Here is a 72,089-nt window from a genome sequence, read left to right as displayed (position 1 = left end):
GGGCTTTTTCACTTGGAATCCAGAAAATGTACCCCTCTAAAGATTTCCATGTTTCCGAGGAATTTATTGAGAAATTGTTAAACGAACGCAGGCCTGATGCCTCTGCGCCACCTCCGTATGTTCCTATTTTGGGCGCTCTGCCCATTCCTGCTGTTGTTCCTGCCGTTATTCCTGTTCCCCCTGTACAACCTATTGTTCCTTGTCCTATAGTTGTTGTTCCTCCACCTATCGCACCGCCCCTTCCTTCTGCACCGATAGTTGCACCTTTATTAAATTTACCTACACCTCCGCTCCCGAGTGGCCCCGTATTGACTGAAGTTGATCCAGGTGCAGGATCCAAGATCGTCACTCGTAATACTGTTTCTGCAGATAAGAAACAGGAATTGTTTGCATGGGCTAAGCATTGTATGGAGAAAGGTGATCAAATTACTGTTTTTTCCACATTATCTAATTTGAATAGTTTTCCCGAGAAAAATGTTTTTATCGAAGGTTTGGGGACTCATTTATGTGTGATGTGGGGTAGATTACAAAATTCGGATCTTCCACAAGGAGTGAGAGATCTGAATGCTTTGGCACTTTCGAGGGACACAGAGCAGAAAGTATATGGGCATGTTGAAAAATTGTTTGAGTTTAGGAAAGACTTTGAAAAGTCACGAGATGAGGACGACGAAGACGATAGAATATATGTACAGAAACGGTTCCTTCCGTGTCGTAGATCGGCACCTGAGGAAATACGAATTTGTACCAAAGATGCGATTCGATGGATCTCGGATTCATCGATTCCGCCAGATGAAGTATATGACACGTATAGTCAGTATACAGTAGAAATGCAAAGAAAGGTAATTCAGGTAATGGTACAGTACCTGCAAGAAGAATGTGTAAGAAAGAAGGTTAGTTGCCCCATAGAATTATTGGGGATTTGTAAAAGGGCTTTTTCGCCCTAAACTTCTTCAGCTGCTTTAGCGCTCGACCTGGCTCTGTTGCTTAGTAAGCGGCCGGAGGTACCTGTATCTTAGTTGCCTATGAGAGAGGTTCCCCCGACCTTTGTCCCAAAAGTTGAGATTCCCGCCAATGCTGGGACTGGTGCCCCCGCTGTGGATATCCCTGCACATTATGTATCACAATTCCTTCACTTCCCGTTTTCACGACAGGAAGTGAACACTATTAGACAATCAGTTCCCGATATTAGGAAAAACCCGACGGGGTTTTACAAAGAAATAGAGTCCGTTTTGCAGTCCTCTGTGTTCACCTTAAGTGATATTGACTTGCTATTTCCTGTACTCCTACCCGTAGATGTATGGAAACAGGTTCGGACAATAGACGATGTGCCAGGGTTGGGAGATACGTGGGCTAATATGATTAGGATTGATGGAGAAAGACCAGCAGGTGAGAAACCACCACAGGTAATACTTACTTTGCCTGATAGAATTGTCAAAAAGTTAAAAACTATAATTCCAGAGAAAAGAATTATTTGGGACAAGCTTAGGGCCTGTGTTCAAGGAAAAACTGAAGGCGCCACCGAATTCTTTAACAGATTCGAGCAGGTATTTTCTGACTTCAGTGGACAGGATTTGGGTACAGAGTCTGGGAAAAGGTTGTTTGTGGACAAATTTGTACGTGGATTGTTGCCTGACATCCAGTCACAGATTGTCACAGATTATGTCCTCTGAGAGCGTTTGCCAGACAAAATCTCAATCTGAGGTTTTGCACAAGGCTCAGTATTATGAGAACCGTGTTAATAATGAGAAGGAAAAATTTTAAAAGAGGAAAGGAGATTTGAAAACCAAAGTATTATTACTGCAAATTGTTAGAAACCCCAGAGGAGGCACGACACAGACCAGAGGTCAGTATGTCCCAAAAGGAAAGGCTCCTTTGGGTCCTGTGAATATTAATCAATGTGCTTATTGCTGCCAGGAAGGTCATTGGCGAGCACAGTGCCCGTCCTTCGTCAAAGGTCAAACAGTGTGTTTGGGAGTATGGCTATACGACCTAGGGGCCGCCCTGGAGCAGGGGGCCCTGATAGAGGTCAGTTTTTACAAGATCCTCAGCAACCTTTTTCACGGGAAAATCAGACCTCGAGTGTGGACTCGAGGAACATATTTGATCACCCTTCTGCTGCCTACCTTTCTGAAGAGCTTCCTTCTGATGAGGCTCTATTTCATTAGGACTGCCCGAAGCAGGGTTTGGAACCTTCACCTATTCCCATTAATCAGAAAGGCCCCTACGTTGAATTATTAGTAGGGAATAGGAAACACCAGTTTTTGATAGACACTGGAGCACAGAAGTGCTCCATTGATCATTCTCGGGTTCCAAACATTCCACTGTCAGGGCAAACCAATGTTTCCGTAGGGTTTTCTGGTATACCAATTGTTTGTCCGGTTTCTTCACCGGTGTCTGTTTCTTTGGGTCCCTTTATGGACCATTGCCCTTTTCTTCTCACTTCGAACTGTGGAGAGAATTTCCTGGGGTTGAATTTGTTAAAGAAATTGAATGCAGTAATTCATTGTTCTTCTGATGGAGTACGGCTGACGGTTTCACCACAGCAACTTCCTAATTCTCAGTTCCTGATTCGACCTTTACCTCCTGAGTTTAGCATTGTCCCGGAATGTTTATGGGCGGTAGACGACAATGATGTCGGGGTATTACAGATTGAGCCCGTTAAAATAGTTTTGAAACATGGAGTGAAACTACCACGCATTCCGCAGTATAAAATATCAGTTGAGGGCGAGCGTGCTTTGAAATGCATTGTCTCCGATTTTGTGCATCGTGGGGTGATCGAGGAGATTACAGGTAGTCTGTGTAACAGTCCGATCTTGCCTGTATATACGAAAGGAGACAATGCAATTCCATATCGATTCATAATTGGTCTTCGTGCTATTAACAGAGTTGTCGCCCCACAATTTCCAATTGTGCCTGATGTGACGACGATATTGACAATGATCCCTGCTACGGCTACGCACTTCAGCGTTGTGGATTTTAAAAACGCTTTCTTTAGCATTCCTATACATAAGGAAAGCAGATATCTGTTTGCGTTCACCTTGGGGGGACGCTCATTTACATTTACCAGGGCACCTCAAGGGTATACTGAAAGTCCAAGCATTTATAGTAGAGCTTTGAAAGAACAGCTCGACACCCTTGAATTGCCACCTACTTGTACGCTGCTTCAATATGTTGATGATTTGCTTTTGGCTGCAGACTCTGAGAGTGCTTGTAAAGAAGGCACTGTACTGTTGCTTGTTCATTTAGCTAAAGATGGTCATAAAGCTTTGCTCAAGAAATTTCAATATTGTTGTCAGGAGGTCGCCTATTTAGGCTACCTCCTGTCAAAGGAGGGGAGAAGATTGACACCTGAAAGAATAAAACACATTTCTGGCATGTCTGTTCCAAATACACAGAAGGAAGTCAGAGCCTTAATAGGCATGGCTTCCTACTGTAGGTTGTGGATCCCGAACATTTCGCTAGTGATAAAACCGATGTTGGCTTTGACGAAGAAGGGCATTTCTCTGCCACTGCCATGGAAATCGGAACATCAACGATCATTTGAGCTTCTCAAAACCGCGTTATGCTCTGCACCGGTTCTGGGTACTCCAAATTATGACAAGGCCTTTGTGTTGTTTGTGCATGAATGTGATGGATGTGCTTTGGCTGTGTTAACACAGGAACACGGAGGGAAGAATAGGCCGTGCGGCTACTACTCCTCCGCCCTTGATCCTGTCGCATGCGCTTTGCCAAGATGTTTGCGCGCTGTCGCTGCTGCTGCCACTGCTGCTGCCGCGTCTGTAAAACAGAGTGAGGGAATGGTCCTAGGCCATGATTTGATTTTGATGGTACCTCACTCTGTTGATATTTTATTGAACAAAACCCAAGCGCAACACCTCACCTCTGCGCGGTTAACAAGGTATGAATTAATTCTGTTTGCCCCCCACATCCAAATTAAGAGGTGTTGTGTTCTTAATCCGGCTGAACTCTTACCTTTCCCGCAAAACACTGTTTGCGGTGACGAAGAATTACATGACTGCCTGTATACCACTGAACAAGAAACGAAGGGCAGGATAGATCTCATAGATACTCCTTTGGATAATGCAGAAGGGGAGCTGTTTTGTGATGGCTCCTGCTTCAAACTTTCAGATGGTACATCTACAGCTGCTTATGCAGTTACTACATTAAGTAAAGTTGTTGAAACTAAGAGAATTTCGCATAACTCCGCACAGGCCGCAGAGATTATAGCGTTGACCTGAGCTTGTGAACTCTCCCAAGGACGTATAGTAAATATATATACTGATAGCCAGTACGCATTTGGGGTGGCTCACAACTTTGGAAGGCTCTGTTCGGAAAGAGGGTTCCTGACCTCACATGGGACCAAGATCCAGCATGGCCCCTTGATAGTGCAATTACTCTCGGCACCCTCGCTCCTTAAACAGTTAGCGATCATGAAATGTGCAGCACATCGTAAGGTCATAGATGATGTGGGCAAAGGGAACGCTTTTGCGGACTTAATAGCCAGACAAACGGCCACAGACCTTAGCACGGACATGTATGCTTCGAGGGAAATGAGAGATGCTTATATAATGGATGAAGGTATTGGGTCTGTGCGAGATATTCAAACTGATGCCACAGTAGAAGAATCTAAAAGGTGGGCTGAAGGAATGGGGAAACTGGATGATGAAGGGTGTTGGGTGGATACATCTGAAGGAAAATGGTTGCTCCCTGATTCATATGTATTGGCAATTTTTACGATGGCACATGGTCCTACACATGTGTGTGCCCAGCAGATCACGAAAATGTTAGAACAAGTTTGGGTGAATAACAAGTTTCTGGAGACTGCGAAAAGATACGTCCGATATTGTATGATCTGCTTACAGCACAATGTGGGTAAGGGGACAGTAACTCCAAGGGGAAGCTTTGGGCCCCCTTCTGTTCCCTTCGAGGTCATTCATTTTGATTTTATTGAGATGGAACGATGTAACAATCTGAAATATGTTCTTGTAATTATTTGTACCTTTAGTAAATGGGTCGAGGCTTTCCCCCTTAAAGATGCTACCGCCATGACCACTGCAAAGATTATGGTAAAAGAATTCTTTCCTCGATTGGGCTCCCGAGGGTAATTTGGTCGGGTAATGGTCCCCATTTTATTGCAGCAGTAATTTTGCAGATATGCACAGCCTTACGTATTGAAAACCGATTTCACTCAGCTAGAAATCCTCAAAGTGCTGGGTTGGTGGAAAGACACAATGGTATCTTAAAGAATAAGCTTGCGAAAACATGTGCCGATACCAAACTGAAATGGCCAGATGCCTTACCTATTGTATTATTAGCTATGCGTACCACACCTCAGACTAAGACTGGGCTTTCTCCATTTGAGGTAGTGATGGGGAGACCTGCTAACATTTGGGGTCTCCCAAAACCTAAAGCCCTGAGAGAGGTGGAAAATGTATTGTTTGTAGACTACTGTAACCAGTTAACTAAAAACCTGTATTTCATTTATCACCAGGTGCACTCAGCTTTACCTGTACGGTTCACGGGCCCAGGACACGATATACAGCCTGGAAGTTGGGTCCTAGTGAAGGCCTACGAGAGGTCTTCCTGTCTCGCGCCTCGCTGGCGGGGACCCTACCAGGTGTTGCTGGTCACCCGGACAGCAGTGCGGGTGGCTGGAAAGAAGCACTGGATCCACGCGACGCATGTCAAGAAACTTCCTCACCCGACGCCACACGTTACAGAAGAAGCAGAACCCCTCGCTGATGATACAATCTCTGATCCTGAAGTAGCAAACAGCGCTGTGAGTGCGTCGGAGAATTTCTCTGAGCCCGAGGAGCTTGGGGAACAGTCCATTTCGTCTCTGCACTCTCTTGAAAAATCACTTCCGGAAAATACTGTTTCAAGCTCTGCGACTTCCGTCGCCACCGATACGTCGCTTCCCTTAGGAAGTGACAACACTTTATTTCCGGATCAGACAATCTTGGGTACCACCAGGTACAACCTTCGACGAAGGAAATAGAACTACGGCACAGGTTTTTCCGTGCATCTGGAAAAAGGAAGTGATTGGAAGTTTTCTTTTGTATAAGAAAGTTCTGTTGAACAAAAAGGGATTCTGCTGGCTAGGGTTGGGAAGGACTAAGAAATCGCGCGACCGCAGCATCGCCAGCAACGAACATTGGGGTCGTCGATTGAGGAACTACAATGCCTGCCACCTCCACTGCTGCTCCACGCACTGGACTTGTGAATAAGGGGGTGACCAACTTGGACAATGAACAATGTGCCTGGGCCCCGAAAACGTACTGCTGTGTTTTGATAATGATAATTGTTATTTTTGCAACTACTGCTTTAGGACTTTGGTATTTTGAAGAAATCTATCCTCTGAAACCTTAACTACCGACCGAGATTGTACCAACTGCTTTGACTCCCTCTGTACACCTTCACACTCTGTCCCCTAGAGACTACCAACATAGACAAAAGTATCCTAATAACACTCTAATGATAGTAATGAATGCAACTCATGCCATTTTTAATAAGAGTAATTGTTGGATTTGTACTCATTTACCGCAACATGGGAACAAGGGACTGGGATGGTATATACATCCTTTACCTTTAACGACTGCTTGCTATGCCTCTCTTAGAGCACTATTCTTTGGCCGTTGGAATGATAGCATCTGAGGGAACTTTGATGGCACTAATCTGAATGATTTCGAGAAACGTGAATTAACTCCCCTGGGATGCTCGCTTTTTGCAAATAGAAGTAAACCTAATGTCGCTTCTATTAGGCCGTCTGATAAACTGTCTCTTCCTTTTCAAACTTTAATTTCTTTTAAAATGGCTCCGATAGGCAATAAGGACGCCGTGCCTCCTTCTTACTCTATAAATCATAGCCCTGACTCGGTCCCCTTTTGTGTACAAAGAAATGGCACTAGGCCAATGGGAGATTTTGAAGGTTGTAAGAATATTGTAAATTTGACTGGAGAAAACAGGCCTCTGTATATAGGGGGGCCTGTTTATTTTGTTTGTGGTAGTTTAGCATTTCCCTGGTTGCCCAAGGACTGGCAGGGAACCTGTTATTTAGGAATACTGTTACCCGGGGTATTTGTAGCTAGTACATTGGAGGTTTCTAAGGCTCGCCCACGGTGGGACAAGAATGGAGATACCCCTGGGCAAGTATTGGGAGATATAGCGAAATCAGTTGTGCCCTTTTGGGGACAAATAACAAACTCTGAGAACATTAGGGGATTAGCAAGGGTACTGGAGAGAACGATCAACCGGACCACGGACATACTCTACAATATGACCTTAGAGCAAAAAGCAATAAGATTGGTAGCACTCCAAAATCGGATGGCGTTAGATGTCATTCTGACAGAACGAGGTGGAGTATGCAAATTAGTGGGGTCCGCTTGCTGTGTTTTCGCACCAGATTCCTCGCCGACAATTTTTAAAGCAATACAGAACTTGCATACTCTTAGTTCTGAAGTACATATCCCTGTAGGAGATTGGAATCTTAGCACCTGGTTCTAGGATTCTTTACGATCTTGGGGTTGGAAGGTGCTTTCTGTTATTCTGGTTATTTTGGGGATCCTGCTATTTCTTTGTTGCTGTTTTCAATGTCTTCCGAGTATATGTGGAATGCTAGGGGGATGTTGTGCCCAAGCAGTGAGCACAATAGGGCATAGAATATATGCCCCAGATACAGCTTCTAAAGAGTTTGTGTTACAAGAGGTTCTGATGAACGACCTAATGGCTATAGATATTACAGACAACGATTCGGCATGTATGGATGACAACACATGGAGTTATTTGCAAAAGTATTAGAAATGATGTTAGCACTTGGCATAGGCCAAAAGGAGGGTCTGTTGGAATTGAAATGATATTATGCCTCCTGTCGCAGTATTTGAATGTGTGTTGGCCTACGCCAAGTTGTCTAAAGTATCATGTAAATAGACTCCGCGGCAAGGTCTTGACCTTAACGAAAATTGTGTAAGTCGCCATCTTGGATTTAGCCGCCATTTTAGGTTCTCCTGTAATGTGGAAGTCACCCTGAACATCAAAATGGAGGCCGAATGACATTCTGAGTGAAATTCTGGCCGTTGTGACCTCCGCACACATGAATAAGTAATATGCCTGCAGGCCACTTGTCGGGGTCACGAACTGAGACCTTGGCCCTCATTACGACCCTGGCGGAAATCGAAAAACGATGGCGGAAATGCAATACCGCCATCGAATAGCGCTTGGTGCGACTATGACCCGTCACCGCAAAGTACGAAGCCATTAGCGACACCGTAGTGAACGCCAACGCTAACTGCACCAAGCACGCGCGCGCGCGCCATGCCAAACCGCAAACACCACCATGGCGCAAGGGTACGCCAATTCCGACCCTAGCGGACATGTACCTAACGCCATCAGGCATGGCGTAATGTACCATTCCGCCATGGCGAGAAGTACGGCATCGCGAATCAACCGTAAACGGCCCCACTGAGTGCCTGTACACCGCTCCCTGCCCACAAAGTACAACTCCCCGTAGGTGCAATGAAGTCACAATGCAACCATTGAAATGTACAAGTCACCCATGCATGCCAACGAACAAAAGAAACACAAGAGGGGCCAATGGGAGCTGCAGGGCACAGATGGCACGAATACAGAAGCCATCCCAATGGACATGACCACAGTCCCCCACCAAGAAACGCACGCAAACACAGGCACCTGTGACCAGCAATATTCCGAAAATCACATCATTCCACCAGTCCACCTGGCTGACCGGCATCTGTTACACAAAACCCAATCCCCCGCCCCTGAGCATGACAACATTCAAACTGTCATATAGGCAGCCCCCATCCCTGACCTCACGGGCTTAGTAGGCAAACGCGCCCAGTACAGTACCACGCAACTAAACCCCAAAGCTGGAACCCAATGCAGATCTCCTCACAATACATCGCCCCCCAAATAGGCATATGCCACATCACTTGCAAAGAAAAACGCTACACGGGCCAAATCAGAATAGAAATTTATGCACATCAAAGTCACCAAGCCCATACAGCCATCAGGCCATGAACTCCAAAACACTAATCACCATTGTGGGCTGCATCCGCAAGAAATGACCAGCCACTACTTGTGTGTCGCCCTGTTCCCCCATGGTACACAGAGCCACATTCACGTACGAAAAGGCAACATGGAAGCGCACAGAACCGCAGGGCCGTCCCAATGGGGAGGCACTAGTCCAGCTGAAAGGCCGAAATGTTGCTCCGAGCCACCAGTACTGCGTAAGGGCATGTGGCCCATTGGCGATCGTCCCATAAGATCGTAATGCTGCTCCACTGATTAACACGAAGCAGCAGGTGTCGGGAGTAAAATCCATCTGCAGGAGTGGCATACAGATGGCAGTGGCAAAAGGGGAGGAGATACCTGTCAACCAAAAGAAAAGAAAAAGAACAGAATGGCCATCAGAACTACATTCGAACAACTCACTTCAATGATCACACGAAATCCACAGCCATATGCATGCTAGCCCACTCAAAAGGATCATCACCACCCCAAAACCACTTGCGACTCATAACCATCTATATCGAGGTGCAAACACCATCACAAACGAGTGTACCTGTGCATGCGTCTGTCAAAACAGAATCCATCAGATGGGAATGTTAACGTGCATGGACACAAGTGTCTGAGGGCGCCTCGAGACAGGGAGGGCTCAACAAGGCCAGATAGACGATGGTCCCACTATGGCAGCCCTGCATCACATAGCGTAGGGGAGGCGGATAGATCCCAAGAAGCCCTGTACATGGCAAACTCTGTATCAAATCACCTGCCCATGCATCCATTCATCATTCCCTCATCCCGGGATCAAAACGCCTGAATAATTACTCACATAACATTAGAAACATCCATTGAGTCTGTGCGTTATGCAGCCTGCAAAATCCACAGTGCCCCAGCCCGTAATTCCAGTGTTGTGAAGTAACATGTATTTGGGAACGGCCGGCCTCATCGCCCACGTAGCTATTGCGCATCCCAAACTATTCATATCAATCATTGCTCCCTCGCCATGGGCCCTGTCTCAAGGACATTGAACAATAGAACGTTATATTTGCAGTCAGACCTGTGGGCATCTCCTCGCCGCTAGCTGGAAACCGAAAGCGCCGCCCTTCGAATTCCTCATTTGCAACACCACGTCGGAAAGGCATCTGTGGCCGTTTGAAATCACTAATTATTCCATCGAGTGCGGCTGTGTGTGAAAATGGCAACTGCCTTCACCCACGAATGGGACGCCCCGCCCGTCGTTGCAACTCGGTACAGTGATGCATGAGGGCCCACCGTTACTCGAGTACTACGTTCCACTGACCCTTCACAAGTCTGTTCGCGACTGCACAGATAGTATGGGAAACAATGGGACCACAGCAGAATGAACATATCAACCAATCTTACACGGCCATCGGGTACAAATACATGATAGCAATAGCAAGATACCATTCCCCGAATTGCAGCGTTGTGCGCGTGACGTGCTCGGCCAAAGGGGAGAGCAGTTTGCACAGGTGGAATGAATCACCACAGGTGGAGGCCATACAGCCTGAAAACACATAAATTGCACAGCCAGTCTCCTCCCACAACCACACCGAAATGCTACCGGCAGGACTCGCGATGTTGGCCCTGGGGGACCTGATAGCACTGCAAGTGCTCCAACTCCAAGAAGAAGACGAACACCAACTACAACCAGCAGCACGGAGGAGACGCAGGAGGAGGAGGAGGCCAAGGCAGGGCCAGCAAGGCCCACCAGCACAGCCACTACCACCACGCAGGCAGCCCGCAATCCCACGCCTCCGAGCACATCCGTTCAACCTCACTGATGAGCAGATCCACACCCTCTACCGTTTGGACCGGGACACCATAGCCGCCATTGTGGACATGACACAGGCTGACCTTGTCAGCATGATAGATAGCCCAACCGCCATCCCACCCCTACTGAAGGTGGTGTCTGTACTCCACTTCCTGGCCACAGGCACCTACCAGCACACAGTCGGACAGTTGCATGGCATTTCTCAGCCACTGTTCTCACGGACACTATTGCAAGTGCTCGATGCCCTCCTGCAGCACGCAGACGACTACATCTCCCTACCACGCTCGGAGCAGGAAATTACAAACACGAAAGTGGGATTCCATGCACTTGCCGGCATACCGGGTTGCATTGGTGCCATCGACTGCACCCATGTTGAATTGGTCGTCCCACATGCCATGGAGGCCCAGTACCGCAACCGAAAACAATTTCATTCCCTGAATGTACAAATGGTGTGTGACTCCAACAGGATCATTACACATTGTTGTGCCCGATTCCCTGGATCAACCCATGATTCTATGGTCTTGAGGAACTCTACAATACCACGCTACATGGAGCGACACGCAGGGAACAGATCCTGGCTACTCGGTGAGTCTCATTACATGCATGATGATGTGGGGTATGTGAATTGGCAATGACCTGGCAGGAAGGGGGGGGGTGTGCGTACGTATCAATGGCATTCCACATCATACGTTTCTCGTCCACATACAGGTGATGCTGGATATCCACTGAAGAGATGGCTCCTCACACCAGTCCGGAACCCACGGGACCAGCATGAGGAGGACTACAACCATGCCCACTCACGTACCCGTGTAGTCATAGAACAGGCATTCGGCCTACTGAAGGGCCGTTTCCGCTGCCTCAGCAGGTCTGGCGGGGCACTCCTGTACCGCCATGAGAAGGTTGCAAAGATGGTGATGGCATGTGTCATGCTCCACAACATGTGCGTACGTAGAAATGTGCCCATGCCCCCTGACGCAGAACTGCAAGCACCTGAAGATGGTCATGATGAGGGTGGGGATGTGGCAGCACCTCATGGAGTCTGCGAGGCACCGGAGGCCCATGACATTCGTCAGCATCTCATTGATGTATGCTTCTAGCACTCACGCCTGGTGGCTGATACATGGACACGGGACTCGTGGCACTGCGTGTGTCTGGGACATGCACAATATGGACTGTACGCCTATGATGGCCTAGTACACAAAGATCAATGTCCACACATCTCATTAGTTGATCGTGCACTTTTTATGGCATATGTGATGTCATGTTGAACACCCTATCGACCCGCCACCCAAGTGAGCCCAACACACCCCCTCCACCCTCCTACCTCCCCCCCGAACACCAGTGTCCAAAGATGCTCATTGTCAGTGGGCAGTCGCTATTGCAAGCCCCCTCTGCGGGTATCAGGGGCACCCCTGCCTGTGGAGCGCAGGTTCCTTCCAGATCTACGTTGGGGGCTGCCCTGGACGGAACTTGCAACGGATGATGTGTCTGCCTGCTCACGTCCATGCATGTCCCTAAGGGTTTGCGAGAGCTCAGTGAGCACACGGCGCACTGCGGCAAGTTCGGCACATACGTCCTTGGCCGTCGCATGCAGTTCCCCCCTGAGGCTCTCGGTGCTTCTCTCCATTTGGACTCTCAGGCTCTCGGTGCTACTCTCGATTTGTGCCCTAAGTGTCTCAGTTGATGTTTCTATGTCTGCCTTAGTGCCCCCACATTCATCAGCATGGTCCTTGAGGAGCGTGGCCAGTTGCTGCTGTTGTTCGATCAACTGGTCGAGGGACTGTTGCCTCTGCTGGGCCATGGCCATTTGCGGGGGTGTCACAGAGGGGCTGTTGTCCTCATGTTGCCTTGCCACAGGGCTTGTGGGGGATGGCCAGTCGTCGTCTTGTGGGTGCCCCTGCGTGGTATCCTCATGTTGTACGGGATGGGACAGACAGGGGGATTGGGACAGGTCATGGATGGATCTGACTTCGGCATCCCCGTTTTCTGTGTCGGAGCATGCTGCCATCAATGGGGTGTCACCTATGGTGCTGCTGCCACCAGAGGCAGTGCCTTCTGTGGCATCCATTGGGGGGACCTGTGGTGGTGGTGTTGTGGGCATGCTGGCTGCTGGGGTGCCTGTTGATGTTCCCTCCTCTGTGCTGCCACCTGATTTGTGCTGCTGCCGTGTCTTGATGCGTGCAGCTGAGGTGGAGGGTCTCTGGCCGTTGGTCTTGGCCCTCTTTGCAGGTGTGCTGGTAGGGGTGTCCTGTAGCTCGTCGTTTGGATCGGACCCTGTGGTGGAGTAAAGGAGGGCGAGGGTTATTGATGGGTCTGTGGGAATTGGAATGGCATTGTATCACATGCATTGGGGTGGTACCTGAGGGTGATTTGGGTCGGGGCCTTGGAGGTGCTTTGATTTGTGTGTGGAGTGAGGGTGCAGTTGTTTGGCAGCCTGCAGTTAGGGTGTGCCTGCTGCACGTGTAGTGCGTGTATTAGGGGTTTTTAATTATTTATGTATTTATTGTGGGTTTTAACGTGCGCTATCAGGCCGATGTGTGTGGACGTTCTCCTGGACATGTGTTTCTGTTGCACTATGTGGACGCATGGTACTTCACATGGATGGACTATGGATTTGGCATTGTTTTATCTGGCCCACCTACCTGAATCTTCGGATGTCTGCACTCCTTTCTCCATCCCTCCGACTCCCTCTATGCTCTCCATTCCGATAGTGGAGGCACAGATTTCTTCCCAGGGGGTCAACTTGATGGGTGATTCAGGACCTCCCCCGGTGGCTGTGGCAATGTTGCGGTTGGCAGAGAGTATGCTGCGGACGCGTATCCGCAGGTCGTCCCATCGCTTGCAGCATTGCTGTGGGGTGCGGGGTGCGGTCCCCACCGCACTTACCCGCTGTGCCACCAGAGCCCATATGGCCTTCTTGTTTGCAAGTGCCGTCCTGGTCATTTGTGTGCAGAAGACGACGGCAGCATTCTCCTGGAGGGTCTCTGTTAGCACGGTGAGTTCCTCAAGGGAGAAGTGGACCTGCCGCTTGCGGTCGCACGCTTTCTTCGCTACTTTTCCCATTTTTCTTGGTTTCGCTAGGGTGGTTGACGGGTTGGGGTGTGTTTCAGGGTAGTGATTTTAGTGGTTGTGTGGTTTTAGTGTATTTATAGGTGTACGCCGGGATGTTTCCCGTTCCGGGCCCATGTTTTAACTTCCGTTTCCGTATATTTCCGGGCACCGTACTTTCCGGTAGGCTCACACTGCGGTGACCGCTAAGAGGGGTGGCGGTATTGCACCTAGGGCGCCGTACGGCGGCGGTGTGGGCCGTTTTGGGGTCATTTCCGCCATCGCGGACTTTGCACTTCCGCCATGCCGTGGTGCTCGTGCCCGATGGGTCGGAATGGGCCGCACTTTGCTCCTTCGTGCAATGGCGGAAACGCTATTTACGCTGTGGCGCTCCGGTCAGTCGCTTTCCGCCAGGGTCGTAATGAGGGCCCTTGTCCTATCCCTGACCTATGTGTAAATGAACAACTGTATCAGCGGAACTGATCAAAATGCATACATTATGGGATTGACCTGGCAAGGAACCCTAGGCCTGGTCCCAAGAATGGTTAACCTGCGAGGGGGTTGGCCAGGGCTGGATAAAGAATATAAAAGCACAAGTATTCCAATGTACGCTCTCTCTACTAATGCATCGAACCTTCGTTGAAGTTCGTTACGTTACTCTGAGAGCCGAATAGCTATCCGTTTGTCAATTGACTTTTTGGTAACTGTTGTAGCTTTTAAATAAAGCACTTTGTATGTCCTTTTGTAACCTGTGTTGGTGTGTTTCCTTTGGGCTTCCCAGCCTCATATCAATTTCTTTGTTTTCACAGGTAGACGCAAAAGTTTTCTTAAAAGTTTGGATTCAAAAACCACGCCACGTTTAACAAACTAGTGGCCCTATATTTCAACGGCATAGAGGAGCATTGATCTGATTTTTGCTAAGTAGATATTAAGAACTGCAATGGCAGAAAAACAGCAATTTCTACCAATGAATACATTTGCGGCCACAGTACAGCGGCTTTTAATTGCAGACCACTGTTCATCCCAATTCATCCCAATTCAACCTTTCATCAATAATAACTCCCAAATATTTGTAAGATTTTACCTGTTCAACTTTTTTGAGGGCTAAATTCCACGAGTATTTATTAGAAAAGACCATTATCTTACTCTTGTCAATGATTATGGTCAATCCATTTTCGGAGGAGTAAGTGACCAGTCAAGCATATGTTGAAGACCCGCCGGAGTATAATCCAGTAACAGCAGGTCGTCAGCATAGGCAAGCCAACCAATAGTCACACCATTAACTCTCACGGGATTTGCCTCTAATGCTTCATCATATCTGACAGATAAAGGTTGAACAGCATGGCAGCGATCATGCAGCCTTGCTTCACACCACAACTAGTGGCCATGAATTTGGAACGTTTACCAGCTGCATTAAGTCTTATGCATACAGAAGTCTCTGAGTGTAACAACATTAGCATCTTTAGGAGACCTTGTGGGAACCCCCATGAGCTTAATTTTTTCCATAGTCTATTTCTTTTTTTTTTTAAACTCTTTTTTATTAGGCAGCGTGGCAGCGGAACAACAGGCGAACAGCGCCCAGCAGGTACAACTTGACATTACATATCATGATACAGTCATGCGGAGATTACACATTAAATGATTAGAAAAGCAAAGTTTACAACGACATGTGGGGAGGGGAGGCTGACCAAAGTAATATGGGAAGTGCTCTCAGACTAGTGAGAAGAAGCAGGTGGAGGAGAAGTGACCGGAGACATGTCAAGGTCGGACAAGTAGGAGCGAAATCTAAGCCAGATGTCCCTGGGCCTGGAATGGGTAGGTTGCATGCGGGACCACATTTCCTCGGAATCAGAGGCCCAAGTAACCGCCTTTAACCATTGGGCATGTGTGGGGGGGAAGGGGCGAAGCCAGCAGAGCAGGATGGACCGAACCGCTAAAAGCATGCAGAGGCCAGTCAATTTTTTGGAGTCACGAGGGAGACCAGGGAGGTCATGGAAGAGACACAGTGCAGGAGAAGGATCAATGGGGTGATCGAGCATAGCAGATACCGTTGAGCAAACCGCTCCCCAGAACTGTGAGAGGCGGGGGCAGGACCAGATCATGTGGATGTAGTCCGCGTCATCCTGCCCGCATCGAGGGCAGGTAGATGGGTGCTCACTGGACATGCGATGCAATCTAACCGGGGTATAGTGGAACCTATGCAGAACTTTTAACTGAATGAGCTTAAATCGGTAATTAAAGGACACCCGGTGCGTGCGATCGCAGATATGTGCCCAGCGGTCATCCGACATCTCCACCCCCAAGTCCCTCTCCCAAGACCCCCTGAGTTTAGAAAATTCTGGAGAGGATCTGGACTGCAGCATGGAGTATAGCCTGGAGATTTTACCTTTCATGGGTGAGGGGGAAGTGAGTTCCTCAATGGCCGGGTCATCCGGAGGTAGCGCAGGGAATGTTGGATAATTACGCTTAAGGGTCTTACGGAGGGACACGTACTGGAGCCAGACTCCCCGGTCACTCCTCAGGGGTAGGGGAAGATCAGACCACTCGATGAATATGCCCTGGTCAAACACGTCCCGCAGTAGCTCATAGCCTGCCTCGGCCCAGCGGCGAACAGAGAGCGGTGTGACCTGGGGGACCCCCGGGAGGAAGTTCCAGAGGGGGAGGCTGCCGTGGAAGGCGCGGGCCACTCCAAGCAGCTTCCATGTCTTGGCTAATGCAAGGGATGTACAGGCGACCGGACTCTGTGAGTCCAGTACCTGGGGAGCGGGTTGCACAACCAGAGAGCGGATATCGCGATCAGAGACTGCAAGTTTCTCGAGTCGGACATGGGGGGGGGGGTCAGCTGTATTAAACCAATGGGAGACATATTGGATCTGGGATACTAGCCAATATTTGTGAAAGTCAGGGGCGCCAAAGCCCCCCCTGGCCATGGGGGCGGATAGGGTCTCATATTTAAGGCGGACCGCTCCCGAGTGCCAAAGAAAGGAGTTAATTGTACGAGTCAGGACACGAAAAAAATCTGCACCTGGCCACAAGGGTACGTTGGCAAACTTATAAAGCAGCTGAGGTAACACCACCATTTTCAATAAGCCCATTCTGCCCGCAAGAGAAATCGGGAGCTTGTCCCAAGCTAGGACCTTGGCGGACAGAAGTGTAAGGTATTTCCGGAAGTTCTCTTCGAGGGTTAGTGCCTGTTGGCGCGTTACTGCTATCCCTAGGTACGTGAATGTGGATTGAGCCCATGCGAATCCCAGAGTATCAGAGGGGGGGGGAGTGCATTCCGTGAGTGGGAAAAGGGTGGATTTCGAGCAATTTACCCTAAGGCCCGAGACCCGGCCAAAATAAATGATGTCCTCCAGCACCGGGGGCAAGTTGAGGGATGGAGAGCGAATGAACAACAACGCGTCATCCGCATATAGGGAAACTATGTCCGCTCTCCCGGCAGTACGGAGGCCTCTGTGGGCATGGCGATGGCGAAGCATGTCCGCGAAGGGCTCCATGGCAATTGCAAAGACCAAGGGAGAGAATGGGCACCCCTGCCTTGTCCCCCTGGCAATCCCGAAAGTAGGAGAGCAATGGTCACCTGTGCGGACCCTAGCCACGGGAGACGAGTAAAGTAGCTTGACCCAAGAGAGAAAGGCGGGCCCAAACTTACAGCTCTCGAGAACCCGCCAAAGGAACTGCCATGAGACCGAATCGAAGGCCTTTTGCATGTCCAGCGTAGCCGCCACGGCATGAGTCTCTGGGCTAATCCTGTCAATTATATTAAATATGCGTCTTAAGTTCAGGGAGGTGGACCTCCCCGGGACAAAGCCCGCTTGATCGGGATGGATGATGGCCGGAAGAATGGGAGCCAGCCTGAGAGCCAGGGCCTTTGCGTATATTTTGGCGTCGCAGTTTATAAGGGAAAGCGGGCGATACGATCCACAATGCGAGGGAGGTTTGCCAGCCTTTAGTAATACTGTGATCGTGGCCTCACGTAGTGAAGGGGGGAGCACACCTGTCTCGACCGACTCCTCCCACACAGCCAACAGGTGGGGAAGGAGAAGTGACTTATAGGATTTGTAAAATTCGACTGGGATACCATCAGAGCCGGGAGCTTTCCCGGAGGATAGGGAATCGATAGCGTCGGACAGCTCTTCCAGTGTGAGTGGGGAATCAAGAGAGCCCGCAGCTTCAGGGGATAAAGTTGACAAGGGAAGAGATTCGAGAAAGGAGTCGATTTCTTCCACTAATACCTCGTCCGAGTTGGAGTATAGGGACTTGTAAAAATCAAAGAATTCCGTGTTGATGTCCCGGGAGGTGACGGCTAAAGAGCCATCCAGTCTCTGGATCCCGAGAATGTGTGGGGAACCCGTCTCGCGTCGGATCAACCTCGCAAGGAATCGACCAGGGCGCTCGCCCTCCCCGTATTTCCGCGCGATACCTGGGTTGTCCAGAAACTTCTGTTCGCGATCAGCCAGGGAGCGGAATGCATCCAACTCCACCCCAATGGCCGCTAGGGTACCCGGAGAAGAGTGAAGTGAACATGCAGCCTCCAGGGTCGAAAGCCTGGATTCACTCTCGGCCAGGTCTCTCCTGATCGATTTGAGGACTCCGTTTTCCTTGGAGATCGCAATCCCTCTAATATAGGCCTTGAAAGATTCCCATAGTATGGCTATTGATGGTACCGAGCCTGCGTTTATCTCGAAGAACTCCTCAATAGAGTCCTCGAGCTCGGAGTGAAATTCTGGGTCTAGAAGGGCGAGGGGTTTCAGTTTCCAACAGCGGGACCGGTCTGGATCAGGGGCCCAACTAACGGTGATGGTCACTGGGGAGTGGTCCGACAAGGTTCTGGGTAAAATCATTAACTGTTTCACGTCTTTAACCAAGACATTGGAGATCACCCAGCGATCAATTCGGGAATATGAATCGTGGACTGAAGAGTAAAATGAGTAAACGCGAGAATCGGGATAAAAGAACCTCCATGCGTCCACCATGGCCAACCGGGGCAGAGATGATAATGCCGCGTAGGCTGCCCTGGAGAGATGACGGGGCTTGGTCCCAGATCTATCAAGGGCCACATCGAAAATAGTATTGAAGTCCCCCCCCCAGAGAATTGGAACAAGGGGGAAACCATCTAGAAGGGACGTGATCTGTCTATAGAACTCGGGATCATCAAGGTTGGGACCATAAATATTCAGCAAAACCACTTCTTTCCCTTGAAGTGTGGAATGTAACAGCACATACCTGCCCAGGGGGTCAATATGTGAAGAGATGAGGGTGAACCGGAGACTCTTGTGAATAAGGGTCATGACCCCCCGACTCTGCGTAGAAAATTCGGTGAAGAATCTATGGGGGCCCCAGGTTTTGGCAAAACGCACACATTGTTCCATGCGAGCATGCGTCTCCTGCAGAAAGAGGATCTTGGAGCCGTGGCGCTCAGCCTGCAGCTGGAGCTGCCTCATCTTCCTATAGTTCCCCAGCCCCCGGACATTCCAACTCATAAAGGTTAAGTTCCCCTCCGCCATAGACGTGGTAGTGGTTTAGTCAAGAAAGGTGTCCAGGACCAAAGGGTGAGTGCTGCACCCCCGTCCGCGCTCGCCGCCAGTGCCAATTTTCTGAGAATAACACCCCAACCGTGTCCCACCCCCACCCACATCCCCCTCCCAAACAGAGGAATGACAATCCCAAACCCCTTCAACCAAAACCAAACTAGAGGCATCAGCGCCTGGGGGCCTGTAGGCCGGGCTGACCGCTGCGCTCCGGGCCGCAGCAGGACCAGTAGAGCTCAAGGTGCAACTGCAAACATTGAATGTAACTTAGAGAGGGTGTCTTGCACTCAGCAGTATGGCACATCATTGAGATGAAGGGAGAACTTTGAGCATGCCGAATCCGGGAGGGAGGATCAATGCGGTGCCGGCGTCGGGGAAGGGCCGAACTAGGCCGCCCCCTGCAGGGCCCGAGGGGGAAACTGCTGAGTTGTGTATAAGAGAAGCACGTCAGCCCGGGAAGTGTTCGTCAATAAACTTGGAGGCCTCTTCCGGGATTGTGAAAAAGAACACCTGATTAGCATGTTCTATGCGCAGTTTGGCGGGGTAGAGCATGGCGTATTTAATGGAGTGATCTCGCAGTCTCCGCTTCACATCCTGGAAAGTCTTGCGTTCACGTTGGACGGCAGCCGAGAAGTCGGGGTAAAGATGAATCCTCGCACCCCCCAATAAGAGCTCGCCCTTGTCCCTTGCAGCTCTGAGTAGAGTGTCGCGATCCCGGTAGTTCAGGACCCGGGCAATGATGGGACGAGGCGGGGCCCCGGGTCTGGGTTTTGCGGTAAGGGCACGGTGCGCCCGCTCAATAGCGAAGTGGGGGGAGAGCTTGGGCGAATCCAGGAGAGACATTAATGTGTGTTCAACGAAGACCTCCATTGGCTCGTGCACCTCGCTCTCAGGAACCCCGATGATGCGAAGGTTATTGCGTCGTGAGCGGGACTCCAAGTCCTCGTTCTTCTTTTCCACCTCGAGGACTCGGTTCGAGAGAGCGACAACCTCGGAGCGCAGTACCCCAAGTGCGTCCTCGGCGGAGCCGACCCGTGTCTCGACCTCAGACACGCGGCTATCGGTCCTCTCGATGTGGGCTTTGATTGAGGATATTGTGCCGTTCATATCGTCCAGTTTCGAGTGTAGGGCAGTGAAACCCTCCCTGATAAAGTCCATCATGCCCTGGGTCTCAGGTGCCACTGCGGATGAGGACGCCACTGGGGCCTGTTCAATGGGGTCCTCTGGGGATCTCGTAGCTGCTTTCGCAAACATGTTGATGGAGCACTGCTTTCTCGCGCCCCCCCTGGTCATCCTGGCTGTGGTGATGGTTGAGTAGGGTGAAGGGGAGCCTCCAACGGTACCAAGAGGGAGACAGGGGGGATCCCAGGCCTTGCAAGTCAATAATCCAAGTAGGGTGCGTGACAAGCGGAGCAGGGAGTATCGTGGCCCCGAGGCTATGCCGGAGAAATGTAGGCTGCAGGCTTCCGGCCGAACAGTGTGGAAGATACCCAGCGGTATTGACGGACCCCTTCTGCAGAGTATCACTACGGGCAGAGCGGCGATAGCCTCAAGAGAAGTGAGAGGGGGGAAGGCCAGCACCCAGCGCACAGTAGGGCCAAACAGAACGAGGGATTCCAGCCGAGGTAGACACAGTATGTGGCTGGTATGAGGCCCCCCAAGGGGGGGGAGAGCAGGAGCCGAGGTCCAGAGCAGGAGAGCCAGAAAGGGCAGGGCTCACCTGGCAGAGCCGGTCGTCGTTGCTTGTGGGTTTCAGATCCCCTCACCGCAGAGAGCAAGAACCACCATGGAGGGGCGGTCCCAGAGTCCCGGGGTAGGGAGGCAGTAGGTCCAGTAGATCAGTGGGGCCTCCCGGCTCGCACCCGAGGGCCGCGTCGCTCTGCCAGCGTGGGGTGCGCAAGCATTGGGGGGGAAGGTCCCCACGATCCTCCTGCCGGGTCCCCCGGAAGAAGAGTAGAAGATCCCCGAGCCGGGCTGAGGGTTCAGTCCGGCCGTCCACCAGGCGCGGCGGGGGCGGCGCACCCCAGCCTGCCCAGCACCAGGGGGAGCGAGTGCCTGGCCCCCCCAGCCGACCGAGGCAGTAGGCGGAATTCGGCACGGCCCCCAGACGGCCCGCCCGGCCGTGGAACACAAGATCTCCTCCACAAGGGGGGGGCGGCCCAGCGGGGCCCGAGGATCACAGGAGCACCAAGGCAGCGGTCGCAGGATCACCTCCGGGGGCAGCGAGGTCCCGCGCCGCTCGTATCTGGACGCCGGCGGGGGAGAGGCTCCAGCGACCCCCCCACAGACCGAGGAGGCGCCCCGGGAAGAGCGAGGAGGGCCCCAGATATATTATGCAGCAGAGGGGGGGGGGAGTGTCACAGGCCCGACGTCCCTCCTGGGACACGGGAGCAGCCCGCTTCAGACCCCCCCGTCCAAGTCTGAGCAGCCGCAAGGCCGGCGGGACACAATCCCGGCCCCCGACGGCCCCGCCGCCGAGGGGGATGAGGCACACCGGCCCCCGCCGATGTCCGGCAGATGCGGGAGGCGGCGCCGCAGGACCCCGGGCGGGTACGGCCACCCACCGCCCGGGCCCAGTCCTAGGCGCGTGGGAGCTCCGCAGGCGGGGGGATGGGTATTACGGAGTCGGGGATTGCCTTTCCCGACTCCGATTCGAGACAGGATCGGGGTCGCAGGATCCACGGAACCGCAGCAACAGGATCGTGTACCCCGTACACGGCTGCAGATAGGGAAGGTGCCGAATTTCAGGATTATGAGGTCCGCTCGCCGCAGAGCTCACGGATCAGGCGGCCATCTTGCTCGGCGCACAACAGCGCCCCCCAAGCCCATAGTCTATTTCTAAGAATAGTATCAAATGCTGCAGAGAAGTCGATATATGCACAATAGACGTTAAGGTTGCGTTTACTCCAGGCATGCTCGATTGAAGATGTTAATAATAAAAGATTGTGTGTGGTGCTTGATTTGTCGCGGAAGCCTATTTGGTTGGAGGGAAGAATATTGTGTTCACTAATCCATTTATTAAGTTCCTGGAGCAATACCTTAGTAAAGATCTTAGAAGAAACATCTAACATTGGCAACATTCTAAAGTTTGACGGGTTGTCCCATGACCCTTTTTGTGAACCGTTAGAATGTGGCTTGTCTTCCATGATGGAGGTATTGCACCAAACGTCCCTATTTGTTTGAATAATAGCATAGGTGCAGCACCCCACAACTCAGGCTGCTTTTTTAGAACAAGATTACAGACCCAATCCGGTCCAGCTGCCCATGAATTCTTAAGATTTTCAATAATCTTAACTATGTCGAGTTCTGAGGATTGACAAACCCATATAACTTCAGGTGGTAGAGTGATATTAGCATCTGATTCAACTTTACCCAGTGTTCCATTGATAAAATGGGCCCATACTTATTCAGTGATGCAATTGATTGTCAAATCGCGTTTTTTGTGTTTACTGAGCAGGTGCCAGATACCTTGTTTCTTGTTAGACAGAGCGACCAATGCAATTTTTTTCCACATTTCGGTTTCACATTTGCATTTGTGCATTTTAAGCCAGTCTTTATAGTTCTTTTTAAGTTTTTTAATATGGCATGCAGCCGCGATCTCTGTCAACAGAGAATCATTTTTTCTAACTACATCGTGAATTGCCTTACGTAGGTTCTTTTTTGCTTCAATAATCTTTTTGTCATTCCCAGGCCTATGTGGAATAGCCATTTTAGAGCGTTCCCCAGATGATTTATATTTTCTACGTTCGCCCACTTGTTGTTGGATATTTTGCATAAGCTCAGTAAAGTTTTGGAAAATTAAGTTACCAGCGTTCATGCCAGACACCCCCTCCTTGATAAACTCTGGTAGTAAAGTGGATACCAAATGGGATACATGCTCGATATTACGGCTGTGCCAGACTATTCTATTATTGCCTTCATTAGTGCTAAGCATCCCATTTTCATCATAGTCATGGCTCTCTACTTCTCTTCCTGGAGTATCAAATAAGAAACACAGGGGTAGATGGTCGCTCTCATCTCTCTCAACAACACCCATATCAATAACAAAGTGAAAGCCATACTGATTAGTAAAAATAAAATCAAGTGTGGCTGCAGATCTACACTCCACCCTGGTGTAGTTCATAGGCACATCACTGGGAGTTAGGCCATTGAGTTTCACAAGATTATGAGTCTACATTACATTTAACAATTTTTTGCCTTGTCTATTGGACACCGGGTGAATTTTTGATTTAGACGAGGCGCTCAACAGCTCGTCGGATTGGCAATAATCTCCAGTTTTAGCATTCAAATCACCCATGAGCCATAAAGGGTAACGATGGTTGTACAGTTTCAACACAGTATCAACAGTCATGATGTTCTTTGCCGTATTGGCCATATTTGGAGGATCATATATGTTGATGACAATTAAAACGACCGACAACCACCTTAGTTTAGCTACTAATACATGCTCAGTTAATAGTGTAAGTTTCGTAATCGACCATGGTGATTGCACAGATATCAACAACCCACCTTTCGGATGGCCAAGGGGGCCCTTAGAGGCTATTTGATGAACAGTGTTTCTATCATCTATCTGTATTTCCACAGTCAACCATGTTTCCTGGAGTGCAATGATGTTAAAAAGTGCCATACATTCAATCAAGCCCTCGTCCTGGAACAAATGCGTGTGCCCTCGGGTATTGCAGGAGTAGAGCAACTGCAATGAATCTGGTCATTGGCGAGATTCAGCAAAGTGGGGATTAAAGTTCAGAGGCAACCATTGCCAATAACCTTCAGGGATGACATCAGTATTATTATTCACAGTATTAGTTCCTTGAGTAGGCGGACGTTTCTCAGATACCGCACTTGTTTGTAAATTTACAATAGGAACAGATGGAATAGTAATATTGGGCCTCTGATCTGCAGTGCGATTATGCATCTTTATGGTAGGTATAAATACTTTATGAATAGCATAGCCAAGACGTAATAGCTCGACTTCGAAACCCATAATGTAGTTCAGCGTAGCTTCAGCTTGAAAACACACATTAGTAATGTATTGGTTCGGAAGCTCAAGTTGATCAACCAGACGGATATCACTGGAGGTGATTACCCTTAATGGAACAATGGTTTTGAATAGGCTCAGTACCACAGCACGGTTCAGAGGGGAAGGGCACTTTTCCATGTGAACTAACGTAATTTGAAGAGCTGATAGCCTTCCTGTGCTATTTCCACCACTGTCAATGTTAGCATTGGATAAAGAGGCATTTGCAGTGTTTTTTAATACTCAGGCATCAGGTAATGTGGATTGATTAGATATCACGGGCATATTGGAAGGTCCTGCTGCCTTTGACAGCTTTGTTAATGGCTCAATTGCTATTACAGAAGACTGCAAGGATTCTACTAACACACAATTAGATTTTGGAACGGTCTGGATATTATTAGAGGGCAACTCATTGACCCGAGAGATATAGATTGCTTAGTCAACATTATTCTTGGCTTCATCTACAATAGGTACTTCTGACCCAATCACAGGGATGGCATTCGACAGTCCATCATTTGATCTTATGGCTAGGTGTTTATGCTTTTTAACAATACGCTTACTGTACACAATGGCCTGGTGGACGGTACTAGGTTTCCTTTTGACCAGAGTGGTCTTTTTCGCTAAAGTCCCACCTTGACCTTTAAGATTTCTCTTAACGTTTACTTCAGACAGGGTTATTGTGGGAGGGGTACTTGGCTTACTTGCACACACTTCACAACAATGCTCTTTCAATGAGGAGTGAATTAATAGGGATTGGACGTCAATTTTGGTTTCTAAATGTGCACATTTTTCAAGTAACATTGTGAACAAATTTTCAAGGGCATTAAACATTTCATCTGAATTCATACTTGAATCCACATCATCATTTACACATGATGCTTCACCATAGTCAGTAATAACATTGTGAGAAAAGCAGTGTTTTTCCTTAGATGGTGTCATAGTGTTTAAACAGAATACAGATGGGATCTCAACGTCGAAACCGCCATCATTCTTCAATACAGGCTTACCATTGGGAGCAATAAGAATGTCAGGTCCCAATGATGATGCCATCTTAGTTGGAGGAGTAAAGAACATTGGGGTAGGAGCAACCTCAGCTAGAGAAATTTCTGGATCAATGCCCATGTACTCAATCTCCAGTTCTTCAAGCTCGGAGATGGATATATCAATACTGCTCTTACCATTGCTCTTACCATTATTAATATGCTCCCTATTAACAATAGCGTTGGTACTACCATTGGCTGGAAAGCCACTAATACTTGTGGCCCCAAGCGTTGCGATAGTGGAGTTAGTGGTGCTGGCGATGTCGGGCACAAAATCATCAGCATTGGGGTCCAGGAGACTAGGGATGACACTAGGAGTGGCATCATTGTTACAACCCTTAACTTCAGACAGATCCACACGATTGGTGTTCGGGTGGGCACCAAAGACATCACAAAGGAGCTTGGCTCTCACACATCCAAGGTCGCTTGTCAGGTCAGATACTAAATCAACAGATGCCATGTTGCGAAGTTCCTTATCACTGGGCACATACTGTGTCTTTATGGTAAGGATAGGGGTTGGAGTTTTTGCAAAATAATCGGTAATAGGGTTACCCTGAACAACACCTTTTTTAGGGCTTGTGATAATTTTCGGGACACATACGCGCCTATTGCGCACATTTATGTGCATAGCAATTTCATTATCATAGTCGTCCATTCCTGTGTACCGGTATGGCGTACAACAATAGCTAGCAGGCTAAATACCGTCCTATATCAATTTTATTACTGGACAAGAAAGAGAGAAGAAGGAACAGTACAAATGCAAAGTTAGACTAAACAGAACGTTAATGTGTGTCACTGGCTAAAACCACACGTATATCTAATCACACTGAACACACAGAGCACACTGAGCTCAGGGCACAGAGCCCAAGAATCAAATCACAATTCACAGTATTCAAAGCAAAATACTTAAAATACATTAAAATTGAGTCACTTCAACAAGTTATCAGAGAAGAGATCTAAAATAGCAGGCTTTCATGATTACCTCGACGAGTAAAACAGGCAATAATACAAACAATAGGATATGGGATATGTATCATGTTATCATAGGATTCCAACCACTGTGGACTCACCCCAAAGCTGCTACAGTCTGAAAATGCCTACGATGTACAATCAGAGCCGTAACAACACGGGGGGGAATAACAGAGCCTTAGGCCAAGTGATGTGGCGCTTGCACACTTGCAAAGCAGCCAAACAGCACAACAGCCACTTCCGAGCCACTTCTCGGAGCGCGCGATTAATCCAGGAAGGAGGATAACGAAAGGTAAGGAATAGAAGGGGGGGTTCCAGGAGTTAAGGAAGATAGAAAACACGATACACAGGGAGCAAACTCGAACACGTCTAGTAACTCGTAGGGGTAGAGTTGAGACGCGCGGAGCTGCGGGGGCATGCCAGTTTTCTAGGAAGCTGGTGATTGCACGCAAAGGCTAGACCGCCGCAGTTCTGTGTCGGCGGCCATTTTGGATGGGTTGCAGAGTTAATGCTGTGGTGCATCAAGGACCATGAAGTCCAGAAGGGTCGAATCCGGCCATTCATGACATCCTCTGCCTTTGATACGGTCAATATTGTCACCCTGCTAAATCAGCTTTGTGATACCCTTGGCATCTTGGCCCTAGCTCTGGAGTGGCTACCATCCGTACTCTCTGAATGACCTTCCCAGGTTCAATGGGGCCCTTTTTCTCTCCACCATCTCACTCTCCACCTATGGTGTCCCTCATTGCTCTATTCTCTTGCTCGGCTTTTCAACATCTACATTGCCCTCCTAGGCAATTTGGTCTCTTCCTTCTCTTCTTCAAACTTCCGCCCTCTGCCTCTTCCTCTCTCATTCCTGACTGTCTGTCTGCTATTCAGGCATGGTGCTCTGAAAACAATCTCTGCCTTAATGACAGAAAGATTGAGATCCTTGTCATTGGGCTCCAGTTACCTCCTTCCTTCTTACAATCTGGCTGTCCGCCATGGTCCCCCTCCCTGCATCCTCCTGTGAGGCAAGAAAACCTTTCTGTTATCTTCAACTCCACTCTCTCCTTCTCTCCTCACATCACAGACCTTGCCAAGTTGGTCCGCTTTCAGCTGGACCTCCTCAGAGGCATTCTCCCTTTCCTCACCTTTCCCAAGAAGCTCAATGTCTCCAGAGCTCTGGTCCCATCCAGGCTGGACTACTGAAACAGCCTCTTCCTCAACCTACCTAACTCCTCCCTTTGCCCCCATCAACTAATCCAGAATAGGACTGCAAGACTTCTCTTTGGCCTCAAGCCCAGGGACCACATCTCTCCAGCCCTAAAATCTCTCCACTGGCTCCCAGTTGCTATGAGGATCAGGTTCTAAACCCTATGCATCATCCACAAGGCTTTCTGGGGCCTGGGTCTTGCTACATTCAACTCCCTAAATACCTCCCAGCTAGAACCCTTCGCTCTTCTAGCTCCAACTCTCTGCATATTGGACGCTTCTTCAAGCAGACAGTGGATGGTAGATCCCTCTCCTCCGCAGGTGCCTCCCTCTGGAACGGCCTCCCTACCCCTCTCAGACTTGAGCCAGATCTCCTTAAGTTCCAGAAGCTTCTCAAGTCCCTGCTTTTCTCTTCCTCCTTCCCTCTCCCCCTCTCCTGCTAATGTTCCCTTTCTGTCTCTTGACTGGCTGTCTGGTTCCTTCAGATTCTTACAGGGCACCAGGCCCTCCCCAGCCAGTGTATCCCAGCAATTGGTCTCCTCTTACCCCCCACCCCAACCCGATCTTGCCCTTCTGGGATCCTTCCCCCTCACTAGCCTGGCTGGGCCTGCAACCCGTGAGCCCTTCCAGCCCTGTTCCTCGCACTTAGCACGTGGACCTTCTGCCCATGCACTCTCTTCTCCCTGGGTCTGTCCACTTGAACTCCCCAGGCACTTGCTTAACCCTCCAGCATCCCCCCCTCTCATCAGCACTTCTGCTTTCTGCACTTGCACGATCAGGATGTCACAAGACCTAGTAGGACCTTTTTTGTTTTGTCATCCCTGCTTCCACCCTTGTCTTGTTGCACCTTGAAACACATTGTATTGAGGCGCATTATAAACACCCAATAAATACAAAATAAAAAAATAGGCTGGAGAAAGTTATTACACCACCTAGGAGTATCTACCCATTATGAAAGAAGCTTCCCTCTCTGGTGCAACACGGCTCTAAACCCCACAATGGACAATGGGCCTCATTCCGAGCAGGGCGCAAAGGGATACCGGGCACCGTTAAGGACATCAGTGCCGGTAATCCCTTTGCGCCCTATTCCGAGGTCCTTTTGCGTGTCCCGCAAAGGCGTTTTACCAGGCAGCCTTAGCGGGAGCCGCAAAGGGTCCAGGGAGCAAATAACAGTACCGCAAATTGTGGTACCATTATTTGCACCTTCCCCATTCCCATTGAGCCCTATAGGAGCTCAATGGGAATGGGGAATGGTATTTTCAATGGGGACTTACCGTTCCCGCAAAGGTCCGACTAGACCGGTAAGTCCCCATTGAATGAGGGCGGACTCGGTACCGTTATTGGAGGCAGCCATGGTGCTATTAGCGCCATGGCTACCTCCAATCTCGGAATGAGGCCCATAGTCATTAGGAAGTCCTGACAGGTACCACAGCTCCATACACTGGGGGACATGTTTGTAGAAGGGCACTTCATAAACTGGGAAGACAGTAAAACCAGAATGGGGGAGGGACCTCTTCAAGCACTATATTATCAACGCAGGCAGGCAGCATTTAGAGAACATTGGCCTACATTCCCGTTAGAGCTACCCTGACACACACATCTGAAATACATAGTCAATGTTACAAGGGTTCAAAAAGGAGTATCCACCCTGTTTGAACTGATGCAATGAAATAGGGCCATTGATACATTCAGTGCCCGGTTTAGATGGGGTTGAGACTTACAGCTAGACTTCACGGATGCACAATGGACAGTGTGCACAATGGGTATAAACAGACTAATGGCAGAGGTGTCCTTTAACTCGAAGCTTAGTCTTACCTTCTTACAAACTCTTAAAAGATGTCATATTGCCCCAGCCAGAAGTAAAGTCTTCAACCCAGCATGTGAGGGCTGCTGTCCCAGCTGTCTCCATCCTAGTGCTGACTTAATGCACAAGTATTGGGCTTGCCCGGGCCTGAGAACCTACTGGTTGAAGCATGTCAAACACTGGAAGAAATGACAGACTCTCAGGTTATAGCATCCCCTTGCACATGTATATTTGGGTTGATGGGCACACTGTCTATAGTAACCCAGAGGTTCCTGAACCTAGTTCTTCTGCTGGCCAAACAATGCATATTGTTGAGATGCAAGAGGAGTAACGTGTTGCCAACTGCCAGCATGTGGATGTCCAGTATGTTATGGGCCAGTGATATGGAGGAACTATACGCCACCAAGCCCCAAGGGTATCTGGACTGCCCTTCGAGACTAATTACATACCCTAGCAGTGATGGATCACAGCCGGAGCACAGGATAGATTACAGAATAATGAGCATAATATATTTGCATATGATATGCCGACTGCAGAACAATCTTACCTCCTCATCTACTATTTGACTGTATTCTATGCATTGAATGCATTCTAAGTCACCAAGTGCTTAATAAACAAAATTACAAAATAAAATAAAAACATAATAATAATAATAATAATAATAATAATGATAATAATAATAATAATAATAATAATAATAATAATAATAATAATAATAATAATAATAATAATAATAATAATAATGCAAAAAGCTCGTCTTTGCTTAGTGAGTCCCAGTAGATCAGAGGGTCAAGCATGTGTTAGCAGTGGAAAAGTTGCAGGTTCAATTCCACTTGTTGGCTTGAGAGTACTCTACCTGATAGGATGAGATGTGTTTTGGGAGGAAATAGGTAGAATTTGACGTTTTCATGTTTGTTTATAAATATATAGTTTTATCATTATTGCCAATGGAAACATCTAAGAGAGCACTTATGTCTGTCCCAATCTGCATACCTAGATCCTGCATGAATCTTCAACCACTTCAACTTTAACAATGACAGTATGCAAAAAGCTAAGTTTCGTTTGTAGAGACCCAGTAGCTTTCAGGGGACAGCATTCCTTTGCAAGTGGCAAGGTAGCATGTTCGAGTCCACTTGCTGGCCTGAAAATAATCACTGTTATAAAAAATATTGGTTTTGATTAATTTCCAATACAAATAACTCAGAGAGAGGGAACAACTATGTTTATCCCTAGTGGCAATGGTATTTCCCAGACAAACAGGGAGTGCAGACCAGAGCTGCCTCCTGGTCGGTTGAAATGTTCACACAACCGGGAAGATGCTGACCAATTAGAGAAAAAGGCAGAATTTCACGGGAAAATCTATGGGCCTCATTACGAATCAGGCATTAAGGGGTTAACGGCGCCGTAAACGGCGCCGACCCTTTACGCCTGATTACAAGGTCCGTTAGCGCCATGGTGATATTAACGCCTGCTTTTTGCAGGCGTTAAAATCCATGGCGCTAAGGGACCATGGTGCTAATTACGTAATTTACGGTGGCGTAATTAGCGCCTTCCCTACTCCCATTATGCCCTATGGGGCAAAAATGGGAATGGGGAAGGGTAAAATGGGAAATGGGGATTTACCGCCCCACTCACCTTGGAATGGTACGACCCAGGCGGTAACTTACCGCCTGGGTCGTAATGAGGCCCTATGCCACAAAAGTAGATGCTGGTAGTGGGATGAGCTGCTGATGCTCCTATTGCCTGGGTACTACAATTAATGGGATTTTGCACATTGTAGTCCTTGCCACGTGAAGCGTTAAGTTAAACATTTAGTAAGACCATAGCAATTAGAGCTAAATGGTGAAAAAGAGCAACAGCCCTATTCCTGAAGGATTCTATTGAGGTGTTCCTAGCAAACATCGCTTCATTGTATGAGCTATGCTAAAGCAAATACAAAAATGCAGACATACAAATGAAAAAAAGGTTTAAAAAAGCTTGAAACCAACATGCGGTTTGCCGTCAAACCATTGCGGTCAAACCTCTAGAGCAGTTATAGGCAGTTACTTTAAGGTTTTATTTTGTCTCTATTGGTCATAGTCCATATTACATGCATTACACACTCCAGCTGTAAAATGTAATATGAAAGAGCTGATAAATTGACAGTTCCATCTATAGCAATACATAAATCGACGGCAGAATTGGTACTTCATCTAGATGAGGTTCTCTATGGGCCAATGTAGAGGCTCCCATACTGTCCAACCATTTGCAAATGTTTACACACTACATACACCCATTAAAAAAGAAATAGGGAGATTATAGAGGCCGTTGCGCAGGAAATGTCTTACCTTGGTGTCGGGCTATAGTGAAATGATAGAGCAAAATGGAAACTGCATGGTACAGACGTATCCTACCCTGAGTGTTAGGGTGTTGGGGGTAGAGACCAGATAAGAGCATAGGCCCCTGTCTCCCATTGCTTGACTGTGCATCAAATGAGCCCAGGCAAGCAGCCATCATAATAAATGTTGGAGAGAAAGCGTCCAAATGGGAAGGATATTTTCTGCAACAACAAAACAAATCCAGGTTCCACATCGTGGGTAAAGGAAAAGAGAAAATGCTAGTCCTCATGTTAAAATGGGTTGAGACACTTAGGGCCGTGAGGAGAAAAGGGGTGAACAATAAGCAGTGGAAAGGAACGCAATGAGAAGGTGCCCTTTTGGACGTGGATGAAAGAATGAGTCTAGCGAAAAGATGAACGGTATGGGATAAATATGGAATAAAAGCAAAAGGTGAGATCAAGGGAGGGGGCTGAGTGGCTAGCAGGACCTCTGAGTGCGTAAAGACAGTAGAGGCTGAGGTGGAAGTGGACTTATTCTACAAGGCTGTCAATGAGTTGCAGCAAATCAGTGTTGCCACTGACCCACTCATGGTCCCACCAATATGCAACATCCATGGGATGGACATTGCTCTGCCGTGAGCTTTTAGTCGTTTGACGACAATAGGTAAAAAGAGAGGTATAAAATGATCTATCACTGGCCTTATTTTGTCATCTATTTGCTCCTTGCTGCTCAGAGTTGCAATGCCAAACTCATGGGCATATTCCAGTTATAGGTCTACAAGCTTTCTGATAAAGATGTATATCTTACTGTTTGTATCCCCAATAAAGTGGAAAACAGCAACATTAAAGTGGTCATTTTGTACGAAATTGTGTTTGCATGAAAGGAACCACCAACATCAGAATGTACATGCTGCCAGAAACAGAACCCCTGCCTTTAAGATCGGAACAATCTACCTGGGTATTCCGAAAAAAGCTCAAAACTTTACTTTTTACCTCCAACCTGCCTCGCTGAGCATCCCGAGCTGCCTGAACTCTGTCTCGAACGGTGTCATTGCATTCACTGGCTTTTTTACTCACCTTTAAAGTAATGGACACCAATCGTTTTCATCTACAAGCAATATGTACCTCCATGCACTATATTCCTGTTTGTGATGTAATATTAACTCTGCAAACGCTACCTATCTGTATGAAACCGTAGGTAAGCCTACATGCAACCTGTACCTACTCTATGTACTTTATGTAAGCATCCTTTCCATTTAGGGCTAACTGTGTGATCTCTACCTATCCGCTTGAAACCCTATGAAATCATACATGTAACCTGCGCCTATCCTATGTAACCTATGTAAGCTTTCTTCAGCTATTATCTCTCAATGTTGCAACCTGCGCCTTGATACCTACGGGTTAAGTGTGCTTAACCCCTTAACTGCCAGGCTATTATGCAAGTCTATTGCAAAAAAGGATGAGCATACTCGCCCTTGGCACTTAATAAAAGTATAAATATATAAATAAATGCTGTTTAGTCCAGTCTTGTCAATTTTCCATATTTGCAAACGGGAGTTCAAAAACTTGGTGTAAAAACCTCTAGGCTGTGATTGCACACGCTGTCTGGGATGCAGCAGATGGCAAGCAGCATTTGCAATGGATTTGTGTGGAATGTATTCCTTTTACACCAGCGCAAAACTAAAAACATCATGAAACTCCAAATTGTGCAGAACAAAGCCATAAGAGCAGCACTAAATATCGCTAAATCAGACCCCATCTCTACCATTAGAAGAAACATTGACTGGCTTCCAGTGAAGGACGGGATCACATTCAAGGTACTCACGCTCACACATAAATGCCTATCTAACAATGCCCCCGCTATCTCTCCAGCTTGATCACCAAAAACCGGTCGGCCAAACCTACTCGCGCAGCCTATCTCGGCCATTGGGCCAAGCCTAGATACAAAAGACAAAGAGCAGGTGGTTCAAGTTTCCCCGTCATGGCAGCTAATTATTGGAATGCCCTACCACTGTCCATTAGGGTGGACCCCGCCCTACTGTCATTCCGCAAAAAACGAACAACGTGGCTCTTCAAACAGGATGCCTAGTTTTACACTTTTCACCTGTAAGTACCCTCATCTGACCTGCATCCAACTATGTAAGACAATACAATTCATGGACCTACATTCGTAAGTGAGTCTAATATGTAACAAAAGCCCTAAGTCTGCACTTACTGTGTCTTACATTTCCTGTAATCTATGCGATAGCTATGGTCTGCAGAACCTGTAACCACATTCCTAAGCTTGTGAACATGCAACCATGATCTTAAGCCTGCTAACTATGTAACCATCTCATATATTTAATACATGTAACCATATTCGTAAGCTTATGCGCCTAGATGCCTGAGGGTTGGGTGCGCAATACAAATGTTATAATAAATACAAATAAATACAAATAAATAAATAAATATCCCGTGCTGGTGCGAATCCAGGGAATATTTGAACGTGGAGGGAGAATGCATGGTAGAAATGTTAAATACTTTTTGAGCTGCTTTGTCTCAAAATGCCAACATAATACCGGCAGTGTAAAATTAAGGGTTTAACACTGCACATGTTCTTCTATACCTTAATGGTACACTATGGGGCTTATAAAAACGATTCCCTAAATAGTTCACCCCACAACTCATTGTCAGCCAAGAATGGTGCATTAGTAATTACACACAGGGACGTTTTATGCTTCATTCCAAAAATGAGAAGCCAGCACTAGTCTGCAAACGCCAACTGCAGTGAGAACATTCCTACAGCGTGCAACAAAAGCAACACATTCTCCTTAGTGGGCAGGAAAAGCAACCCTTTTATTCAACGCACGCCGATGCAGCAGTAGCAAAGAGCTATAAAGCCCGGCCTGTGCACGCCTGTAGGGGACCGAGGACTGGCACGCCGACAACCACATCCAAAATGGGCAAGGTAAGACAATGTCATGAGTAGACTTCGGGCAAAATATAGAGGGTGTCATTTTAATTTGATGAGTAATAGCGCAAAAGGAAGTCCTTATGTTTGTATTTCATTGCAAAAGTTCCCCTGGGTGCACATTGTCCACATTTGTAGAACAAAGTGGTAAAACGATGTTAAAACAGACCCCTTAAAGACTTTCTTTGCCACCACATTTTGGAACAAGTGTAAATGCCTCCTGAATTACAGGAGGCATTGCCAAGGGATTCACCCGGTGTAAAAGGCAGGCAAATTCCGTAGGGGTTCATTAGTTTAACATCAGTAAGAGCATGTATTCTGCATTGAAAGCATTTGTGTGTTTTTTATGGCAGAGTCTGGATGAATGACGGACCTGGTAGGCAGCAATAACATAAAAATGAAATTGCACTGAAGAGGAACATGGACGTTTGCACAAGTGTGTAAGTTCCTCTTCTGTGCAATTATCTACTTCTTAAAAACGAAGTGGAAATGCTAAGTGTAAAAACACAGGTCAATTCACATTTACTCTTCACTTTTCCACTCTGTTTTGGAAAAAATAGTATAAATGCCTCCCACAGTTCACAACGGCCGGAGACATTTACAGCAAAGCCCTATGGAATCTGCCTGCTTCTTTCTATCAAGGGGGATTCCATAAGAATCCATTGCATTAGCACCAGCATGAAAACCACAGGCCGGCGGTAATGCCACGGGACTGGCCAGGCAGAGCATGAAAGCTATTGGCCATTCGAAGTCTGTCTGCCAATCCACTGGGCAAATCCCAAAAAATCCTCCACATGAGTAAATACCAATTGCCATCACTTTTACCAGTAGCTATAACGGATGTGGGGGATTGGAAAGTACACTTTATGCGACAAACAAAACAAATCTTCAAATCAGAGAAAGACATACAAAGCAAGCATTAATGTGCTACAAACGCACTTACACCTTTGTTTCTATGCAGGGGACCTTCACCCCCTCTCCCGGCCCTCATTGTTTTCTGTTTAGCTCTTTTGCCTTAACTGTACATGTATTGGGGTACATTATATTAATCTTGTTAGCTAACTTCAGGATTCCTAAAGTTATCCAAATTAGAAGGGTGGAATTGCGATTTCGACCCAAGTGGCTTTGCAGAGGTGTCTGCTTCCCTAGTCAAACACTGAGTGCCTGCAGTGTCTACATTATTCCATGATCTATTTCACAACTATGTTACACCTAAAGCCAACATGGGCCAATATGGGAATTGCAGGCTGATCTTGGGACATCATGAGGAAGTGGGAAGGTATACTAGTACAGCGGATTACACGCCTGCTGCAGAGATTTGCACATGCGCTGTAGGTCGTCACATGGATGAATACTGAAATGAATAATAATATATAGCACACATAATGCTAGTTATTGCTCTGCATAAAAGCTAAATGTTATTGTCATCAAAAGCAGTATTGAACTTTTCCAGTCCACACTCGAGCACTGATCAGACACCACTGCTCATTATTATTCCTGATTTGCTTTATGCTGGCTGGAAAAAGGGTTGTTTTCGGGGAAACAGATCTGTCCATACAGAATCTCAAAACATGTATTATAAAGTTGCATTGAATTTGTTTTCATGTAGTACAGTGCGCATGGGGGTATCTGTATGAATGTATGCAACCTTGCAAATATGTTATCTGTAAATGGTGCATTAAGATAATTGCATTCGTTTTGTTCCTGCATATAGAAAACTTGTGCAATACACACATTGCAATGATCCACCCCTCCTTGGTTGTCCTAGCCAGCCAAGTTCCTCTCTTACCCTTGCACCCTTACTTGTAAACCCTTGGTTTCGTCCCCGATGTATAACGCTCTGTTGCCTTCCTGCTAGTTGCACACTTTATATGTGCCATGCAGGCATACCTACATACACACATATTGGGTAGCACATACAGTTAGGAATGGTTGAAGTGAACGCAAATGATCAAGCTTGCAGCAACATGGTTAGAAGCTTTGGTGTGTTATTCCAGCTCCCAACCATGTGTGTTCATTTTAAGCATTCATAACCTGCACACTGGGACATTGAAGGGGATAGGAGAGGGTTACCTTTCCTATCAGATGCAGAGCTGTGTACCATGGATTCCAAGCCTGGGCCAAAGCACATAACTGTAAGCTCCATGAATAGAATTCTAGGCACCTCATTACAAGTATAGAGGTGACTCTACAACATGCATTGTTTGCTAAACACCAGCTGTTTAGCTCTTGCCTCATCACAGGTGTAGCAATATTTGCCTTCTAAAGTATTCCAACCAGCTGTAAAATTATCACATTTTATAAATATCCTCCGCTTTTATCTCCAGCCCAGATGTGGAGGAAAAATTATAAAAGTCCCCAGACATTGTATAACTTGTTTTCCAGTACAGGATTGTAGCACAGGGGCTTACCTTCAATACAGGGGAAAAAAACACATTTGGATGGGAACATTACAAGAGGGGTGAAAATGTGGGCATCTTTGATGGCCACTCTCCTACCACCTTTGCCATGAAAGGAATCAACGGGGGTCCTGCTAGCATGAACTGTGATTAATATAGAGACACTTTCAATATTTTCCCCTTCAGATCACCTTCTACGAGGACAAGAACTTCAAGGGCCGCTCCTACGAGTGCAGCAGTGACAGCGCAGACCTGCAGTCACACGTCAGCCGGTGCAACTCCATCAAGGTCGGCACTGGCTCCTGGATCATCTACGAGAGCGCAAACCACAAGGGCAATCAGTACTTTCTGAAAAAGGGAGACTACCCCGACTTTCAGCACTGGATGGGGGACAATGACTCCATCAGCTCCTGCAGCCTGATCCCACAAGTAAGTAATCCCCTATTTCTTCAATCAAAATATAATTCTTGTAAATATGATGTGACATTTGAGTGGGTCCTGAAGCCACTACCAGCATTCTCATTACCTGCATGGTATCCATTCCCAGTGCTTCAATATATATGGCTTAACATGCAGTGACTTGCAAGCACATAAATTAAATGTCAGCCTATATTTAATGCATAACCAATGCCAATCTAACAAATTTAATGCTGCCCACCCGCTTTCTTCGTTCTCATGTTTTCTTACTGACCATTCTCAAATGGTATCTCTCTCTCCTTTTCATTTTGCTCCAGTAGCACTGACATGTGGGGTCCCTCAGTCTTTATCTTTGGACCTTAGCTGATCTTACTAGAGAATGTGGGGTCCCTCAGTCTTTATCTTTGGACCTTAGCTGATCTTACTAGAGAATGTGAGGTGCATTTGTACACCTATGCAGATGATACTCGGGTTTTCTGCCTTGACTCACCCACAGCTGATTCTCAAAATTATGAAATTGTCTAGCTGATTCTCCATCTAAATTATGAAATTGTCTATCTGTGATTGGTGACTGGATGTCCAGGAATTGGTTAAAGTCAAATGAGGACAAAACAGAGATCTTTGTGATTGGTTCCCCCAATTTCAGTACAGCATGGAATCCTGACTACGGGAAAGACACTCGGGGTTCATGTCCCACCCCTAGTGAATCAGTCAAGAGCCTGGGTGTTAAACCTTTATCATCAGGATTTAAAGAAGCACACATCTCTAGGGTTTGCCATGCAGGGTTTGCCAAATTGAAAATTCTGAAGAAGATCCTGCCTTTTCTCCCGGCTGAGCTCTGTACTGAAGTAGTGACTTTTCCATTATGCAATCCTGAAATGGAATTCACATTGGCCAACCTTCTTTTTTGATCCAACAAATGCAGATTTAGCAATATTCTGCAGATTGACTGGCTCGTGGGGTCACTAGATTCTCTCACTCTCACAGCCTGTTACAACATCTCAATTTCCTCCCAGTGAAAATCCAAATCAATTGCAAGATACTCTGCATTACGCATCATGCAATCTATAACTCTGGTGCCAACTTTCTTCTTTCTAAGCTGATCCTTTCTAAGCCTTTTTGACTTCTTCGTTCATCCTCACAAATTTCATTGAGAATTCCGAGACACCGCAGAGGCCATTCTATTTCGGTCCTTGTCCCCGCACTGTGGAATTCTCTTCCAGCCTATCTCAGAGAAATTACAGATCATTTTCGTTTCTGAAATTTTTAAAACATTTATCTCTTGGATGGTCTCCCAACTGCTGGCTCCTCAGACCCTAGATGCCTTTTGGCCTTACTATGCACTATACAAATACATATACAATACAATACAATACAACTGCGATTTCAAAACCCACAATTCATTAGAATGATACAAATCTTGTGAATTATGGGAAATGGGAAGCGTAGACTATTAACCTCGGGAATAAGACTAATTGTTCTACAGGCATGACAGTCACTTTCAATAATCAAAAGAGAGAATGTGGTTGATCCTCTATGCAAATAAATGTCAATAACTGTACAATGTAAGGCTGTAGACTAATGCACTCAATCCACATGACCACATTTAACCAATCTCCTTTTGTTTAATGAGCACCCAACCTTTTCAGAAAAAGTACACACCAGGTGTGAATTACCATTTACATAGATAGCCGCACAATGCCAAGAACAGTATTTCTGTAGAACAAAATGTTTTAAGTATGAAAATGAAAAAAAACATCTTGTTGCTACTCTCAATTCTCGCTCTGCTATCAAACTCTCCTCTCTGACATCTGCCACCTCCTCGGAGAACTTGACCTGGATGTCCTCGCTCTCACTGAGACAGTGTTCATGGCCAGCGCTGTCCGAGTTTTGGCACTCTCCTTCCTGATGGCTACAAGATCCTCTCCGAACCCAGAACCAACCATCCCGGAGGTGGAGTAACTCTGAAATCTCCGGAGTGGATCCCTACTTCTGTCATTCCTACACAGGCCTACTCCTCCTTTGAATGCCTGGTTTGCAGGCTACCTATCTCTCCTGACCTCTCTCCGACTGTGGCCACCATCAGGTCACCCTCTTCCTCTCAGAGTAGGCTGACCTCTCCTCTTCTCTCCTTGCCTCTACCTCTCAACTTCTCATTCTTGGAGACCTCAACATCCACATGGTAGCCTCAAATCCCTCCTAGGGGCTCTTCCGCAACCTCTGAGACATTCTCTCTCTTTCCATTCTACCCTCTGGTCTGACACACTCTGCCAGGCATACCTTGGATGTACTCAATTCCTCAGGCGTCCCTCTCTTGAACCCTCTCACCACTCCTCTCTCATGGATTGGCCACTGTCGGGGGGAAATTCTGCCGGGGTCGGCCGGGCCGTCCGCAGACCTCCGGGCAGGGAGGCCCCAACTCCTCCCGTATATCCCAGATGAGATAGAGTATGAGACACACGCAAGAAGCAAGGTGACTCTGCTGTTTATTAGACAAAAACGGCAGGGATGGGTCAAGGAGCGTACGCGTCCGTCCTGACACACACACAATCGTAGGGCTCGCAGGCCCTTTTTACCTTGATATGACGCGCTACTTGCGTCACATTGAAAAGTTAGTAAAAAACCTATCGCCACTCTTAATTGGTTACTCGAGTGGTAGGGTTAGTATAGCACACGTATACAGAACAATGTTAGTGGTCGAGGGTTAGTCAGGTGATATATCTGGGTTGTCCCTACGATTAGATACATGAGAATTGTTACATGGAGACCCCTGATGATTGGTTAAGGCTAATGGCGTCAGTGATAGGAGCCCCATGTTCTGATTGGTGCGCCCGCGAGCTTCCCAGCCTGGGACCATCGCTGTTCCCAGCTCTCGGTGTACCTGTCATTTGCAACAATGTTTCACTATGGGTACGTGCAGACAATGTGAGGATTTATTCATAGCTGGAAGGCTGACTGCTCCCACTGTCGCAGATGTCCATTGAGCCTTTTTAATTGTATCTGCTTATGTCTTGTAACGAGAGATCCAGACGCTTTCTTTCTCCTGGGCTTGGCATCATGTCAGGTTCGGCTTGGTCACGTGAGGTGAGACCGTGTTTGAGGCATAATTCTGCACAATTAATATTGTTTTTCCACTGTGTGTCTGGTTTAATATGCAGGTGTGACTTTAACGTTGGTGCGCGGCGTGCGAGGTTGCAACATCGTGCCCTTGATGATTTGCTCTTGGAATGTGGGTTTGCAACATTGCGACCTTGGCTGGTTGCTTCGCCGGGCTCATTCTGCAGGATCAGCAATCTGACTCTTGTTCTTTTAACGTCCATGGAAGCTCTTGCTTGCGGCCTACTTAGGCCTGGTGTATAAGTTGTTCCATCTGGTGCACAGGTGCTTTAGGTTACAGTACCATATAGTTTCATGACCAGTATCGCGTCTTCATTATATCTCTCATTGTGGCAACTGGTGTTAGGAGAAGCGTGAGCAAGCTTTTTAGATGAGTTCATGACGCGTCTTGCGTTGCTGCATTTTGAAAGCCTATGTAGAAAATAATAAAGATGCATGTCCGTGAGTATGTCTGTCGCCTGCGTCATAGCACTGGGTATATTCTTCGTGTAGATTGGTGCGGGAGTGTCCAGTGTGTATATTTGTACAGGTGTGCTAACCGTTGGCTAGGTCGTCATGGCATCTCTAACGACGTGTAGGTTTTAGTCTAGTTGGTCCGTGCCGCAGGTGTCGGCATGGCTAGTGCGGGCTGCTGGGCAGGCAGATGGACACATCCGTATGTTCCTGTACCAGGGTATCTGGTCGTCTGGTAAATGGACAAACTCCTCTCGTGGCGGGTGTCTGGGTCGTGACCCTTTAGGCCAAGCGCGAGAGGTGAAGGACGGGAGCCTGGTCTTCCATTCTCCCACTTCAGTCCCCCCTCTGGTCGACTTGTCGACCACAAACATATCCTTTTCGCTGTCTCCTCTTACTCTCCATATCTTAGTTATTCCTCCTAAATGTCCATAATGGTTCACATGATCTTCAAATGACCAATACATATATTCACAGGTTCCTCCAGGAGTACAGTATACCCATTTCCCTATGTAGCACCTGGGGTTTCTTGGGTTCTCGATCTTGACCGATGGTGGGTCTAGATGGTTGGTGATGATCTGGTTGCGCAACTTCTCCCTCTCCTGTATTATTACGCCTGTGTGCTGGCCGTCATCTGCTGGCATCAAGGGGTGCATACCCACCATTTCAAGCAAATCGTCAGTGGTACGTGCCTTCCGGGCCTTCCAAAATCTTATTATGATCAATGTAGCTCCAGCCAAAATAGTACAACCAACTATAATTTTCAGTCCATCTGACAGCCAGGATGGCATCCATGACCATAATAGTGAAAACCAGCTCTTATCCTTGTTTACACCGTTGCTTTCATCCATCATTTTGGAGTGCATCTGGGCCAATTGTGAAACTGCTTCTGTCAGTGTACCATTGTCAGCATCGTTGGCAGGAATGAACGTGCAGCATGATTGTCCTATCTTTGCACAAACTCCTCCTTCCATGGCTGTGAGAAGGTCCAATACATATCTGTTCTGGAGTGCTACCATCCTTATAGCTCGCAGCTCCTCTTTTATTGCGTTGAATCCATTTACTGTAGAATTGATGGTCATCATTAGTTCCCATCTAGTTATCTGGAGCCATTTTGCGTTTGCGTAAGCCTGCAGTCCCGGATGTATTATTGAGGAGAAGAACATTGCTGCTCTGCTGAATAGTCTGTGTTCTGGCGGTATTGAAGTGAGTGCCGTTTCCGACCTTCCCCACAGGTAATTTCCTGTCAGAGGTTCTCCTTGTCTTTTCCTTCTATTTAGGACAGTATCATTGCTGTTGGTCCTGTTCCTTTGCTCCTCCTGAAGTGGTGCAGATCTCTTTTTTCTCTTGTCCCCTTCATCCATTTTGGGAAAGTTCGCCACATTGACATGCTTCTTGGGTACCACTAGTGATGGTACATTGACGTGCACCATTGTGCACACACCATTCCACAGGGGAGGCAGTGTATGGTATGCCTTTTCTCCACAGGCCCAATAATGGTCCATTATTACTGCTGTTCCTGCTCCCCCCTCAGGTAACTCCATCACGCTTGCACAGTTGGTGTTATATCCTACGTTCACCTCTCCTTTATGCTGGTAGCATACCTTGGGCGCAGTCAGCGGCAGTATTGTTATTGGGTCTTCATCCGTCTCCACCCACGTGAGCATTGGTACGTACTTTAGCCACGTCGTCCAACATCGGTGGTTGTGTGCCTCGATAGTTGAGATAGTTTCTTTTGTTACCATGTTACTGCCAATCACTCCTATCTCCCAGTTGTTGTCCAGGTACACCTTCCCGGTTATCGTCACCAGTGGCCTCTCCCAACATCCTTGTTTACCCGGAACTTCAGTGGCGTACCAATCACATGGTAGATACTGCAGTGTTACTTTCTTTGTTTCTCCTTTTGCAGGACCACTTGTTATGTATCTGAATGCTTCAGCATGTAAACTGCTCTTGTGGTAACTCAAATAGGTCTTGAGGAAGTTGTTTTCATATGGGTATGAGTATCGTGTTTTCCATGTCATATGCACCACTGTCCCTTGAAATCTTCCTTTCGTTTGGAACAGTGCCAAGTATATTATGCACCGTGCTGTCTTTTCATCTATTTCTGTGGCAACAAATGTTCGAGAAGCACTCATGGCGTATGGTATTAATGAGCAAACGTAGCAGCTGTCCTCTGTTGTCTGCTTACCAATGCGGGTCATGTGTTGGTACCATATGTTGTTTGAGACGTGTGCTGAATCTTGTATATAATTATCAATACCTTTATTGTCTGAGTATGTGCTGCGTTTAACTCTATTTTGCTTGGGTGCAATTTTACTACTATCACCTGACGTAACACCTGTTGCAGCAGGGGACGGGGGTGTATTAGGTTTGGGTGCAGCAATAAAATGAATAGCATAGCTGTACTGCCATACAGAGGCAGCCAAGAACCCGGTGATCATCAAAATCCCTATTAGTTTTATTACATATGCTAATTTCACCAGCATTTTGCTCTTACCTTGCTGCAGTCCTGGCAGCGTATTCTTGCGACGTTAAAGTTGCCCGCCTGAAAATTCTCAAAATGCTAGTTATTAAATGTTAGTTGTTGTTTTTCTTTAAGCTCTCCCTATCAAATAGTCATTCAGCGCCCAGGCGAAGAGTTGTTCCCATGCTACTCTAAGTGATCTATCTCTTAGGACCGGCAAGTATGGGTGGAGGTGGGGCATTGAATGTTCTATGGCCAAGAGGAATGCTGTGTAGTAGACACGTACCCTTCTCTTTTTCAGGTACGTTGGCCTTTTTATTTCGTATACAAATTGGTGTGACAATTCTTCCGGGTAGTTATCATCTGGGAGTACCATCTACTCCTGGGCAGTGAATTTGTTAGTTATCTATTTTCTTAACAATACAATAATACGCAGTTCCTGTATGTGCGAGAGAAGAGAAAAGAGAACATTCACGTGTTTACATGTGTATTTGTGCAGGCAATGTCCTTCAGTTCGGGTATTACTATATTTGGCTCAGCTGGCGGAAGTATTTTTACTCTTTGAGCGTGTGACCATGGGGTGGGCAGTATGGGGATCACCCCTTTCTTCGTCAGTTATTGTCTCCGGGGAAGCTGGGGAGTGACAGGATATGGGAACAAATGGGTCGTTGGCTGTGGTAGAACTCTCTTCCGCCGTTGGTGATGTTGTTGTTGTTCTCCCAATGGACCTGTCGGTGGCGCTGGGGCGGGTCTGCAGTTTGTAGATCTTTACATCATGTAGGTGGTTCCATGCACGCTTGTCCTTTAGCTTTACTGCTCTTGTTGATACCTCCTCTACCAGATGGGGGCCAGTAAATCGTTCATCATTCCATTTCCTGTTGAAATTGCGAAGTAGCACGTGGTCACCTTTAGCAAGTTTACACAGGTTTTCCTTTTCTACTTCTGTATTCGAGCCTTCTTGTTGATTGCTGATAGACCCGCCCCGTGTGCGCTCGAGCTGTTGAGACACAAACACAACACTAGTAATCAAAGAAGACACATATTGGTACATTTCATCACCTAGAACACTCGCTGTGCTCTCGTGGTCAGTGAATGCTCTTGACGTTGGCATTAGGGGAAGGCGCATTTGACGTCCGGTAACCACCTCGTGTGGGGTGAGGTGGTGGTCAGACCCGGGCCTATTCCTTAGTTCAAATAGGGCTAATGGAAGGCAATATAACCAGCTTTTCTTTGTTGTTTGTTGTATCTTTGCAATTGCCTCCTTTAATAGGCCATTCAGGCGTCCACATACACCGTTGGCCTGTGGGTGGTATGCACATGCGAATTTGTGTTTTATGCTCAGCAAGGATGTGATATGCTGGAACATTTCATTTGCGAAATGTGGGCCATTGTCTGACCTTAACACCTCGCACAGTCCCCACCTGGGGAAGACCTCCCTCACTAGGAATTTGGCTGCTCTAAATGCATCTGGGTGTGAACAGGGCCCTGCTTCAATCCACCTAGAGAATGGGCATACTACTACAATCATATACCTATTACCTTGATATATGTTGATCATATCAACATAGTCAATATGAAGATGCCGAAAAGGTCCCTCTGGCCGGGGTATAGTACCTCTTATTACTTTTAGGGTATGACCGGCCGTAAACTGTTGACATGTGAGACAGTTGCTGATAAAATTCGACACATGAGAATTTAACTCGGGGCAGAACCAATCTTCTCTAATTCGTGCTGCAATTACTTCCTTGCCTGTGTGTGCTGGGTGATGTAATTGGCTCAGGGCGGTGTTCAAAAGTGCCAATGGTATTACAACCTTTCCAGTGCCACCCTGTCGCCATAGTGCGTCGGTTGGTGACATTGTACATCCTCTTTTTACCCATATTTCTTTTTCGGCCATTGGTGCAGCCGCTTGTAGCTCCATAATCTGCGTGGCTGGGAGATGGGTGTACCCTTCTCTTATCAACATCTCCTTAGCCATTCCCCTCGCTCTCCCTCTCTGTGATTCTGGGGGGTTCCATATCTCACCAAAGTATGCAGCATATTTCGCATGTGCGTCTGCTGCTGCATTCCCTTTTGAGACGTGGTCTTCACCATTGGTGTGTGCGGTGCATTTTACTAGGGCTAATTCTTGGGGGTCATTTATTACTTCAATTAGTTCAGCCAATAAGAGGGAATGTTGCACTGGAGTGCCATCAGCTCTCCTAAACCCTCTTCTTCTCCATTTCGACAGCCCTGAGTGGACAGTGGATGTAACATATGCACTGTCGGAGTATATGGTTACTCGTTTGTCAAAGCTTTCCTTCAATGCCAATATTAGTGCAACCAGTTCCGCGGCTTGAGCGGAGTAATGCTGTGGTAATTGTACACATTTCATAGCCACACACACCGGTGCCTCCAACATCTTTACCACTGCTGCCCCAGTTCTCCGTATCCCATCTCCCTGATCAATAGTTGATGACCCATCAATAAACAAAAGCTCACCTCCCTCTAGTGCGTTTTCTTCAACTTTTCTAGTACATGAGTATATTTCAGTTATTTGTGTACAGTCATGGGCATAATCTCCCTCCTCAATTACTTCTGCTAGGAACCTTGCAGGGTTAGCCGTGCTACATCTAACAATTGCTAGTTCAGCTCTAGACAGAATGATCTCATAACCTGATGCCCTCTGCGTGGTTAGGGTGGACTTAGGTTTATTCAATATTGCAAATAATGCATGTTCCACAAACAGTGTAGTTGGACACCCCATGGTTATTGCTGATGCTTTTTCCACTGCAAAAGCAGCTGCAGCGAGACCTTGTTCGCAAGGGAAGTGACCTAACATCACAGGGTCCAAGTGCCCGCTGTAAAATGCTACTGGTTTATAGCCCATGCTCGTTTTTTGGGCCAATAATGCTTTCATTACTGCTGAGTCGCAATGTGAAAATATAAAAAATCGTCGCTCATAGTCTGGGGATGCCAGTACTGGAGCAGTTGATATCGCATCTTTCAATTCATCAAAGGCCTCTTTCATTTCCATAGTCCACCCCAACTTTTTCTCCCCTTTATTAGCTTCCCTTAAAGCCTCAAGCAGGGGTCCTATGTATGAACTGTAATCAAATACCCATGCTCTACAGTAGTTACACAGCCCCAGGAATTGCTGCAGTTCCCTCACAGTTTGTGGCATTGGAGTGCTTGAAATGGCCTGTGCTCTTTGTGGTGCAATCTTTCTTCCATGTTGGGATATTAGTTGGCCAATGTAAAGTACCTGTTCTTGACAGTATTGTATCTTTTCCATGTCTACCTTGTACCCTTTTTCAGCCAATATTGTCAACATCTTTAAAGAGTCCTCTCTGCATTTACTTTCGTTTGTACTGCAAATTATTATGTCATCCACATACTGCAACACTGTGCTTTCCACTTCAATGTTGCCCAAATCCATCTGTATTACTCTATTGAAAATTGAGGGTGATTCGCAATACCCCTGTGGCAATCTGGTAGGTTTCCACTTAGTATTTCGGTAAGTGAAGCTTGTCAGATCTTGTGAGTCTGGGTGTAATGGTATTGAGAAAAAAGCATTTTTAAGGTCGATCACTGTAAATCGTGATGCTTCCGCTGGAATGCCACACAATATTGTAGCCGGGTTTGCTGTAACGGGATATTCTGCTTCTACTATGTTGTTTAAGGGCCTGAGATCCTGTATGAAGCGCCAAGACCCCCCTTTATCCTTGCGCACTGGGTACACAGCCGTGTTGCATGGTGATTCTGAGGGGACCTATATGCCATTGTTTATAAGGGCCGTTATGGTTTCATATATGCCCTCATCTGCCTCTTTTGACAGTGGGTAGTGTTTCACTCTGGGTAGTATGGCACCTTTTTTCAATTTTATCCTTACTCCCTCTATGCTTTTTATGCACCCCACGTCATAAGGGCTAATAGTCCACAATGATTTGGGTACCTTTGACATATCCTCCTTAAAGAAGGGGACTGGGGTGCATGCGGGTGCCTCAAGTGCCATCGCAATTTTCTGTGCTACTTGTTTGTGAGCCACTCTTAGCCATATTTCTACACTCATCATGAACACCATTTCACCATCCTCCTTTTCTTCTGAGAACAGCTCCTCATCTGACACCTGGGTTAGCCTACATCCTTCTGCTAGTGCTATCACTGCCCTCCATGCTCTTCCTTCTTTATCTTTGGCGTGCACAGCAATATAATCAGCTGTTGCAATAATGCTCTCAATGTCCAGTAGAACCACCTTTCCTTCTGGTTCATTAACAGGTGTTTCTGGTCGGAACAGATAGGCTGCTGGCCTCCTCCATATTTTTCCTTCTATCCCTGGCATCCATGCAAATGCCATATCTGTTCCATACTGAAATAGCTCGCCATCTACTGGCTCCGCCCTAATCGCTGTCTGTCCGCAGTATGCTTGCATAATCTGTCGTGCTGCGAGCATGTTAATCCCTGGAGTAGAGCAAATTATGCCGATCTCTGTAAAGGAGATCGTCATATTCAACCTGTTCATTATGTCTCTCCCCAATATATTTACTGGTGAGGCACTATAATATAAAAGTGGAACTGACAGATCATAATCTCCAATAGATAAGGGAATGTTATCAGTAAAGGGAACCAACCCTTTAGCCCCAGAGAATCCTTGGGTGTTCATGGCTTCGCCTGACATCTTAAATTTACCTTCCCTTATGCAAGACCGGGTTGCCCTGGTGTCAACAAGGAATGATAATTTTTTGTCACCTATCGTTACCTCTATGCGTGGCTCCTCCGCACTATTAGGTGTTACTGACAGGATGGGACACACCAAGGCCGTCTGTGGGCTGTCCTATTGAGGGTACAATGATTGGCCATTTCCTGTGTAAGGGTTGTGTCCCAAGACCGTCACCCTACCCAATTGTGTTTGTTGTGTTTGGAGTTGTTGTGTTATCGCTACCTGTTGTTGTGGCAGTGAATATGCCTGTGGCTGTTGTTGTGTTATTTGTTGTTGTTGTTCACTTCCCTGTTGCAACGTCTGCTGTTGTTGTATGCCCTGCTGTTCTTGTGAGGTCCTAGGTTGTACCTGTTCATTCCATGCTGGTGTTCCTGGCCTAACCCTACACGTGCGTGACATGTGTCCTAATAATCCACAATTCCAACACACGGGTGGTTCCCTGCTCTGCCATGGGAAGCTCCCTGTGTTGTCCTGGTATACTGGTTGCCCTGTGGGGTAGGAATTTCTAAGTCCTCCCACCTGCTGTTGGGTGTTATATCCGTATCCTCTCCCTCTCATAAATCCTCCTCTCCCCCTGTTATAATTATAATACCCAGCTCCTTGCATTGGGTACCCTCCTCCCATGTTGGGTGTGTGTAATTGCAGTGGCGGCGCTTGTTGTGTTATAGTCTGTGAAGGTGGTATTTGGGCGGGATCCTGTGCAGCCACTACTTGTGTGGGGCTTTGGGCCATTGTTGTGGGCGTAGTTATTAGTGCCCCTTCCATTGTGTATTTAGTAAGTTTTTTTCTGTACTAGTTTAGCCTCTTCTGTTTTCCTGTCCTCTTCCTTTTGTTTCATTTTTCCTTGCCATGTCCTGCAGTGATGTACTATAGTCAGTTGTATTTCAGGCCATGGTTTTGCTTCCATTCCCACTACTTTCTTTAGTTGTTTCTGAACTCCTTCTGGGAGCCCTTGTACTAGTATATGATAGAATATTGCTGGTGTTTTATCCCATTGCTCTCTAGTTTCCATGCGCCACTTCTCTTGGATCTCCTGGATATAATCAACAGGATCCTCATTCTCACGCATCTTACGGGAAGTAATTGCTCCTATGTCTGATGTGTCTGGCTACTGTACCCTCAGTGCCTGCCATAGTGCATGTCTGCAGTTTGCGAATGGTGCCCCATCATGCGATGTGTTTGTTATTGTTACCCCATGAAATCCCGCTCTCTTCCAAATGTCATCCGCTCTATCCCCTAATATTGATATTAACAGGCCCTTTACATCTCCTACTGCTAGTTTCTGTCCTGCGTTGTGTTTTTCCATTTCATATATCCACTTACCCGCACCTCCACTTAATGATGGAAGCCTACATTTTATATTTTCTTTATCTGTATGCTTCCAAGGGACATACTGTGGTCTAACCCCTCCTCTCTCCAAAAGTGGCATTAAGTTGTGTCTCGTTTCACCCTTTATGTTCCATACTATCGAGTCCTCACACCCGTCCTCCTCTTCCGTTTCTTTTACATCTTCAATTTCATCCTTATTACCCCTGCTCTTAACTCCTTCTTCTCCATCCTTTCCCCTCCTTTCATCATTTCCTGTATTTAATGTGGGCATGTGTATTCGTCTGTCCTGTCTGCGACTAGGGAGGTCTCTAAGCCGACATGCATAGGGTGTCAGTTCGTCTATGAAGGGCGCGAGTTTTATTTTGTGCAGCGAGCGTGAGGTGGTTGAGCATGTAGGGTGCGATGGGGGAGGGCGTGATGGGGATGGGGATGGTGTGGTTTCATGTGCTTGTCTTTCCGCTAGTCCTTGCTCTCCCTCCTCACTTCTCTCCAACTCCTCCTTTCTCCTACTGATCCATGGCGAGTCTATGTTGGTTCGGGTGAGGTATAGCTTATCTAAGCTTTCCCTTTCACTTTTTCTTCCTTCCCTCTCCACTCCTTCTTCCTCCTCACTACAAAAATCATTCATAAATGGCATCCCCCACTCTGTCTTTTTCCCTTTTATTGTTACTGTTTGTAAGTCTATTAGGTCTAACTCTCCTTTTTCACCGTTACCAACTGCTCCCTCTAGTGCTGATGTTGTCGCTACTTCTCTGCTTCTATATACATCCCCCCATCTTTCACTCTCCCTACTCCTATCTTCTCTTCCTCCTTCACTTCTCTCCTCCATCTCCCTACTATTTTCCTCCCTTTTCCGTTTCAATTCCTCCATCACTTCATTGCTCATCTGTTCCAATATTCTTTCATCCTCTTTCTTCCTTTCCCATTTCACCCTTTCTCTTTCTACTATACTCTCTATTACCTTCCCTTCTTCATATTTCTTAGCTGTCTCTGATAGTAACCTCCTCTTCCATATTGCCATTTCTTTTTCTTTTTCTTCTTCTTCCCTCTTCTTCTCTCGCAGCACTACTCTTGATACCCTATCTGCTGCTGCTTTTACCCTTTCAGCTTCTCTCCTTTGCTCCTCATTCCGTTCCCTTAATTTTTCCAATTCGTTCTTACCTTCTTTCCTTTTCCTTGCTCTCTCTCTTTCCTCCCTCTCGAGCTGTTTGATCAATTCATTCTGCTCATCCCTTAGCTTTGCTAATCGTTCCTCCAAAATCTCTTCCTTTTGCCGTAATAGCTCTTCCCCCCTCATTTCACTCTCTCTGGCACTATCCTCGTCTGTTTTCTTTACTACCTCCCTCTCTTCCCCAGTTAGTGAACCTCGTAATTTTAATAATATCTGTGCAGCTACCCACTCATCATTTCCTATCTCTACAGTCTGTTCTTCTCCAATCCTCCCCTCCCCCACTGGCATCTTCCTATGAGCCACATAGGGTGGAGGGCTGTATGCCGGGTTCGAGTATCCCTCAGCCGCCCTTAACTGTCCTCTTTCTATTTCACCTAATTCTCTTAAAGGGTACAGCCCCCCTCCCTCTGTTTTCACTCCCTGTGTTATGGGTATCTCGTTGCTTGGTTCCTTTTTTATGTCATCTGATTTATTATTCTTTTCTCCTCCCTCTCCTCCGTTCCCCGTGTTCTTTGTGCTTTCACTCCCCTTTTTCCCATCCTCTCCTTCCTCCTTAATCTCCTTTCCTTCCGGTGTTTCCCCCATAGTGAACATTCCATTTGGTCCTGGTCGGGACCCCTGGAACATCCTCCATAAGTTAAACACCTCCACATGGTTTGCCAACTTCTTCCCCTTGTATGTATTGTGCAGATGGTTTAGCAGTGAATGTTGGGCATATGGATCGAAGCTACCATTAGGCGGCCATGGTGTTAGCATTTTGTTATCCGTCCCCTGGGTCCATTCTATGCTGTACTTAATTAGTTTCTCCCTATGGGGTGGCAGTGTGGTGCATATGTGTTGTAGTGGGGTAGTGAGGGTGTTCCCCCACCCTCCCGACCCTGTCCCGTATGACATAGTAGCGCCCCACTTGTTACCCTTCCCCTATCTGGTAGCAGTTTATCTCACTAGCAGTTTACAATATACAATCTTATATTGTTTACCTGGCCCCGTAAGTTTGGGGACTTACGACAATCCTTTGACAAAATTATAGAATAATAATAAAAAATATATATATATATGGGGTTTTACATTTGTATATTCCCTTCTGTCTTTCTTTCTTTATACAACACCCTTACGGCCCCCTGCGGCCGAAGCGCACAATGCCCCCTGCGGCTGCGTACCCCTTATGACGCTCTTATACAGTCGTCCTGTTTCCACGTTCTCCTCCCCCTTTTACACTTGCCGTGGCCGGCGTTCTCCGTGCGCAGCCACGCCCCTCCCCCCTTCTCCTTTCCCCGATCCACTCGTTTACCGTTTATCTCCGTGTCCGCACCCTTACCATATTTCTCTTCCCCACCACTCTCAAAACCAATGTGCCTTGTGCTCGTGATATCCTATTAAAGCCCTACTGGTGACGTCACTGATCTCTTCGAGCTACTGGTAAGTTCTTCATATATTCTTTAAGTTCTAAATACACTTGCAATCTACCCCCGTTAACCCTACAGCTGTCTTCCTGTCACTCCTGGAACAAGGTAATCAAATCAATAATATAATCGGACTGCGCATGCTGCGTCGCCTCGCGTGTGATACGCCCCTCAACAGGAGGGCTTAACCAGCCAATTATCTTCCGTATTGGGCAACTAGCTAGCTACCGCCTACAGGGAAACGTCATCTACCTATCGAGTTTCTTGCTCGAACAATAGGGATCCTCATCTACTCATTGATCAATAAATGCCAAATCGTAGGAAACCACATACACCCACCCTTACACGTAGTCGCAACCTAGGCCAATCAGTGTCTACGAGCGGCCGCACGTGATGTTTTTGTGCTCCGCCCCCCTCTTTCGCGTGACGTAGCCGACTGCTCTCGCACTCGTTTCACTACCATTCATTCCATTACCAACACTAAGTTGTTAAACCTCCGCCGCGCACCTGTGCAACACCTCCCTCCTCCCTTATTTACTTCCTCCCCCCTCCCTCACAATTTCGCATTGCTTGTTGTGCGTGTCATGCTCACCAAGTTCTCTCGATGCAGGGCCGCTCGACTGCGTGCACCCCTCCAAGCGGCTCGCCACCTCCCCTCGTCTGGACCACGTCTGGACACTCGCCAACCGCGGGCGGGATACTTCTCAACCTGCTCCCGAGGGCCAATATCCGGATTGCGCTGTCCGGTCTTCTCGCAGCTCTGCGATGGTCCTGTAGTCCTCAGAAGGGGGCAACGGCAGAGGGGGCCGCGCCGCCGGGCCTCCTCGCAACGGGAGTGCCTGGAAAAAGTAAAAATAAAAAGGTGGATCTTAAACAGATCTCAGCAGTGCCTCCAACTTGTCGGGGGGAAATTCTGCCGGGGTCGGCCGGGCCGTCCGCAGACCTCCGGGCAGGGAGGCCCCAACTCCTCCCGTATATCCCAGATGAGATAGAGTATGAGACACACGCAAGAAGCAAGGTGACTCTGCTGTTTATTAGACAAAAACGGCAGGGATGGGTCAAGGAGCATACGCGTCCGTCCTGACACACACACAATCGTAGGGCTCGCAGGCCCTTTTTACCTTGATATGACGCGCTACTTGCGTCACATTGAAAAGTTAGTAAAAAACCTATCGCCACTCTTAATTGGTTACTCGAGTGGTAGGGTTAGTATAGCACACGTATAGAGAACAATGTTAGTGGTCGAGGGTTAGTCAGGTGATATATCTGGGTTGTCCCTACGATTAGATACATGAGAATTGTTACATGGAGACCCCTGATGATTGGTTAAGGCTAATGGCGTCAGTGATAGGAGCCCCATGTTCTGATTGGTGCGCCCGCGAGCTTCCCAGCCTGGGACCATCGCTGTTCCCAGCTCTCGGTGTACCTGTCATTTGCAACAATGTTTCACTATGGGTACGTGCAGACAATGTGAGGATTTATTCATAGCTGGAAGGCTGATTGCTCCCACTGTCGCAGATGTCCATTGAGCCTTTTTAATTGTATCTGCTTATGTCTTGTAACGAGAGATCCAGACGCTTTCTTTCTCCTGGGCTTGGCATCATGTCAGGTTCGGCTTGGTCACGTGAGGTGAGACCGTGTTTGAGGCATAATTCTGCACAATTAATATTGTTTTTCCACTGTGTGTCTGGTTTAATATGCAGGTGTGACTTTAACGTTGGTGCGCGGCGTACGAGGTTGCAACATCGTGCCCTTGATGATTTGCTCTTGGAATGTGGATTTGCAACATTGCGACCTTGGCTGGCTGCTTCGCCGGGCTCATTCTGCAGGATCAGCAATCTGACTCTTGTTCTTTTAACGTCCATGGAAGCTCTTGCTTGCGGCCTACTTAGGCCTGGTGTATAAGTGGGTCCGTCTGGTGCACAGGTGCTTTAGGTTACAGTACCATATAGTTTCATGACCAGTATCGCGTCTTCATTATATCTCTCATTGTGGCAACTGGTGTTAGGAGAAGCGTGAGCAAGCTTTTTAGATGAGTTCATGACGCGTCTTGCGTTGCTGCATTTTGAAAGCCTATGTAGAAAATATTAAAGATGCACGTCCGTGAGTATGTCTGTCGCCTGCTTCATAGCACTGGGTATATTCTTCATGTAGATTGGTGCGGGAGTGTCCAGTGTGTATATTTGTACAGGTGTGCTAACCGTTGGCTAGGTCGTCATGGCATCTCTAACGACGTGTAGGTTTTAGTCTAGTTGGTCCGTGCCGCAGGTGTCGGCATGGCTAGTGCGGGCTGCTGGGCAGGCAGATGGACACATCCGTATGTTCCTGTACCAGGGTATCTGGTCGTCTGGTAAATGGACAAACTCCTCTCGTGGCGGGTGTCTGGGTCGTGACCCTTTAGGCCAAGCGCGAGAGGTGAAGGACGGGAGCCTGGTCTTCCATTCTCCCACTTCACCACTTTCTGCTCTCCTCTCACCTGATGCTGTCTGTCCCCTAGGCTAAGCCCAACCCAGCACTGCCACCCACCTTCTCAGTCATTTGGCCCATGAAGTGTGTGTCAGTGGATGCGTTTGTCGCTACTTTCTCTGCTCCTCCTATACCTGCGGCTAACTCACATCTAACCTGCATCTTGCTATCACCAACAGTCTGGACATCCTTGCCCCTGTCATGTGAATCTGTCTGAAGCCTACCTCCAAGTGCAACTCTTGGTATGAATCCGACCTCGCCACCCTGAAAATCAAGTGTAGGGTGGCTGAGAGGAAATGGAGGGCATCAGGCCCATCCTCTGACAAATTGGCCTGCTGCCTGCTCCAAAGGCAATACAGACTCTCTGTCCTGTCCAAGAAGAGGGTCCACATCGAAGCCTGTGTCTTTGTGGCTTCTAACAACATGGCCAAACTCTTTAAAATCTGCAAGGACCTGGCAAATCCATCTGCAGTCTCCACCTCTCCTGTTCCCTCTCAGGCCCTCTGTACAGCTCTGGCTTTTCACTTTCTCACTAAAACTCCCTCGCGGCCCCCTTCTGACAGCCTCTCCCAATCGTCCTCCCTTCTCCTCTTTCTCTCTGACTACACCTGAGGTTTCTAGACAAGTCCGATCTATGAAAGCCTCAACCAAACAGGTGCTCCTCTGCTCCTCCAGGACTATAAAGGATCACATTGACACCGTCACTCTAGCCTTGGCTAATTTCTGCAATCACTATTTTGCCACTGAAACATTACCCTCTATCCTCAGGCACTCCCTTGTGCGCTCCCTCCTTAAAAAGCCTCCTGCCGATCCTACCTGTCTGGCAAAATATCGGCTGATCTGTATCACTCCTTTCCTGGGAAAACTCCTGGAAAAGCTGGCTATCTCCCAGATTACTCTCCACACTGAATCTGTTGGTTGTCTCCAGGTCCATCAGTCTGGCTTCAGAGCAGCCAGAGGCACAGAAACTGCGCTAATGAACACCAGTGAAGATCTGCTCACTAATCTTGATTCAAGCCTTCCTTTGTCCTCATCCTCCTTGACCTTTGCTCTGCTTTTGACATAGTCAACCATGCCATCCTGATCAATCGACTCTATCAGTACCTAAGCATCACGGATCAGTCCCTGGAGTGGTTGTCCTCCTTCCTGCTGGACTGACCCTTACAGGTCCAACTTGGATCCTTTCTCTCCACCACCCCTCTCTCCACATGTGGTGTTCCCCAGAGCTGTAACCTATCACCCAGGTTCTTCAATATCTACGTGGCCCCTTGGGCCCACCTCATCTCTATCTTCTCCTGTAACTTTCAGTGTTATGCGGATGACACTCAGCTCTCTTTCAGGTGCCCCTCAGCCTCCTCTCCTCTCTCGCTGATTCCTAACTGTCTATCCGTGATTCAGGATCGGGGCACCTCCAACGATCTCTGCCTTAGAGCCCTGTTTCTCTCTAGGCTGGACTACTGCAACAGCCTCTTTCTCAATCTGCCTTCCTCTACTCTCAGCCCTCTGCAAATAATCCAGAACAGGACTTGTCCACAGCCTGAAGCCCAGGGATTGTATCTCTCCAGGTGGCTGCATGGATCAAGTTCAAAACTCTCTGCATCACCCACAAGGCTTTCTGGGGCTTGGGCCCGCACTACATCCAACAGTCTCCTCCAAAACACTTTCCTTATCGAGCCCTTTGCTCCACCACCTCTAACTCTCCGAGGGTCAGATGCTTTTCCAGGCAGAGAGTGCAGGGTAGTTCTCTCTCCTCAGGTGCCTCCGTCTGGAAGGGGCTCCCTGCCCCTCTCAAACTTGAGACTGACCACCTGAAGTTCCGGAAGCAGCTCAAGACCTTGCTTTTCTCCTACGCTTCCTCTCTCCCTCTCCCCTGCTGACCTACCTGTCTGGCTACCCTCAGAGTCTCACTGGGTACCAGGCTGGGTACCAGGCTCCTCCATGACCAATCGCCCCTCCTCTGCCTCTGCGCACTTAGGGGCTGTAACTGTAACCCTACAGTCCCCTGTCTCCTTGCACTTTCCCAGGGCCCTGCCCTGGCTGCACTTACTCAGAGCAATGCTGCCCTGATTGCACTTCCCTTTCCCTGTCCCTGGCACTTCTCCCTCCCCTCCCGCACCTTGCGTTATTGCACTTGCACAATCTCAATGACACAAGGCCTCGTGAGATCATTTGTTTTGTCCTCCCTCTGTCTTCCCTCCCTTGTCGTGCCTAGAAACACTTTTTTACAGGCGTGTTATACATGACTTATCATATATCATTTCATATCTTCACTAATACCCCACCTACTTGATAACATACATTATCTCTAGTTTATATTTTTTTTTACTATAGTCCAGATGACAGATGTCAACTTTCTGATTTCATTAATTGTTTTCCCATTTGAAAAAAAACATCTTTTTCATGCCAAAGTAAATCATTCACTACCAGAGGACAAAGTAAAGCACCTGCAATTGTGAAGGGAAATTTAATAATATTATCTTATATACATGTATACCTCAAATTCCTTTATCAAGTGTCAGTGGTACACATGCATGAAGAAATAATCAATTGTGGAAGACCCCTGAGTAGTTCTAAAAGTCACTGACCCTGGTACATCAGGTGCAACTCATCCATTCAATGTCCGCAATCCCTTTCCAGCAACCACAACCCAACTTGTAAGCCCTTGGGGCAGACCCAAGTATCCAACATACTTGCATGAAAAGTGCCATAAGTGGCATCCTCACAATCATCATACAAACCTCCCGGGATCCCTTTTCCCAGTTTAATATTAAAGTCTCCTCCCATTACAAGGACTGTCTGATGGTCTAACTCTTCAAGTATCGTACCCTCCACCAGATCTTTCAGCAAGCCGAGCCTGTTGGATTCAGATATATGTGGGCTGTTATAAAAATTCACAATCAGCAAGTTGTTACCTGAATCGGGGGTCATTCTAATATACTGTATACAGTTTGTGCAGGTATCTATCACGTTGGCGCAATAACTCATAGATGTCTTGATCAATATCACTAGACCCCCCCGACCCCCGTATATATGCATATACGGGGGTCGGGGGGGTCTAGGGCAGTTAATGGCCTCTGCCTCAATGGTGACAAGACTGAAATCATGACATTAGGTCAACAGAACACCCTAGACAAACTTGACAAACTGTACGCTAACATCTCCATTGACAACTCCATCATCCCCGTATCCACAGCCGTAAAGACACTGGGAGTATACCTTGACTCTTCACTATCTATGACTAGACAAGTCAGCGCAATCACTTCCGCATCCGCACACACCACCAAACTCATAAACGCCATCAAGCCCTACCTCTCTAAACCCAACTGCCTCTCTATAGCGAGGGCAACCATTGGAGCCAAACTGGACTACTGCAATACACTCCTAGCAGGCACATCAGCCAAAAACATAAACAGACTACAAGTCACGCAGAACAATGCTCTCCGGGCCGCTCTTAGTATCCCAAGAAGAGAGCATATCACCCAGGCCAGGCACTCAGCCCAATGGCTCCCGGTCAAAGAACGGATCACTCTCAAAATCCTCACCCTCACTCACAAATGCCTCTCTCTCTCCGCCCCGTCCTATCTATCAGAAACCATCCTCAAACCTTCCTCCTCCCGTCCCACCAGGACGCAATACTCCAACCTAATCTGCATCCCACGCATCAAAAAAGCCAAAGCCGGAGGTCTAAGTTTCCCCTACATTGCAGCCAAGACCTGGAACGCTCTCCCTGCAGACATTAGAGCAGAAAACGCACTCCCCATTTTTCGCAGGAAACTGAAAACCTCATTCCTTGCAAAATAATTGGGAAACTCTCAGGAATCCATGTAAATATACTGCATTGCTAATGTATACATGTCTACTGTAAATTCTGTATTGTATGTAATTACTGTATCCTATGTAACTAAGATATTGTCTGTAACACGCGCCACGATGCCCCCAGGCTGACGTGCGCTCTACAAATCTGAATAAATAAATATATACATTAATTGAACAAAATGTAGTGAAAGTTTAGTTTTAGTTATGTTGACCAGATTTATCTCCACAAAACCCTTGAAATTAATCATTTGTTGAAGTCATGACCGACTTAACTCTCCTGTGGATGTCCCTTAAAATGCTATGCCCCTATAATGCCATTTGGTATGTCTTAGTGAATTCCTTATCTTCTAATATATATGTGCTCATGGACTTTGCAATGGGAACACGGCTAGTAGTGAATTTGAAGGTTTCTTTTAGACCGTAGTTTTTTGTATGCGCCACTGGCCATGCCCTTTTATCGTGTCCACTGTATATGTTCCCTCAATATGTTTCTTTTACACCCACTAAGTGTCCAAGGTCTACAGCCGTGGCCAATTTCCACGTCTTTTGAGCCCACTAGCACAGTCTTAGGCCTTGGCGATTGAGTCTGGCATTTGCCTTTGCCCACTCTATTTTAAAACACTACCGGGTCACTTGCCATGGACTTCGGCCGAGGCCACTGCATATGTTTCCCCTCTTTCTTGGGCCCTCCCACTAGCCATGCCCGCTGTATGTTTTACAACACTACTAAGCCATTAGCCATGTCCTTCGGCCGTGACCACTGTGTAGTTTCCCCCAATATGTTTCTTTTACATCCACTTTCTATGTCTTTCGAGCCCACTAGCCAGGGCCTTCGGCTGTGCCCACTCTATATTTAAAACACTACTGGGCCACTAGCCGTGGCCTTCAGCCATGGCCAGTAGCTTTTGGGCGTGGCCATTGCACATGTTCCCCTCTCTTTTGGGCCCACTAGCCAGGGCCATGCCCAATGTATATTTTACAAGACTACTAGGCCACTAGCCATAGCCTTCGGCTGTGTCCACTTTCAACCTCAAACCTCACTGTAGCTGTCAAAATACTTGCTCTTTTTTCCCCCATAACCCTGTTCATAATAGCAACGTACTACAGATTGCTGCGGTTAGCTGTAGGTGTCCAATATCCACGGTTATCAGGAAAAATGACAAATAGTCCCTGCACTTCCAGTCACTCACCAGGTGCCCCTCACTTCCTGGCATGCCCCCAACTCCCTTAAACTCATATTTCCCCCCATGTCCTCTCCCAGGCCCACCCCACACAAGTTGTTCCATGTGACCCCCTTTCATTCTCGATGTCCTTCTCTTTTGTAGCCATGATTATTCTGCTGAATAACCGCAGCTACAAGAAAACGTTTGTACTCTTAACTTGATCCCCTGCCCCCCCTCCAGTGCTCCAATTTCGCATGGTCTCTGCCCCACTTCTAGCCTAATGCCATTGCATTGTTTTTTCTCCTCCAAAGGGCATGTTTCTGCCTTTTCATTTTCGGGTAGCCGTGGATATAACCACGATTATCTCTAGCATCAAACCAAAAAAATGGTGGCTTTTTCATTTCTGAAAAGCATCTTTGCTGCAAAGCACCATCAGAGATATCACTATAATTTTGGGAGAAGGGGCACCCCCTTATTTATTTCTTGTGCATTTGCATGGCGCTTTTACAGCAAGTAAATTGTGTTTGAAATATTTTCTAAAAACTACTGGACCCCCCGGCCCTGCGGAAATAGAGTCATTGCTTCATGACCAAATTGTTACATGCCGGTCCAATTCTTTCCAGTGGTTTGGGCTACTGCACAGGAAGCCCTTAACTGGACCGGACCAAAGTCTGCTCTGGGGCTAAACCAGGAATGTTGTTAAACCCACTTCCTCTAGGATGCTTAAAGTGAGTTTCTGTACCTGGAAGAGAGTTTGCTAAAGCCTTCTGTCCTTATTTACTCCATTCTGTTCTATGCTTTCATTCACATCCTCTGCAACATAAATTAAACACTATTAGCTCTGTCACAGAATTACAATAACTCTTTGATCTAAAGTGCCCAAAGCTGGCCAGGATCTTGGCTTTGCCTAATGGTGAATTATTCCATCGTTTGAAGGGTCAATACAATACAAAAGCCGTCTAGAATCCCCTTGGGTTGCATATATTGTCGTCTCTCTTCAGGGTTCAAATGGAGGGAAAGCCCCTGACGTTCAGGAATTAATTTCCGAATCTACCGTCAATACTGTAGTATCCCTTCCCATGAAAACCAATTCTCTCTCTCGCTCTTGCTTGCTTTTCCTCAAAGAATCAGGTCCTGTCAGAACCAACTAGAAACTATACGGGGGTGTTCCTGCTGCATTTCAGTAGGAGCACCCTCTTGTTTTTTGTTGTTGTTAGCTTGTCTTGTTCCTAGCTCCTCCCTTTTTGTGTTACTTACCAATCAGTCAGTATACGCCCTGGTGTCTGAAGGAGCATCTCTGCAGTTACCTCAGTTGTCTAATGGAACTGTCCACTTGCTGTGATGTAACTGTACTACCGGTGAAAGGAAAAGGAGAACCCTGCGCTTGCTAAGCTGTGTCACCGAGAAAATAAACACACTAATGACAAACTCTTCCTACCCCCAATGTAGACAGCGGGCCAAAAAAGCACAGCAGAGTTTTGCACAAGGAATTGGTTTTTAAGTTTCCACTCGGTCGGCACGTGTGCTTGTTTTGAAAATAGAGGTCTCCTCTATCATTTCCTTGCTCAGGTGCCTGAAGAATTTGAAGTCCACAAAGGTCATATTTTCATTTTGAAGTTATATTCAATTGATTTGTCCAATTGGTGGGATATCAAGTGGTGCTGACACGTGTTTCAACCTTACAGGTCTTTTTCAAGGCTGATATGTGAAGGGCATAGTTGTGCCTTGATCATGGCTGGTTGTATTTGTGTCTGGTCCTTCCAGGAGGGCCTGCTTTGCTGGCAGTTGTGGGGCTTGGTGCGCCCTTGTCTGGTTGGGTTGGTCTTGCTGAGGTGTTTACCTCTTAGTCTTGCTGCGTCCCTGCCATCGGATAAAGCACGTGTCGGCACCACTTGATATCCCACCAATTGGACAATTCAATTGAATAAAACTTCAAAATGAAAATATGACCTTTGTGGACCTCAAATTCTTCAGGCACCTGAGCAAGGAAATGATAAAGACGACCTCTATTTTCAAAACAAGCACACGCGCCAAACGAGTGGAAACTTAAAAAAACAATTCCTCATTCATACAACAGGCACCACGATTCATGGGCCTTTTCAAGTTTCCGCCAACTGGCTGCTAGTGCACCTTTATAACAGAGACTGCAGGCGCAGCAACCCATGGTTCCCGGTGCTGCCAACACAGAGTTTTGCACATGTTGATAATAAACCATTCTGGGCTATCTGTTACACAATTGTTCATGTTTGCTTTTTCTTGGTGTAGTCGGTTTGTGTCCACCTCACATTCAAAATCTAAAACAAAAATAAAAGCAGAATATGTGTATCATAATTAGTAAAATGTCTGCCGCTCATAACAGTGGCACATGTGGATGTGGCATTTTAGATGTGGATGTGTTCAGTAACGTGTACGTATTGTTCTCCTTTCTTTAGTACCGTGGCTCCTTCAGGATGAGGATCTACGAGAGAGAGGACTTCAAAGGCCAGATGAGGGAGTTCACCGAAGACTGCGCTCATGTCTACGAAGAGTTCAATTACCACGACATAAACTCCTGCAATGTGCTGGAGGGCTACTGGATCTTCTATGAAGAGCCACACTACAGGGGGCGCCAGTACTACCTGAGACCTGGCGAGTACAGGAGATACAGCGACTGGGGAGCCACGAGCCCCAAGGTGGGGTCCTTCAGATACATCAGAGACTTCTAAATACATATGAAAGTGTACTTTCAACGTTGCCCTCAATATTTAATAAAAACACTTTTAATAATGTGAGCTAGGTGAGGCATTTGTTTTTCTTCAATTAAATATGGGTCTAGACTTTCATTAAAAAAGTTGAAAATGCTCTTCAAATTCAAACCTGGCAAGAACTCTTTTAGCCTGTTCTTCTGACACTGATGAAATCATAGAACATTAAAATAATTACTTCTTTTTTTATTTCATCTCATTTGGTGTTGTTATACAAGCCACACTAAAACTGGCTATAATATTGTAGGATTAACACCCAGTGTTGTAGAGATTAGTGGTTACTCCCAATGCCCATGTCAGAAACATCTTTGTAAAAGGGCCATGCCACTTAGGCAAAAATATAAACTAGAAGAGTTGCAATCCTTTAATTGAGTTCTGTAAAGTCAACATTATATTAGAAACGTACCTTGTTTTTGTGACATTGGGGGGTGGGGGTGAATAGTTGGAGGGAGGATGCTAGCACTGGCATGCCATTCAAAGAGTGAAGTAAGGGCTGGAATCAGGCAAGCCCAATTGGGCAGATGGTGTGCTATTTCCTGGCCCACAGCAGACAGCACAGTGACATGGCATATGGCACATGGCACCACTCGCCCGGCACCATGCAGTGACAGTGGTGGTATTGGTAAGATGCTCCAGGCGTCCATCTGGTGGGCAAGAGCAAGGCGCCGTGCAACCTGCCAGAAGCATTGCAGGGTGCTACACATCTAGCAACAGTTAGAAAGGTTAGACATTAGGTCCAGATGCAGCAGAACAGCCCACAAGGTAAAATAAGTGCCACCCATAAGGGCCCTCACACAACATGTGCCAACCAATCAACGGCGATAGGCCCATGCTACACAACACTGTTCCAACAAGTGTGTTTCAACATTTCCTGCCCTCACTCCCCATCTTTTAACAAAGCTATTTAACAAAAAACAAAAGTCTGCTGGCCAAGGAGCACAGTGGCATATGTTGTAAAACGCATTTCATGGACAGGCATGTACTAATCTGCGACAAAGTACCATGGAAGTGGGCTCTGGAAGTGGGGTTTAGCATGTTGACCTTGTATGGGTCTTCAATTCTCAATGACCTCTAGTGGTTTCTGTAGATCTTTTATGATTGGGTGCTTTCACCTATTCCTATCCAAAAAGGGCAATTGTGCTACTGTGTTCCCCAGCTGTTAGCAGCATTGCATTAGATGCCAGGACACCCAGCCCTACCGGATTGATTTGCCATGGCCACTCTGGTAACTGTCCTCCATAATAAGCCAATTAATATTATTATTTCTGTGAACCACAGACAATTGGCCTCATTACGAGTTTGGAGGCAGCCATGCCCTTAATAAGGGCATGGCTGCCTCCAAACTCAGGTCTGGGTCCATGGTCCCTGAATGGGGACATACCGGGCCATTCCGACTTTGGAGGGCCCGGTATTTCCCCATTCAGGGGACCCGGACCATCCCCATTCCCATTTGAGCCCCCATAGGGCTCAATGGGAATGGGGGGGGCTAACAACGGGGCCATTAATGATGGGCCCGTTGTTAGCATGCTGGTCCCCTCGCGCGACCAGCAAAGGACGTCTGGTCTGACCAGACGTCCAGAGCGGGTCCCGCGAGGGGACTGCGTAATGAGGCGGTACGGGGTTAATGGCGCCGGCACCTTTACCGGCGCCGTTAACCCCTTACCGCCCCACTTGTAATGAGGCCCAATGCATTTCTTCTATTCTGAATCCACCCAAAGCTGGATGTCAACATATTTTTTTAACTGCACGGTTCTGCCCTGTCGATCAAGCTTTTTAACCCTAATTGGAACCCCAGAACAGGCAGTAGGAAAAAGCAGCCCAGAGACAGGAGAGAGTGTCTGAGGTCGGGTTTGAGGAAGAGGTGCAAGGGGTGGGCGCACAGGAGTACTGGGAATGGGTTCTTACTGGGGGAAAGGAAAGAATGCAAGTAATTTGTAAGGGGGATGGGTGCACCTTGTCCAGTTTGTAAACACTAGTTTTGAGACTGGTGCTAAAAAGGTTTTCCCATTGCCATAACAGGGTATAAATACCATTCACTATATTATCACCACTGTGTGTTGGTTTCACAGATTGGGGGCAGTGTGCCATGAGATATTTGAGTTTGGTTAATAGGGTGAAGAAAAGAGGGATTGCATAATATACTGTGCTCTGGATCCAGGCATGATGACTTATTAGGCACTGTGTTGCACAATACAGGCTCACACTTCACAATTTACGTACAGATCATATACAATACCAAACATTTAACAATCAGATGAAATAGCCACAGCATATATATATGTCGTTCTCTGTTTCTGAGAAGGTAGGATTCCATGCTTTTCTATGCAGTTTGTGGGAGCAGTGGTCGAAGTGGGCTGGAGCCAAGGGGTGGACTGGGAACCCAAAGAGGCTACAGAAATAATGTTCAAAGTGGCCCCATATTACACATTTTCAGCCAGCCCTACCCTTTCCCTATATGATAATTTGGCAATACCACACAAAAGAGCCCGAGGGTGGAGAGGGCTACTGGGAAATATCTACAGTTCCCTACAGCCCAGTCTAGCCCTGGTCACAAGTGACACCTTATAGCCCTAACTAATGAGTAAATCAACATGTACATATACAGGTTGGAGAGACATTTGTAGGTAAGGTTAGGGATTTAAATTTGATTCGGTCCTTGATGGCAAGCCATTTAGTAGAGCGCCTGGCGTTTGAGATATGCTGCATTATTGGCATACTTAACACTGTTCTAAAGGCATTGTTTTGTACAGTTTGCTGATGTTGTGTTTGCTGGACCCTAAATTGCAGTAGTCTAATTTAGACAGAATAAGGGATCTGGCTAACCTAATGCAACTATCAGTGGAAAGAAATGGTTTACAAGCATTGATAGGTTTACATATATAGCTGGTGCCTGAGGCAGTTGCATTGACTTGTTTGTTCAAGTTCAGTGCTGAATCCAGGTAGAAACCTAGCATATTTACCTCTTTGGAGACATTAATGTTTAAGCCATCAATGTTGAATAATTTAAATTGGCTGCTAGGTTTGTTAAGTCTACCTGATGACCCAATAAGCAGGAGCTCTGTCTTCTCATCATTAAGACAGAGACCATGTGTGGCCATCCAGGCTTGTATAGTAAGGTAGATTTTGTAATCCGTGCCACATCTGTCTTGTAATCACCTGTAATGTGAATGAGAATCTGGGTGTCATCTGCATAATTAGCGTAGGAGACAACCAGATTACTGAGGTTGTCAAACAGAGACTTTGTGAACATATTATACATGAAGGGAAGGTGCAGGAACCCTGAGGTACACCACAGGTTACCAGTACTGGATCAGCTGATGTGGTAGGGGAGAACACTCTCATGACGCGGTTGTCTAATAAGGATTGGATCCAGGCAGTGGCTTCCTTAGAGAAATGGGCAGCTGAAGTAGGATGATTGCAAAGCACATTGTGATCCACCAATTCGAATGCGGCGGACAAGTATAAGAGAAGGAGGATGTCTAATTCCCCTTTATCATTCATTTCATCCATTTGGGTTTTCAAGTCAATGTCCCTCATTACGATACCGGCGCTAAACCATGGCGCTATTAGCACCATGGTTGGTGCCGGTATCGTAACATGTGCGTCATGGTGAAATGGGGAAATACCGCCCCATTATAAGGTTGGCGGGGCGGTATTTCCCCATTTCCCCATGGTCCTTCCCCATTCCCATTTTTGCCCCATAGGGCATAATGGGAATGGCGAAGGCGCTACCGCGAAGGTCCCCTTGCGGGTCCCTACTTTAACGGCTGGTCCAGACCAGCCGTTCAGGTCGGGTCCCGCAAAGGGACCTCGTAGTAAGGTGCTAGGCGCTAAGTGGTTAACGGCGCCGCAGCCTTTTACGGCGCCGTTAACCACTTAACGCCTGGGTCATAATGAGGCCCAATAAGTGCTGTTTCAGTACCTTGTCTCAGTCTAAAGCCTGATTGGCGAAGTCCTAACATTTTGTTAGTCTCTAGGTTGGTTTGAATCTAGAGGTAGGTTGTCTTGTCTAATATTTTTAAGAGAAATGTTACGGTTGTTATCGGTCTGTAGTTTGTAGGAATGCTATGTTCTAGGTTCGGTTTCCTTAAGATTAGAGGGAACTGTGCACGTAATGAAGGAGGAATTGATTTGCCTGGTAATGCCAGATGCTAGGTCCCTACCTGCCTCTTTGATTATAGACGCTGGGCAGGAAATCCCTAGGCATCTAGATGGTTTGAGTGTGGATTTTATGTCCTCCACTTCAAGGATGGCGACAGGGTCGAATTTGAACTGATTTGTTTGTTTATTTGGAGTTGTTGGGGCTTCCTGCTTCTGAGGGTCCTTTGGTAAGAGGATTGCTTTTTTAGTTACGATTTTTTCTTGTAGCATAGAGATTTTGTTGCAAAGGGCATCTTGAATATTAGTACACCAAGTTTTATTTTTAATGCAGGTATCCGATGAGGTGGCAGGATATGCAAGGTCTCTTAGGATAGTAATGAGTTCCCTTGTACTAGAATTGGCTTTGGTAATTCTATCGTTGAAGGTGTCTCTTTTTGTTTGGAGGATCTCTGATGTATATCTAGCCGATATTCTATTGAGCGTTTCCTTATTCTGATCCGAGGGGTTATTTTTCCAGAGGGCTTCTACATGCCTTTATTTCATTCCGTGTGGCTTTAAGTCTGTGAGTAAACCAGGAGTTGAGACTGAGCTCATGAATTCCCTTTGCATAGTTTTAGAGGAGCTATTTTATCGTTGGCTTGGTTGAGTGTAGAGTGTAGAGCTCAACTAGTGCTACTGGGTCTGTGCTAAGATCTGAAGTGTTGGTGATGGGATGGAGAAGCAGAAGTAAGTTGTTTACAGTTATATTCTGTTTATTTCTGGATAAGGCAGTAGGGGCTATTTGAGAGGTAGAGTTCATTTGTGGATGGTCTTGAATTGCAAATGAGAGAAGATGGTCCATGCACAGGGTTCAATGGAAGTTATAGAGGTTGTGCAATTGAGGTCAGCCATCCAGTCTAATGTACAACCTTTAATATGAGTAGGCATATTAATCCTGAGGGTAAGGCCGGCCTCTGAAATGGTGCTAGCAAGGGTAGTAGACATTGCATCATTAGGATCATTCAGACCCAGGTTGAAATCTCCAAGTATTATGATTTGCCAACCGGGTTTCATATTGAGGGTAAGTAGGGCAGTGATGTCTTTAGCAAACATGGAGATTTGTAGTGCACTGCATGCTCATGCAGCCATGCAAATGCTGATACTGAGGGCCTTCCTCATTCTGGTACCTGAGACGGTGAAACAGAGATGTGGAGCTAACCACTTTGCATCTCAACTCTCTCCGTGAGTGAACCAGTCCCTGTTACTTTGCTATGTTTCTCCTTGCTCCCAGTCCCTCTTTCTGTGGAGCTCAACTTTGCTTAGTATACTTACCTCCAGCCTGTTCAGCATTTGGACCTGATTGCTCCTAGCCTCCAGTATCTAGTCTTGCCCCATTTTATTGATGCAGTCGTCTTGGCAGGTCTACGGTACACCCTTAGAGGATCCCACACTATCTTCACATCATGGAAATAAGGATGTACTACCATGTAGTGTGGGGAGTTGGTACTGGACTGCCACAGCGTACTGTGGCGGGGTTGATCCTGAGACTGTTAATTTCCTGCTCTCCTCTTTGCTGTCATAGTAACATCACAGTGAGGTACTGAGCGGGGGCGCTGGGGGGAGCTGCCCCGCTGTGGCTCTTTCAAGAGCCAGACTGGGACATTTGTCAGTAGGACACCTCTCCCGTTCGGCACCTCAATCAGGGTGTCCAACGGGAAAGAGTTTCTGCTGGCAGGACAAAATATGCCGAGCAATTCCTGATCAGCACGCTCATTGACACTTTAACCTTTCCGAAACAGGAGGGGTGTCCCGCTGCTGGGACAATGCCCCAAAGAGCTCTGGTCAGCAGAGGGGCTCTCACATTGCTCTGTGTCAACAGAGCATTACAATAGGAGTCATTAGGCACTGATGGAAAGGAGGGGTTCCTATTAGCAAGGACTTTAGTCCCTTTATAAATGTGAATGGGAGGGAGTAACCAGAAGTGAGAAGGGTGCATAATGTTGCATGTTTTATGGAATAATGACTATGGCTTTAACACCCTGGAGGCATTTGTTAGGTTCACATTAATCTGCATGGTGCTATTGTGACTTTGCTTGCAGGATGGCGAGAATAAAACTAAAGCCACACTTTTATTCCTCAACATATTTCATTGACAATGTATAAAGTCTATAGTTAGTTTACAATGAAAGGCTAGTTAATTATGTAATGTGGTTTGCTTCCAAGGCATTGCCATACATAAAGTATTATTCAAGCACATGAAATTAAAACGAAAACCAACTAAATATCTATGTCAACTAAACCTGTATGATCCTGGGCCAATCATGTAATCGCATGGTGTCTTATCTGCTGCTCTGCAAGTGATTCTGATTCACTTCATAGCTTATGTTAATATCTCATGCTATTATAAAAAAAGCCTAATGACTATAGAGTTGCTCCATATATTTAATAAATATGCAATTTCGGTATTTTGCACCACAGTTATTTGCCACTTGTCTTACTTATGGCAACTTATTCCAAAGTCACTTCCATGGTGCCTCCAAGTATCAAAGACTGATGATGCTCCTTGCAATGTCCTTTTTTGTGAAGTCACTTCTGTTGGTGCAATCCATATGCAAATGAGAGGGTTGCATGTATTTTTCCACACAGAGCCTGCACAGGCTCTAATAGATGAGTTTCCTGCATCTGTAATGGTCCTGCAGTTTTATTTTGTTTGTTGTGTTAAAATGTCATCTGCCACTAACGTTACCAAAAAAGTAGATTGGGGCAGGGGTAGGTGGTTTGGAGGCACAAATGAGATTGTATGGAATTGCGCGCACTGAATTTGGGGGGGGGGGGAGTAGCAGGACTTTTTTCACATCTCGCCCACCCACTCTTGCAATGCGGGATACTCCCCTGTAGCAGCATAACGAAAAGCGACAGGAGTTCAGGCATTCGGAACAAGAGAGAAGTGTAGCTAAACAGGTGGCCGTGTGACAGTTTGGTGATGTTTTCATGAAATTCAAAAGATAGTTAAAAATTGAATGCCTGAAAGTGGCCTTTATCCAAGAGTAACCTCACTTGCATATCAAACAATATCCACACTTTATTTTCAAGAAGGTGGTTATTTAACTATTGTTGAATGGGAAACATATCTTCCCTAATTGCCCTTTGTCTGTTGTCATCCCTTTGGTATGTTTGCCTATGTCTTCACCCTGAAGCAAATTATGTCTGCAAGTGGTGTATGTAAAAAAGCACATGCAATTAATATGTCACTAACTGTAAATCAGTGATTATAAGAAAATAATGTTTCCAACCAAAGCCACCTGGCAGCTTTAGTAAGCGTGAGTTCCATGGAAGGTCAGGTTCCCAGCAAATAACTATCTGTTTCGGAGGGGCTGGAAGGCGAGGGTGACAGACTTTGGAGATTGTTTCAAAGCAAAAGTTGATTAGTCTGACTTCACATTAAAGATGCTATATAAAGGATGACATCTGGGACTTTTGCTCAGTTTACCATGTTTACCATGTTATATCCTCCTGACTTGTACAGGATGACTAATTTGGGGCAGGTTTCATGAAAAGGTGCAACCCTAGAATGCCTGCAAGTAGTAGGCAACCTGCAAGATTTGGTTGAAAGCCAACAGTAGGTCATACCATTGAGGCTGATCGTAGCAATGGACTCTGGGGCCTTAAGTTATTGTGCAGTATGCATTTGTAAGGGGGCTTGTTGTTAAGAATAATAGAACAATTAGACAGTCCTCTGCCCGAACAATCAGAGAACCAACCACTTCCATGAAACAGCATATGCATTTTTGAACCACAATGTGGCAAACGATATACGTCTTCTAGACGAGTATGCTTGTCCTTTTTGCATAGACTTGCGTAATAGCCTGGCGGTTAAGGGGTTAAGTACTTCAAACTGTTTTATTGCAGCACCATAGCCAGTGATGATGGCCGTTTGGAGGAGTGTGTCTGCTGGCTGGCAACACCACAGTATCATCCGAAGTGTATCCCACAGCTCTGCAGAAAGAGAGATGGTATGCAGGCAATTCCAGAGAATGTGAACAGAGAATAATCTTAATGACATGAGACACTTGATGAGATTCCCAAGTATCACAAAATCGTGGTCGCTGGATCGTATTCATGCTTGGGCTTGGACAAAGGAAATCTGGTTGTGCATGAGCAGAAAAGTCAACTCTTTAAGCAGGAACAATGCATGCTGATACTACTCCTGCAGAAGAAATGTGCATGTCTGTGATAGAATAACCCCTAGCGCACCCTTCCAGGATATTTCAAGTCACAGCGGAGCTCCTTGATGAAACAGCACAGAAGTCTGAGAGCTCCTTGACGAAACAGCACAGAAGTCTGAACCTTTCGCTCTCCAGGTGTTTCTAAATACACTTCCATCAGCTATAACCAGTGTGGTCAATGGCGAGAGTTCATGGGAGTTGTAGTCCAAAACATCTGGAGGACCACAGGTTGCAGATCCCTGAACTACAGGAACAAGGCCGAAAGTCCAGTCTCTTTACAAGGTCCCAGAACTCTGAGGTGACTTACAATATCCTCATCACATACAATAAGGGATTATCTATTCATTATAATACATGGCCACACTGTAATTCCCTTTCAATACCTCGTCTCCTTCCTATTGTGATGTAAGAGATCTTCCAATTGCTATTACTTATAAACAATGGAGAAACTGTTTTGATTAAAAATAACAAACAATATGCAGCTTCTTACGTATAGTAGAAGAAATACTTTAACCAGTTTAATGCATCTGAAAACGTTTTCGTTTTGTCCATTAAATTAGCAGTGCCAAGGAGATCCTTGCTTGCATGTGTTAAACTCCAGCCGTGCACCAAATAAGCATTCTATCATGCACAGTTTTCTTGATCAGTTAATGGTTGTAAAGTGCTATTGATTAGACACAGATTAGTCAGTTCTGGGGCCGTTTGAGTGCAAAAATGGCATGTTAGGGAAGTCCCACGTGCAGTGGATTATAATTGTCAAATCTGAACGACACCAGATCATTGACTACTATGATACGATCATTAGTTGCAAACAATTTAGAACACGTGGGTACCAGTCCCAGCATGTGCTACAGAGGGAATCTGCGCTGATAGCGGAAGTGAGCAATCCATTTCTCTTCCTAGATGTTTTACTACATTTTATGCACTGAGGCAAAGGCCTGTGTAAAAAGCCCAGAAGGATTGACACCATTGGTTCGGGGAAGTGTATATTAATAGAAGCTTGGCTTTACTGACGCTTCGTTTAAGATGAATGAGGCACATCTATCGACCGATGGCTGATAGCGAGGTTTCAGACTGTATACCCACTACTGTCATTAAGGCATAGGATAACTTGTGTGCCATTCCCCTAGGTATAGAATTGGAACATATAGGACTATACTAAGCCCGCGAGGCGTGAAACATAAATGTTAAAAAGCACTGGTGACAAGGCTGAGTCCTGGGGAAGACCGCAAATTAAAGGGGTATTCTCAAAGACTCTTATGGCCCCAGAGCAAATGTCTGAACTTGACCCATCAGATATGAGTCCGTCATTTCCTGTTAACACAAATGGGCCAAAGGCATCTTATTACCATAGACTAGCTGAGCAGGAGAAAAGCAGCGGACCCTCCGGCATCCCTTGCAATACACTGACCAGAGGATATACACCGGAGGGAAAGCCGCTCGTGCTACTGATGCA

At 46.9% G+C, this 72,089-nt stretch overlaps 1 protein-coding gene across 1 annotated transcript; it reads left to right on the top strand.

Annotated features, from left to right (window-relative positions):
- The first annotated feature begins 34,671 nt into the window (after positions 1–34,671).
- Positions 34,672–62,288, top strand: LOC138487386 (gamma-crystallin-1-like). Its single transcript, XM_069613958.1, has 3 exons — positions 34,672–34,680; positions 37,269–37,511; positions 62,016–62,288. Exons 1-3 carry the CDS (start codon positions 34,672–34,674, stop codon positions 62,286–62,288), a joined length of 525 nt encoding a protein of 174 aa, XP_069470059.1.
- Positions 62,289–72,089: the final 9,801 nt, after the last annotated feature.

Source organism: Ambystoma mexicanum, chromosome 9, assembly GCF_040938575.1.
Source record: "Ambystoma mexicanum isolate Mex_15411 chromosome 9, UKY_AmexF1_1, whole genome shotgun sequence".
Lineage (NCBI taxonomy): Eukaryota > Metazoa > Chordata > Amphibia > Caudata > Ambystomatidae > Ambystoma > Ambystoma mexicanum.
This window is presented reverse-complemented; position numbering and strand designations above follow the sequence as displayed.

Bases quoted from the DNA above. Each gene is read 5' to 3' on its own strand.
- LOC138487386 (XM_069613958.1), top strand. The intron at 37,512-62,015 runs GTAAGTAATCCC...TCCTTTCTTTAG, and splicing joins CCTGCAGCCTGATCCCACAA to TACCGTGGCTCCTTCAGGAT.